At 35.8% G+C, this 72,089-nt stretch overlaps 2 protein-coding genes, 1 long non-coding RNA gene and 1 pseudogene across 6 annotated transcripts in view; 1 reads left to right on the top strand and 3 right to left on the bottom strand.

Moving 5' to 3' along the window:
- LOC141557021 (V-type proton ATPase subunit E 1 pseudogene) overlaps positions 1–314 on the bottom strand; it is an 819-nt pseudogene extending 505 nt beyond the window's left edge.
- Positions 1–6,815, bottom strand: part of BNIP1 (BCL2 interacting protein 1) — a 19,187-nt gene extending 12,372 nt beyond the window's left edge. Inside the window, exon 1 of the mRNA XM_074292089.1 lies at positions 6,681–6,815. Within this exon, the coding sequence (XP_074148190.1) occupies positions 6,681–6,764 (84 nt within the window). The 5' untranslated portion in view covers positions 6,765–6,815. The remainder of the gene's footprint in view (positions 1–6,680) is intronic.
- An 8,253-nt stretch (positions 6,816–15,068) lies between these two features.
- LOC141557019 (uncharacterized) lies at positions 15,069–34,339 on the top strand. 2 transcript variants are annotated; one of them, XR_012486686.1, is made up of 4 exons: positions 15,069–15,796; positions 22,386–22,494; positions 31,208–31,359; positions 34,091–34,339. It is a non-coding gene; the product is annotated as an uncharacterized LOC141557019 (long non-coding RNA). The 2 variants fall into 2 exon arrangements; XR_012486685.1 differs by lacking the exon at positions 15,069–15,796 and having other exon boundaries at positions 20,815–22,494.
- CREBRF (CREB3 regulatory factor) lies at positions 22,901–71,880 on the bottom strand. Of its 3 annotated transcripts, none has more exons than XM_074292085.1 (9): positions 71,716–71,880; positions 50,909–51,094; positions 42,305–42,430; positions 39,948–41,034; positions 34,338–34,532; positions 33,412–33,601; positions 32,660–32,733; positions 30,640–30,762; positions 22,901–28,652 (listed from the first exon to the last, which is right to left on the bottom strand). In XM_074292085.1, exons 2-9 carry the CDS (start codon positions 50,915–50,917, stop codon positions 28,537–28,539), a joined length of 1,920 nt encoding a protein of 639 aa, XP_074148186.1. In that variant the 5' UTR covers positions 50,918–51,094; positions 71,716–71,880; the 3' UTR covers positions 22,901–28,536. The 3 variants fall into 3 exon arrangements, with proteins under 3 accessions (XP_074148186.1, XP_074148187.1, XP_074148188.1); XM_074292086.1 differs by having other exon boundaries at positions 50,893–51,094; positions 71,716–71,863; XM_074292087.1 differs by lacking the exon at positions 50,909–51,094 and having other exon boundaries at positions 71,716–71,838.
- Positions 71,881–72,089: the final 209 nt, after the last annotated feature.

Raw genomic sequence — 72,089 nt, 5'->3', positions numbered from 1 at the left:
TCCAGCTATTTCCTCTGGCAGGTATGCCTCTGGATCAACTTGGACATCAACATCTTTTCTGGTTGCAATCTTGTACACAGGAATTGCTTTTTGCACTGAAGCCTTCACCAGAGGGAGATCGCTTCTCTTACAACGAACAAGCATTCGTGGCTCCAGCAATTGGTATAAGAAGAACAAGTCCATCCAAAAGAACCTGATATCTAGCTGTATCTTTCACTACCTTGGAGAGTCTCACCTTTGCTTCATTTAATAAGTCTGAGATAAGATCATCTCTGGCTCTAATCATCTCTCAGATTTTGAATCAACAGTCCTGAACTCAAATATATTGTCCCATTCAAAAAATGGAAAAAAAAAAAAAAAGGCCAGTTAGTTGATATAATTTTTTGATTCAGAAGATATAATCACAATACTTAGAAGTTTATAAATTATAAAACTGAGCAACAGAGTGGCTATAAGAAAAGTGATTAAAAAGCATTTAGTTTCTTCATATTTGCTCACAGAGTCTGCAACTGTATTAGAAAATTATCCCTTTTCTAAAAAGTCAAAATTGATGTTGCTGCTGAGGATAACAAAGAGATGTATGGTCAGCATAATACAAATAATAACAGAAGATAGCTAGTATTTATATAGTGCTTATTATATGCTAAGCACTGTACAAGTACTTTACAAATATTATCTCATTTGATCTTCACAACTATCTTGGGAGATAGCTATTATTACTAACTCTATTTTACAGAAGAGGAAAGTGACATGGTTCTACTTGCCCAAGATCACACAGCTATTAAGTGTCTGAAGCTAGATTTGAATTCAGATCATCCTGAATTCATGTCCAAAGCTCTAACCACTACACTACTGAAGTAAGATATACCACTAATCAATGTGATCTGCAAGGAAGAAATGGTATGAAAAGACAATATTCAAATATATGCATCACTGGAAACAAAGGAAGTGGTCTGCAAAACAGCAAATGCAAGAGATGGACAGCTCTAGTACTGCACTCATCAGTAAGTCAACAAGAATTTTATAATCATTATGAGCTACGAACTGCACACTAAGGACATAAAAGAAAAGCTCTCTAAAATGTACCAATGACCTTGGTTCATCCTATCTTCTCCAGCAGATTGCTTACCCTTCACCATTGTTACTCTCTTATTTATCATCAATCTCTCCCTGTATTTTGGATAGTTTCATACTGTCTACATACCCTTGTCTCCCTCATTTTCAAAAAACCCATCATTTGATCCGTCCATTTCTGCCAGTTCTCATCCTCTATCTCTTCTTTCTTTTGCGGCTAAACTTTTGAGAAAACTGCTTACAACTGGTATCTCTGGCTCCTTTCCACTCACAGTCTGGTTTTCAATATCATCATTAAATTCTCCAATGTTACCAATGATCTCTTAATTGTCAGATATAATGATCTTTTCTCAATCTTTATGCTATTTGATCTCTAAGCAGCATTTCACAGTTCAATCACTCTCTTCTCTTGGATACTACCTTCTCTCTAGATATCTGTGACACTATTCTTTCCAGATTCTTTCCTGAATTGTCAGGCTTTTTCTCTGCTGGATCTTCATCTAGTTCACTCTCACTAACTGGCTTTCCTCCAAGGCTCAGTTGTGGGTCCTCTTCCCAGTGGTATTTCTCTAGGTAATCTAATCAGGTGAATCCCAGATTCAATTCTCATCTCTAAATTGATGATTATCTGATCTAGTCATCTATCCCTAATCTCTCTTCTAACCTCTAAGCTTACATCTCCAATTGCCTATTAGATAAATTGATTGTTCTACCATATCCTCTCACCCATCATATTTAATCTTTTCTCAAGGCCTGTCAGTTCTACTTTTGCATCATTTCTCTTACTGTCTCCTCTTCTCAGACACAGCCATCACCCTGGTCACCTCCTGCCTGGTTGGTTTTTCAAGTTAGTCTCCCTACTTTAAGTCTCTCCATACTACCAATCGAGCTTCCACTTAACTATTAAGCTGGTCCTCCTTAAATGTAGGTTTGACCATATCACTCCCCATTCAATAAAGTATGGTGAGTACTTGTAACTTTCTACCTTTAAAGTCTTCTTACATCTTACTCTCTCTCATATACTCTACTAACCTCTTTGCTGCTCTTTAAACAAGAAGGTTAAACTCACGTTCTAACTCCAAGCATTTCCACTGGTTGTCCCCCAAACTCACTCCATCCTCATTTCTCTCTCCTGACTTCCATCAAATCTCAGCTCATGTCCTACCTTCAAAAAGAATCCTTTATGAGTCTTACTCAATCTTAGCATCTTTCCTAGGAGATTATCTCCAGTTTATCCAGTATGTATCTTGTTTAAACAAGTATTTGCATGTTACCTCCCCCATCAAACCTAGAACTTGAGAACAAGAATATTTTACCCTTTCTTTGTATCTCCAGCCTTAGCAAAGTGTCTGGTACATAATTTGCATGAGGGAAGAGTAGCTGCCCCACTGGGGATCTAACTATCCAGTTCAATCTAGGTTATAAAACTTGATCCTTCTTTCTTTCCTCTCTTATTTCCTTCCTTCTGTTTTTCTTTCCTTTCTTTCCCCTCTTCTCTCCCATCTCTCACTCTATCAACATAAGGAATCATACTCTAGCCCAGTGATCCTCAAACTTTTTAACAAGGGGCCAGTTCACGTCCCTCAGACTGTTGGAGGACCGGACTATAGTAAAAACAAAAACTCACACTCTGTCTCCACCCCCCAGCCCAATTGCCAAAACTGGGCAGCCCCATAAATGTCCTCAGCCCTCAGTGGGAGCATCTGGCCCAAGGGCCGTAGTTTGAGAACCCTTGCATCTAGCCTGTGGGAGCTCTGACCAAAGGATTATAAATTTTGATGGCTGAACCCTTGAAAGATATCTTGGAGTTTACAGGTTAGATTTTTTTTTTTTTTTTTTTATGGACTGTGCCTTAAACCCAAATCACTCTGGCTCTCACTGATTGGCCAAAAATGGGACCCAGCCTCACTTGGTCATTGTTTGGATTCTAAAGGCACAGAGTAATTATAAATAGCACTTGTTTCTGCTTAGGCTAAAAATCTTGAGCGTTCCCTCCCCCGATGACTTTATTTATTTATTTATTTTTTGACTAGTTAAAAAGGTCTTTCTTTGCCTCATTTTTACCCAAGCTTAGCGACTGAGTGGGCATTATCTCAAATAAAATCATACCTGGGAAAGACCTCAGCTAAAAAAGGTTAAGGCCTTTCACCCCATATCCTGGGTCATTTCTAAGTTGTTCTGATCTGTTTCTTGCCATTGGACCCAAATAGCTCCAGAAGAGAGAATAAGGCTGGTGACTTTGCAAAGCACTTCCTCACTGAAATCCAATTCACTTCAAATCATAACATCTCTACGTGAGATAATGATCCAGAATAAAAACTACCATAAGTTACCACCATTGCAATGGTTTCCCAACTGGTTCCAACGCCTTTTGTCTCTTATCAATCCAATTCATCCCCCACAAAGCTGCCAAAGTAACTTTCCTAAAGCGCAGTCAGACTGTGTCTGTCCGCATTCCCACTCCCTGACAATCTTCAGTGACTCCCTACTACCTCCAGGACTAAATGTTGGGCATTTAAGACTTCACCACCTGGCTCCTTCCTACCTTTCCAGTTTTCTCTCTTCCATGTATTCCATAACACAATTCCATTGGCCTACTTACTCCTCCCAAAATGTGCTCACTTTCTGTCTCCACATCTTTCCATTATTTCTGGAATGCTGCTCCTCCTCATTTTTGAAATCCTTTATGTCTTATAAGATGATGCTCAAAAGCCACTGTTAACTTCCCCTAACTCTCAGAGTTTTTTCTAATAGGGTTACTTTCCTTCTTCCATACTTCTTGTAGGTACCTATTTTTTTAACCTATTGTCTCCTCAATAAGTACAATACCCCATTGATAAATGGTCAAAGGATATGAACAGACAATTCTCAGGTGATAAAATTGAAACTATATCCACTCATATGAAAGAGTGTTCCAAATCACTACTGATCAGAGAAATGCAAATTAAGACAACTCTGAGATACCACTACACACCTGTCAGATTGACTAAGATGACAGGAACAAATAATGACAAATGTTGGAGGGGATGTGGGGAAAACTGGGACACTAATACATTGTTGGTGGAGTTGTGAAAGAATCCAACCATTCTGGAGAGCAATTTGGAACTATGCCCAAAAAGTTATCAAACTGTGCATACCCTTTGACCCAGCATTGCTGTTATTGGGCTTATATCCCAAAGAAATACTAAAGAGGGGAAAGGGACCTGTATGTGCCAAAATGTTTGTGGCAGCTCTTTCATAGTGGCTAGAAACTAGAAGATGAATGGATGTCCATCAATTGGAGAATGGTTGGGTAAATTATAGTATATGAAGGTTATGGGATATTATTGCTCTGTAAGAAATGACCAGCAGGAGGAATACAGAGAGGCTTGGAGAGACTTACATGAACTGATGCTGAGTGAGATGAGCAGAACCAGAAGATCACTATACACTTCAACAACAATACTGTATGAGGATATATTCTGATGAAAGTGGATATCTTCAACATAAAGAAGATCCAACTCACTTCCAGTTGATCAATGATGGACAGAAACAACTACACCCAGAGAAGGAACACTGGGAAGTGAATGTAAAATATTAGCACTACTGTCTATCTACCCAGGTTACTTATACCTTCGGAATCTAATACTTAATGTGCAACAAAAAAATGGTATTTACACACATGTTATTGTATCTATGTAACACATGTAAAATGTATGGGATTGCCTTCATGGGGGGAGGGAGTAGAGGGAGGGAGGGGATAATGTGGAAAAATGAATACAAGGGATAATATTATAAAAAAAATTTTACTCATGCATATATACTGTCAAAAAAAAATTTATAAATAAAATTTAAAAAAAAAAAAAAAGTACGATACCCCTAGAGGGCAGGGACTATTTCTGTATTTTGTTTTTTTGTCTTCAGACACACTGACTGATTTTGTCTCTGTAGCACAATGCAAGGTGGGCAGAATAAACATTGTGATTAGTGAGTCCTACAACCCCAGGCCGAGAGCAAACACCAAGTCTAGATAATTCTGGGCACTCCAGGTCTAGAGAGAGCACCAGGCCTGGATAACTCTGGCCACCTCAGGCCGAGAGAAAATCAGGTCTCAATAATCCTGGCCACCCCAGGCCGAGAGAGAGCACCAGGTCTGGATAACCCTGGCCACTCCAGGCCGAGAACGAGCCCAGGTCTGGATAACCCTGGCCACTCCAGGACGAGAACGAGCACAGGTCTGGATAACCCTGGCCACTCCAGGCCGAGAGCGAGCCCAGGTCTGGATAACCCTGGCCACCCCAGGCCGAGAGCGAGCACAGGTCTGGATAACCCTGGCCACCCCAGGCCGAGAGCGAGCCCAGGTCTGGATAACCCTGGCCAACCCTGGCCACCCCAGGCCGAGAGCGAGCCCAGGTCTGGATAACCCTGGCCACCCCAGGCCGAGAACGAGCACAGGTCTGGATAACCCTGGCCACCCCAGGCCGAGAACGAGCACAGGTCTGGATAATCCTGGCCACTCCAGGCCGAGAACGAGCACAGGTCTGGATCACCCTGGCCACTCCAGGCCGAGAACGAGCCCAGGTCTGGATAACCCTGGCCACTCCAGGACGAGAACGAGCCCAGGTCTGGATCACCCTGGCCACTCCAGGCCGAGAGCGAGCCCAGGTCTGGATAACCCTGGCCACCCCAGGCCGAGAGCGAGCCCAGGTCTGGATAACCCTGGCCACCCCAGGCCGAGAGCGAGCACAGGTCTGGATAACCCTGGCCACCCCAGGCCGAGAGCGAGCCCAGGTCTGGATAACCCTGGCCAACCCTGGCCACCCCAGGCCGAGAGCGAGCCCAGGTCTGGATAACCCTGGCCACCCCAGGCCGAGAACGAGCACAGGTCTGGATAACCCTGGCCACCCCAGGCCGAGAACGAGCACAGGTCTGGATAACCCTGGCCACCCCAGGCCTAGAGCGAGCCCAGGTCTGGATAACCCTGGCCATCCCAGGACGAGAACGAGCCCAGGTCTGGATAACCCTGGCCACCCCAGGTGAGTGATCATAAGCAGAACACTTCACATGAGCAGAAGACTCACTGAGCTCAACTGTAAAATGTAAGACGCTTGTTCAAGATCCTTTTAGTTCTATTTCTACCTGTTTCTATAGATCCAAGAGCAGCTCAAACTGAAGTTAGGAGAAAAGAATAGGGGGGGGGGAAGTGGGGCGGGGCATAAAAGACCAATAGAAATATAGATGGAGGGGAACCGAAGGCGAGTTCCAATGGAAAGCCGGAAAAGATTGTGGCGGCCCAATGAAAACGAAAGAGGGGCTGAAACCAATGGAATGGGGGAGGAGGAACTGCACCAATGAAAGGGGAAGGGGCGAGAGAGACCAATGAAAATGGAGGTGGGAGATGCAGGAGGAAACAACAGAAACATTAGAGGAAAGCGGGAGTGAAACCAACGGAAGGGGGGAGGGGAAGGCGCGAGAGACTCAGATCAAAGGGGGAGGGAGGGCTGGGGGTGGGGAAGGCTGGTTCGAGGGACGTGGTGCGGTCCGCCTAGGGCCTATACGAGAGGGGAAGGCCGAGGTTTTTCAGAGTTACAGTGAGAGGAAGGGTTGTTCGAGCAGGGGCCCGCTACCTGGATAAACGCTTTAACTTCCAAGTCGAATATGACAATCTCTTGGTTACACATCCGGACGTGGACATCCAAGGTAGTCGCCATCTTGGAGACCGACTACGGGCCTCCGTAGAGACCAAATCAAATTGCGTTTCCTTATTTACGCGTTCTCCCGACGCTGTTGCAGTGCCGTCTACAGGCAGGTCCCTGAAGACTCGGAGGATTCTTGGAATTAGGAGGGACCTTGGGTCCTCTGGAGCCTTACACCGTTTAGAGAGGAGGAGGCTGAGAACTTACACTTAGTACGTAGCACAGCTGGCGTTAGAAACCAGGAACTGGTGTCTTCCGATTTTAAATCATTCCAGTTTAACAACAAGCATTTAAGTGCCTACTGTGTGCGTGGCGCTGCGGGATACAGCGACAAAAAAATCCATGCCCTTTCAGTTTACAACCTGTAGCGGGCTGGAGGTGAACACAAAGTAAATCTAAAGCAATTGAGAAAGTTGGGGAAGCTTAATTCCTGAGCCGCGTCCGGTGGGAAGCGAGAGCTAGGCTATGCTTTGAAGAAAGACAGAGGTTCCGAGAGCAGGAGGTGAGGAAAGGGCGCAGATACTGGGGGCCGCCTGTGCAGCGGACAGGAGTGGGGAGACTGGAGTATCGGGAACAGGGACCTGCCAGCTAGCAGTTTGACTGGATTAGAATGTGTGGAGCAATGGGAAGCGAGCCTGGGAAAGTAGTCAGGAGACAGATTACGTGGGGTTTTCCGTGAAATTTACATTTATCCAATATAGGGATAAAATAGGGAGCAATAGGGACAGTGGAAGATTTCTGAGTAGATTTCACCTAGGAAAAAAAAAATTCAAATATGCAAATAGATAAATCTGGGAGGGTCAGACCTTCAGATTTCTGGCCAAAGCCGAAATGATTGCTATTTGAGCAAAAAGCACAGAATGGAGAGATGTGGTAGCAGTAATATCGAGCACTGGACTGGATGGAGAGATTGTGGGAGAGGAAGAACCAAGATTGACTTCAAGACAGTGAATCTTAGTAAAGGGAAGGAGGGTGGAAGAGGAATGAATTCTAGGGAAAATAAGATGATTCCCTTTTGGATAGTTTGAATTTGAAACAGTTTGGTAATACAGATTGTAGTTAAAATGAGACTTTAGGGCTGGCCATAAGATTTTAGAGTGATTTATATAGAGGTGATATCACCAAAAGAGATTATTTAGGGCCAGGACAGAGCCTTTTGATGGGAATGCCCATGATTGGTAGGAGGTAATTACTCAGCAATAGAGACTTTGGTAGAAGTGGTTAGACAAGAAGAGAACAGAAGTCTAGTGAAGAGATTGCAAGAAGAGGTCTGAGAGAACTAACAAAACAAACTGTTTTGTTAGTTGTCCCAACTAACAAAAAAAAGAAAGAAAGAAAGAAAGAAAGAAAGAAAGAAAGAAAGAAAGAAAGAAAGAAAGAAAGAAAGAAAGAAAGAAAGAAAGAAAGAAAGAAAGAAAGAAAGAAAGAAAGAGTGAGTTGAAGTAGCCATGGGCACCTCTATAACAAAAAAGTAATAGACATCCACTTTGTAAATGAAACTGAAGAAATCAGTAACAGCTTTACTGTTTACAGTAAACAGTCTTTGGCAGTAATCCGGTGGAGAAGTAATAGTTCAGTTGTGACAGCAACAACCCTTGGGAAAACAGCTTTTGATAGCTGCAAGGCAGGATTCAGTCTTAAAACTACAAATTTTTCCTAGAATATTCTTTTTGCCAAAGGCATAATAGTTTTTGTTTCTGGAGGAGTAGGGGGGGGACACTTATTCTCATTTACTTTGCTATTATGTCTTTTTTTTCCCCCCTGTGGCAATTGGGGTTAAGTGACTTGCCCAGGGTCACACAGCCAGGAAGTGTTAAGTAACTGAGACCAGTTTTGAACTCAGGTTGTCCTGATTTCTAGGCTGGTGCTTTATCCACTGCACCCCCTAGCTGCCCTGCTATTATGTCTTAATTAAAGACTCTGCTATTTAATTTATGGCTCTTTATCTATTCATAGGAATCTAGGGAATAGAACTTGGTATAACCAACATGATCCAAAACAAAATACCCTGAATTCTGTGGGTAGTGATCTGTGTTGAATAATAAAATGCCTTTTTTTTTTTTCTTTTAGAGATGTTTCATGAAGTTGAGACTATGGCAACAATAGTATTCTCCCCATCATTAAGGCAAGTGCTTTTCCCCCTATCTTTAATGACCTTGTATATATTTATCTCTATATATGTTGAATTCTACCATTAGATTGTAAACTTCTTGAAAGCTGAGTCTGCTCTCCAAATAGCACCTAGCACAGTACCTTGCACAGGGTAGATACTTAATAATTTTATTGAATCTAATTGAACATAGTTTATTAACATTAGTTTTAATAAACTATTTGTTTCAGGGCTCTAAATATTATTCTTTCTTTAAAAATGGCTGAGGTTCAAAAACTTACTGTAGGCCAAAGGAATGGGATCTGGGAGATGACCCAGGGAATATAGAACTATTATTATATAGAATTTACATACCATGGTTACATTGATGACTTTTTAATGTCTGTTGTTTAAGAAGCCATAGACTTTTATAAAGCATTGAAAGGTAGCCTTTTGGATCCTCAAAGAGAAACCAAACAAGAAAAGATACACTCTAATTAACATAGTATATTTGCTAAAACAAGAAGCAGTATGAGATAATGGTTAGGGACCTGGCCCTAAATAATGTAAGATTATAAAATTATAAAGATTTGCCTTCAGGTCCCATATCTATCTGTTGGCTCTTGGTAAGTCATCTAATATTTCAGGACCCAAGACAATTCTCTTAAAGCTAAAATTGCAGAAGTACTGATCTTCATTGTCACTAGTTCCAATTAAAAATTGTCATGCAGAAATCATTTTTTGGCACTTAACAAAATGTTTATTGATATTTGTCAGTCCGTCCATGCGAAAAGCCTTTCTCTATACTAGTATTCCAACTATTCCAAGAGAATAGTTCACAAATGGTATCCTTGGCTTAATTAGGACCCTAAGCAGAACAATGGGAAAAAACCACTAGATTTGGAGTTATAAGACCTGAGTTTGAATATGGGCTCTGCTTCTACTACTGCTGGACCATGGGTAAGTCCTTTCTTCTTTCAGGGCATCAGTTTTTTCATCTGAAAAATAAGAGGGTTGAGTTCATCAGGTGAGTTGGCCACAAGAACCATTATAAAAGACCCAGGATCTTGCTTCCAGCAAGTTTTACAGCAATATATGTAGATTAGAACATGTTTGTATTTTTGTCTGAGGCAAGCAACAGTTATTTAAACACAAAGTGTGGGCTGGACTCCCACTGGAGAAAAGGGGTAAAGGGATTCAGAGTATGTCTCTACTCTCCTGGTTATTAGGAATAACCTAAATTTTTTCACTTTCTTTATCTTTCTTACTTTTTTGTAAGGTAACTAATATGGAAATATGCTTTGCATCACTTCATACATGTAATTGATGTCATATTGCTGTCCCTTTCAATGGGAGGAGGAGAGTGTGGAAGGAGGAAGAGAATTTGGAACTAAAATTTTTTTTAAATGAAAATTGAAAATTAATGGATTTTTAAAAAATGTTAATAAAGGAGGAACTTATGGCCAAAGAAAAACTAGCATTATGAAATACAAAAAAAAAGGATAATTTTGATTACATTAAATTAAAAAGGTTTTTCACACACACACACACACATACAAATCCAATGCAGCCAAGATTAGAAGGGAAGCAAAAAACTGGGGGGGGGGGGGGAATTTTATAGCCAATATTTCTGATAAAGGCCTCATTTCCAAAATATACAGAGAACTGACTCAAATTTATAAAAATATAAATCATTCCTCAGATAATAAATGGTCAAAGGATGTGAGCAATTTTAAATGAAGAAATTAAAGCTATTTCTAGTTATGTGAAAAAAAGATGTTCTAAATCACTGTTGATTAGAGCAATATAAATTAAGACAACTCTGAGATACCACCTCACACCTCTCAGATTGACTAGGATGATAGGAAGAGATAATGAAAAATGCTGGAGGGGACACTAATACATTGTTGGTAGAATTGTGAAATGATCAACCATTTTGGAGAGGAATATGGAACTATGTCCAAAGGGCTATAAAACTTCACGCACTGTATACCAAAGAGAAAATTAAAAAGAGAAAAGGACCCGTATGTGCAAAAATGTTTATAGCAGCTCTTTTTGTAGTGGCAAGAAATTGGAAATTTAATGGATGTCATTAGTCAGGGAATGGCTGAATAAGGAATGGTATATGAAGGTATTGGAATATTATTGTCTTATAAGAAATGATAAGCAGGCTGATTTCAGAAAATACTGGAAAGGCCTACATGAACTGATGCTAAGTGCAGTGAGTAGAACCAGAAGAACATTGTAAACTATAACAAGATTATGTGATGATCAACTATGATGAACTTGGCTCTTCTCAATAATTTAGATGATTCAAAGCAATTCCAATTGGCTTGGGGTGGATAATGCTAGTCACATCTAGAGAGAGAATGATGAAGATTGATTGTGGATTGAAACATAGTGTTTTCACTTTTCTTTTGTTTTCTTTTCTTTTCCTTTTTTTTTTTTTTTTTTTTTTTTTTTTTTGGAGAAATTGGGAATAAATGACTTGCCCAGGCTCACACAACTAATAAGTGTTAAGTGTATGAGGCCAAATTTGAATTCAGGTCATCTTGATTTCAGGTCCTAGACTCTAGCTGCCCTCTCGTTGTCTTTCTTGTGATTTTTCCTCTTTTTAGTCTGATTTTTCTGACACAGCATAACAAGTGAAAAGATATGTTTGATTGAATTGCATGTATTTGACCTGTATCAGATTGCTTGCTGTCTTTGGAGAGAGGAAGGAAAAAAAGGGAATTAGGGAGAGGCATTTAGAGCCCAAGATTTTACAGAGGTGAATATTGGAAATTATCTTTGCATGCATTTGGAAAAATAAAATACTATTTAAAAAGAATTTCAATAAAAGATTAGTTATCATAGTTGGTACTGATGGAGTGTACTAAAGCAGTTATTCACTGATTTGATAATAGAAATCTGATGTCTTTCTGACTTACATCTATCTGTATATATCTGGGATATGACAGGGAACTTCCCAGGATTTATCAAATTTGATGACTGTCACTCATTTCTCATGATTCATATAAGCACAAATGATACTCCTAGAAGGAATATAAGTACTCCTAAGAATTATGAAATCTTGGGCAAGAAATTGAAGACTATAGGAATATGGGTAATTTCATTACTATTTGTAAAGGTCTGGTCGTCTCTTAAGTTATCCTTCCAGACTGCCATCTCAACTCACTCTCCCAGCCTAGACTCTCCTTCCAGACCACCAGTCAGACTCATTCCTTGCCCTACTGCCAGGACTCCTCTTTTATCCTAGCAGAGAATGGGCTAGTGAGAACTCAACTGGGCTTGTGAGAAACACTTCAACCAATGAACTTGCTCCCTCTAAAGGTGCTTTAAACTCCCCCTCCCCAGAATTCCAAAGGTGTAAACTCCCTTTAAAGGCCAGAACCAAAGGTATGAATTCTGAGCTAGAGAATTGCCCAGACAACCTGAGTTATCACCTTGGAATCCTAACAACTATTGGTGATCAAAGGCAAAGAGTTAAATAAATAATATACCTAAAAAGATTTCACAAGGACCTGTGGAGAATTGGCTGTTGCCATCACTAACCAGGAAACAAACCTTTCAGCTGAGGATTTGAGGGATAAGAAAGGAGAATGCATTAAACTCATAATAGTACATAGGCTAGTACCGCAGTGATATTCACTTTAAGGTGAAAATCAACAACACATCTTAATAAACTCAAAGAATCATTTTGTCAAAGATGGTAATCCAATGAACTCATTCAGATTACACTTTGAAGGTTGGAAATTGCTGATAAGCATACTCTAAATGGATATAGAGGAAGATATGATAGAAATTTATCAGTAAGAAACTGGGAGTCGTGCAGCAATTTAAATCTTCTGGTAGTTTGGCATTTTTTTCTCAATCCTTTTTTAATTTTTAAATAATAATTATTTTGTGATATGGTGTTTGGGGTTAAATTGAAATTGGCACCCTATTTTAGGGAGTATGCTTTACATAATCTGGTGTTTTGAATTCTAATTATATACTACTATTTGTTTTCATTGGGCTATACTCTTATGATGAACCCAGCTCCTTTCTACTTCTCTTTGATTTTTAAATACATATGTATTTGTATGTACATATATGCCATATTCACTAAGATTGTACATTGCAGTATGCCAGACTTTTGTATTGACCTAAAGTTCTAATGTGTCATTGCTTCATTGCTGAACTATAACTTCTTTTTTTAATAATACTTTTTATTTTCAAAATGCATGCAAAGACAGTTTTCAGTATTTAACCCTGCAAAACCTTGCAAAACCTTGTGTTCAGATTATTCTCCCCCCCTTCCCTCCCATCTCCTTCCTCTAGACAGCAAGTAATCTAATATATGTTAAATATTGCACTATAACTTTCAGTGGGTGATGGAATTTTTTGAGAGGAGTGAACTGTGGAAAAATGATGTTTTCTTCATTAAGAGCTATTTTTTTAAAAACATAACTAGTGACCTAAGCCAGAAGAAGATTAGATTGGAAAGAGAGCTGTTAGGTCATGTTATAATCACAATCAATTCCAGAAAGACCATTTTACGAATTTAAATTTTGTCAGAAAAATCTAGAGAAGTTACTAATTGCCAATAAGCAATTAATAAAGTATTGATGACGAAATGTATATAGTAGATAACTACTATTCTTTAATTTTATTGTACTTTTTGACCTGGGACATGGGTTTTGAATGAACATTATTTCTACCAGCTTCATTACAATAAAATATTTATAAAAACTAAAAAAGAAATATAGTCTAAGTATTTATTTAGCATTTATTATGTATTAGGCACCATATTAAACAATAGGAATAAAAATAAAAGCAAAAAGAAAGACAGTCCCTGCTTTTAAGTAGTTTATCTGCTAATGAAGGAAGACAACACATAAGATGGAACTGAAAAAGTGGGGAGAGGCAGAAAGTACTCATGTTATTAAAAAAAAAAAAGTCTAGAGAGTCAGGAATTGAATCAGGTTAAAGGTGAACATACCTAGCATGGGTAACTACTACTAAAATGGAAGTTCTATCAGGGGAAGTTGATTTCAAGAGGGATAGATTTGGAAATTAAGATGGATTTTGGATTTCTGGACCACCAATTTAAAATTATAGGAATGATGGTCTCTTGATCAGAGATTAAGGATTTATGGGGAAAATATTTTATGACTTCTGTTCTTATGATTCTAAGTGAGAAGAAGACTTGGAAACTCTAGATCTTAGCCTGAAGTTTATTGTGTCCTCTACCTATTAAAAGGAAACTCTAGGCAACTAGGTAGCACAATGGACGGAGCCCTGGCCCTCCTGGAATCAGGAGAATATGAGTTTAAATCAGGTCTCAGACACTTAACACTTAATAGTTTTGTGATTCTGGGCAAATCACTTAACCTCATAAAGGGAAATTCACTGATAGAGATTCATGAGTTATAATATTAGAAGAGCAGATCTATAAAAGGCCTTGAACCTAAGAGTAGTTGTCCCACTCTGGATCTAAACTTTGTGGAGAAGAATAATCCAGAAAGAATATTATAGCCTAGGAAGCTGGAAGAATGCAACTCTAAAGATAAAAAAAAACCAAACTAGTTTTGATAAAGAGAATATCTAGAGTTGTTTAAACAAATCAGTGTTGATGCATAAGGAATTTATTACCTAATATTTTTAAAAGACATGTACAGAGGATGGAAACAAAGACAAATCACAAGATGAATTTTTTAAAAATATGGTATAGTACTGTAACACAGTGGAGTTATCTATTTTGGTAACTTCTTTGATTCAAAATTACCACATCAAATCTAGTAGAAATTACTCTTGAGGGGCAGCTAGGTGGCGCAGTGGATAGAGCACCATCCTTGAATTCAGGAGGACCGGAGTTCAAATTTAGTCTCAGACACTTAACACTTCCTAGCTGTGTGACCCTGGGCAAGTCACTTAACCCCAGCCTCAGGGAAAAAAAAAAAAAAAAAAAAAAAAAGAAGAAGAAGAAATTACACTTGAAAATCCCTTAAACCAAGTATAGTATAATACCTTTAAAGAGTTGTAATTAGAAAGACTCTAGGGTAGCTTTAAAAAGAAGGAAATCTATATCTAAGAATGGATGGATCTGAGGGTGGTTGAGTTATTGAAAAGACTGAAAATATTGCTTTTTCCCTAAATCTCAATCTCTCTCTCTCTCTCTCTCTCTCTCTCTCTCTCTCTCTCTCTCTCTCTCTCTCTCTCTCTCTCTCTCTCTCTCTCTCTTTCTCTCCCTTTTCCTCTGTCCCTCCCTTCCTTCCTCCTACTTTTCTTTTCTCTCCCTGTCTCTTTTTCTCTTTGTCTGTGTGTGTATGTCTCTCTCTCTCCCTCTTTCTGTTCCCCTCCCTTCTCCCACTCTCTTGCTTTCTTCTCTCTCATAACTCTCTCCTTTCTCCTCTCACTTCTCTATAGACACTTTCTCCTTTTCCACTTCAAACAGGTATAACTAAATTCACAAAAATCAGTGTGCATAATGGGTAATATGTGTTGAATGCTTAAAAATGAATTGAAGCTGGCAAAGAATACTGAAAAGATAGAAATGGGTTCATTTTTTAAAGCCATGTTAGGGGGAAAGAAGACAAAGGAAGGACTGGAATGTTACTAAAGATTAATAGGACAAAGATAAAAGACAGGGAGAGCACACAGCTACTCAATTTCTACTTTACTTCATATTTTTCTGCCAAAGAGAATAATCTTATGGCTGGAAACAACAGACTAAAATGGCTCATAAGGAACTGAGATAGTAACCAAGTGGTCTTAGATAAGTTTATTTCATCAGGTCCAGAAAAACAGTATACCAGGACACTGAAAAAACTTGGATGAATATGATTCCTGAGCTATAGTCAATGCTGTTTGAAAGATCATGGAGAATGGGAAAGATGCCAAAAAGACCATAGAAGAGCAAATGTCTCACTTTTTCAACAAAAAGAAAAGAATGGATTTTGCCAAGTATAAGCTGGTAAGGTTGATCTTTATTTCTGACAGAATTCTATATTGTATTATTAAAAAGATGGATGCTGATTTCCAGAAAAGGAAGCAGTGGCCATAAAGAACTAGTTTGGCTTCATCAAGAATAAATCATTCCAAGCTACTTTTATTTTCTTTTTGGATGTGATTGCTAGCCTGCTGAATTAGGGAAATGCTATAGTCATAGGCCTAGAGATTAAAGGGACCTTAGAGACCATCTAGTCCAATCCTCTCATTTTACAGATGAGGAAACTAAGGCCCAGAAAGGTTGTGATTTGCCTGAAATTACAAACATAGGAAAAGGCAGAGTTAGGATTTCAACTCAGGTCTTCTGGCTCTAGTTCAATACTCTTTTCACTGTACCACACTTTCCCTTGATTTATATTTTGTCTCATTTGCCTATTTACTAGATGCAAGATAAAATTTCAGAGTTGTTTTGATCTGCATTTATCTTATTATAAAAGATTTGGAGCAAATTTTCATATGGTTAATAGTTGCTAATAGTTATAACCACATCCTGTAGGATAAGGCTTAGGAAATGGCTTAGTCTTATATGTTTCTGTTGATTACTGATATACCTTGGATTTCAGATCTCTATCATAGTTTTTTGATGGAAAGATTTTTTTTCCCTCCAATCTATGTTTTCCTTTCTTATCTTACCTATTCCTTCTGAAAAAGGTTTTCAATTTTCTGTAATCAGAATTCTCTGCTTTATGTTATGTTATCCTTTCCCCTATATTTGATTAATTCCTCCCAACCTTAACTATAAAGCTGATTTCTGCCTATTCTAGCTTATTTTTTTTTTAATAATGTGATTTTTGTAATTTTTGAACTTTTAAACTGATTGTGATATATGGTATAAGAAGGTGGTCTAAACCTAATTTCTGGAAAATCACTTTCTGGTTCTCCAAGTCCTTTATCAGATAGGAAATACTTTACATTCTCTATGTTCTTCAATTTATTAAATACTGAAATAAGTTCGGTTCTTCAGCTATATTTTAGCAAAACATTGGACAAGATACAGAAATGGGCGTTGAACCATAATACAATTAAGGAAATCTGGAACTTGTTGAATGACAAAACAAAGATATCCCTAAACAGTAATCATAGAAACACATTCATCAAACAAAACTAAAAGGGATGGCTTATATATTGGATAATATAAACCAAAAAGATCCCAACAGACTAACAGTGTTAACACACTGTAGTTAACACTGTGGATAGAATCTAATAAAATAAAATTTAATAGGAATAAATGTAAAGGTTTATATTTAGGTTAAAAAAAAACACTCAACTTTCTAAATGTAAAATAAGGAGATGTGGCCAAATAGTAGTTAATCTAAAAATAATCTGGTGGTTTTAACAAATTGTAAAGCTTTTATTGGACCTTAAACTTAATGAGTCATGAGTGTGAATACAGTATTAAATTGCATTAAGACACAGTGGAGAGAGAGAGAGAGACAGAGAGAGAGAGAGAGAGAGAGAGAGAGACAGAGAGAGAGAGAGAGAGAGAGAGAGAGAGAGAGAGAGAGAGAGAGAGAGAGAGAGACAGAGAGAGAGAGAGAGAGAGAGACAGAGAGAGAGAGAGAGAGAGAGAGAGAGAGAGAGAGAGAGAGAGAGAGAGACAGAGAGACAGAGAGACAGAGAGAGAGAGACAGAGAGAGAGACAGAGAGAGAGAGAGACAGAGAGAGACAGAGACAGAGAGAGACAGAGACAGAGACATATTGACATTAAGGATTAGGGAGATGATAGTCCTAATAGATAGGCCTTGGATAGACCACTGTAGTATTCAGTGTTCATTTCTGAGTACCACATTTCAGGAGAAACTTGATCAATTGGAAGGAGTCCAGATGAAGACAATCAGAATAGTGAAGAAGGTTCTCATCATTATGCCATCTGAGAAGTAGCTGAAAGAATTATAGTTTTTTATCCTGGAAAATAGAAGACTTAAAAAATTCTTAATTTTTTGTGTGTCATGGAATTCATCAGGCAATCTGGTGAAGCTTATGGATATTTTCTCAGAATAATGTTTTTAAACAGAGAAAATATATAGGATTGTGAAGAAAACCAATTATATTGAAATAGTTACCAATCTCAATATCTTTATATCTCTATCTATATTTTAAAGTTCATGAACTCCAAGCTAAGAACCCATGACTTAGTGAGAACATGATAGCTATCTTAAAGTATTTGGAATCTCAGCTTATAGAAGAGATGTTAAACTTGTTCTGCTTGGCCCCAGAGGGCAAAACTAGTAGCCACTTTATGTAAGTTGCAGAAACAGATTTCTGTTTGATGTAAGGAAATGCATTTTAACACCTAAAGCTGTATTAGAGGAGGCTGGGCTACAGAAGGTAGTGAGTTCTCCTTCACAAGAAAGCTTTAAATAAAAGATTTGACTGGTTGAGCAGGTTCTAGAGGGGATTCTTGCTGAGTTTAGGTCTTTCATCTCCGAGATCTTATGACTAGATCTTTAAAGCTTCTTTAAGCTCTAAAGCCTATGGTTATTATATTTGCTGCCCAAATAGCTATAGCCTATGAACTGACAAGAGGAACTCATTACTCCTCTTTCACCCACAAGCACCTAATCTAATTAATATAGCCAATATACCAGTGCCTAAAGCTTTAGATAGGGGGCTTGCCTCCAACTAAGTTGTTGTATATAAACTTCTTGAGTTGCAGACATTGCATATTGTATATGGCCCAGGACATTTACCATAGTAGCTGTAATGTGGTCAAGATAGCAATACCTAGTTCAAAATAAACACGTGACAGATTCACAATGGCCATTCCCTTTGGCAAAAGATAGATTTATTTAGGGGAAGAGGTTACAAACAAAATGAAGAGGCAAAATAGGCACTCTCAGAAGTGGGAAATATGAAATAAGAGTTGGGAGAGAATATAGCAAGGAAAAAGACAAATTTCCCAGGGAACTCAGTTAACCAGGAAAAAGGAAATACTCCATGAAGTGAGAATAAACCATTAACTGGCAGGTTAGACTGATCAGAGTGAGTTAGAGTATGGAGAAAGGTGCCATTAGAGAGAAGGCACTATGAGGGAGAGAAAGAGAGTCCCTCTTAGCCAGCTTAGTCCTGAAGAGAATTTAGCTAAGATCTTCATCATTAAGCAGATCTTTTATAGGGGAAAAATAGCCTTGGGGGATTTTCAGGGAGACCAGAAAAGTAAAGGCTTAAAATCAAAAAGGATGGGTCAGGAACCATATGACAATTCCGAGAGAGGGGTCTGGAGCCAGATGTACTAGCCTAAAGATATGCTTATCAATCATTCAAAAGACTTTTTGAAGATATCCAGAGGGTGGGGGGTGGGGTAGACAATGGGAGTTAAGAGTTTCTTCCTAGATAGTCCGGGAATTATCTGATAATAGCTTTTTTCTGATAGGAGAAGAAAGTAAATTACATCAGTTTGTACATGGCATTTTTTCCCTCTGACAAATGGTTAGTGCTTAGTTATGCCTAGGACTATTTGCAGTTGAATCATATATAAATCTTTAGAACTAGAAGAGACTATGTATATTCCAGGGGATGTAGTAGAAGGAAGACTTGGGCTCAAAATTGGGTTACACCATTTACTATCTGTGTGATCCTGGCAGTCTTGAATGGGTTGAGGATTAGTGAGTCACTTCTAACCCTCGATCCCATGATCCTTCATTTTACAGATGACTTCTAGAAATGTCTAATTACTTGCTCATGGTTACACAACCTAATAAATGTTATTGTGGGAGTTTTACCACAGATTGATAAATTTTCTACTATATCACACTAAAGTTTTGTTTATTTATTTATTTATTTATTTTATAATAGTTTTTATTTACCAGATATTTGCATGGGTAATTTTACAACATTGACAATTGCCAAACCTTTTGTTCCAATTTTTCCCCTCCTTCCCCCAGGATGGCAGGTTGACTAATACATGTTAAATATGTTAGAGTATAAATTAAATACAATATATGTATACGTGACCAAACAGTTGTTTTGCTGAACAAAAAGAATCGGATTTTGAAAGAGTATACATTTAGCCTATGAAGGAAATCCAAAATGCAGGCGGACAAAATTAGAGGGACTGGAAATTCTATGTAGTAGTTCATAGTCATCTCCTAGAGTTCTTTCACTGGGTGTAGCTGGTTATTACAAATTAGGACAAAATTGTTGTACATTTTACAATTGCTCATGTGCATACATATGTATGTATACATATAACTCTGTATATATACTATAGACACACACACATATATATGTGTGTGTGTGTGTGTGTGTGTGTATTATGTATATTCATTACTGCTCTATTGGAACTGATTTGGTTCATCTCATTGTTGAAGAGAGCCACAGTCTATCAGAATTGATCATCATACAGTGTTGTTGAAGTATATAATGATCTCCTGGTCCTGCTCATTTCACTCAGCATCAATTCATGTAAGTCTCTCCAGGCCACACTAAAACTTTTAAGTGAGCCTTGAGCAGTTAGTTATATATTTATATATAACTACATATATAGAGAGAGAACATATTTATTCTAAGAAATTCTAATAACTTTTAATAATGATTACAAGTGTTCATAGAAGCAGAAGAAGCTAGTACATTTCACAGAGATAGTACTCAGGAAACATCTTTTTTAGGCCTAGTTATATTCACTTTTCCTTTCTCATGAAATTTCAGAAGGACAACTTAAATGTTCACATGGAACTATTTAACTCTTCTAGAAGACCTTGATTCAAGTGCTTAAACTGTCACTTACACTGTGAACTGGGTCAAGTCCCTTAATTCTTCTAAGGATCTTATTTTTTCTTCTGTAATGCAAGGCCTTGGACTAGATCAGGAATTCTTCATATGAGATCCATGGATTCTTTTATTTAAAAAATTTTAAAAACTACTTCAGTGTGATTGGTTTACTTTGAAAACCACACACACACACACACACACACACACACACACACACACACACACACACACACACACACACACACACACACACACACACTTAGGGATAACCCCTGGACTAGGTCGTGGTCCCTTCCAAATGTTACCTTATAAACTTGTGATCTGCCCCTCTTAAAATCATTCATTTTGAACTGACATTAAATCCACCTCCAATACCTAGATCCTGACTCCATTCTTTACCAGAAACTACATTCCCCAGTTTGGTCCTTTCTGGAACTTTTTTCCTGAGAACAAATAAATGCCTTTTATTTATAACTTTTGACTGTAACTATTTTATGTGTAAAACTTATTAGCTCTTAACAAAGTCCTGAATTTTAATTCATAGCTCTGAAGTGTGTGGTGTTTCCCAAACTCAGTTTTTCTTTTTTCTTTTTTAATCCTAATCTTTTTGGTAGGCATACTGTGAGTTACAAATGAAAAGTACAGTTACATACTCCAAAATGTGTTAGAAGCAAATGGATAGCAGCAATAACCCAATGAACAGGCTGTTTTTTTTATTAAAGAATATACAGATATGGCATCCCTGAATCCTAAACCATAAAACAGTATCTGTCACATAGAAAGTGCTTAATAAATGATGATGGACTTGACTAAAATCCCTAGAAGGTTTAAGCCATTATGTACATTTCTATTTACAGTATTCCTATTAAGTACAATCCTGGAGCAGCTCCAAGCAACATCCACTTTGCTTCCTGAATTTTTTAAACCCTCTTGTTTAAGCCTGAGGAGTCAAAGAAATTAAGTTTAGAGACTTCTTCCTGGATGTCTCGGGTACAAAGGAAACAAGCTCCCAAATAAATCAGAGATTTACAATGGCCAAGTGTGATGCCTCTCAATTTTAAAATATACTATGATATACTGTGACTGCAGTTCCCTTTCAAATGCCATTATATGAAAAAGGACCAATTACGCCTGTTTTTAGAAATCAGACTGGCACCTTAGAGAAAAATTAAAGAAAAACCCAACACAACAAAGCAATACATAAATCACAAGGGCAACTTGGATGGTAAAGGGATTAGAAACCATATTATACAAGGATCAATTGAAGGAACTGGGAATATTTGACCTACAGAAGACTTAGTGTAGGATGGGATGTGAAGGGAGAGAGTCAGATCTCCAACTATCTGAAGGAAGGATCATCAAGTCAAGTGGGATTATACTAGGTCTGCTTGGCCCCATAGAAAGAGATTTCATCTGGCCAGAAAGAAAAAAACATCTTGCTAATTAGACCTATATAAAAATAAAATGGGATTTGGATGAAAAGTAGAAAGGTAGATTTCTTCAGAAGTTGAATATTCAGGTCAGAACTTATCGGATCAGTTGTAAAGGGTGTCTACTTGGAGGAAGCTGAAACTTAGATGCCTATCAAAGTCCCTTTTCAATGCTGAGATTCTAAGAGTCTTAAAATAATGTAAGGGCTAACATTAAGATTCAGTAAAAAAAAAAATTAAATACACTACACTGTATTACAAATTAGGACAAAATTGTTCTACATTTTAAAATTGCTCATGTGCATACATATAACTGTATATATACTATAGACACACACATATATATGTGTCTGTGTGTGTGTGTATTATGTATATTACATATTCTATCTATTTATCCTGATTTTCTAATTGAAGGATGAAGGATGAAGGAAGAAGCCAGACATTGCCAAGAGACAGGCACAATATTCAATACTTGGGCTCCTGCACCCAAGTCCTCTTTCAGTGCATTAACTATGGCATGAAGGTGAGTCTGGGTTCTTGGGGCTATAGCAACAGATTGTAACTCTAGAGCAGAATCCACCATCTGGAAAAGTTTCTGGTATGGACCTATATTTGTTGTTTGAAGACTAGTCCAGCTAAGCCTAGAGAAGCTCTTATTAGTGATCTGACCCAAATGATGAATTCTTTTGGCCATAGTAATCCATGTTTAATCTTGAAGTCCACTTTACTTTGTACATGATTCCAATATCTATCTGTCTATCTTATCTAACTACACACACACACACACACACACACACACACACACACACACACACACACACACACATGTATTGTCTTAAGAGATGTGTCAGTAAATATTAGCAAAGTAGCATGGGAAGGAGGGGAGGGAGAAGTGAAAAGGGAAGGAAACACACATGAGGCAAACTCAGTTCAAAACCTTTTCTTTCCATCTTTTTATTTTAAATTACAAAGGACGTTGCATACACTGACGAGTCTGTATCTGACTAGAAGTGCAGAGGGGCTGGAAAGTGACAGTAAACAAAGTCAAAATTTGAGTTGTGTCTTTTTTTCTCTTAAAAGAAAAAAAAAAACTCACACAACTATTAACCAACATTTAAATAGAATAACTTTTAAAACAGCTCATGCGTTAACAAGGTAAAATTCTTTCTAAACAAGAGAGACAAGACTGATTCCAATAAAAAGTTTCTTAGCTCCAGTTGGAAAAGAACTACAGAATATTTGACAACATTACAAACAGGACTCCAAGCAACTATGCAAAAGAGATGGCCACAGTGTATGAACAAATGCTTGGAATTCTTGACCTTCCCTCCCTCTTTCCCCTCCAACCCCAGCTTCTAGGTTCTGTCAGCATTAGAATTCACTGTTGATCACAAATCCTAACCTACAGGTCAACTCTCTTATAGTGGGAGCCACCATCCTAGGGAAGAAGAATCAGAAAGCAGGCAGTGGAATACAGTGCCATGAGAATGTTTTCCAAAAGCAGATACAGTACACACATATATATATACATCTATGCTTTTTGGTTCTTCAAAAAACAGTGGTAGAGAAGGAGGGACCAGATGAGATCATCAGTCACCCTGCCATCCAACCCAAAAATCATTCTTCCTGTGTGTTTTACACTGTTACACTGTTATGGAAGAGGCAAACCCAGTTTACCCAAACTTGGCACATCAAGATATTCAACTTGAATATTCTCTGTTAGTCACCAACACTCTGACCCTATAATACCAATTAAAAGTAGTTTTAAAGAGCTACCTGTCCTTCTCTCAATAAAAGTGGAAATTTGGCATGATAATTCAATTTATAATTCCTAAGTCTTTCTGTAATTCTAGTCAGTTTGAGCAGTGGGACTGTTTCAACACAATCACCATTTGCTCTATGGAAGCCTGTGACATTCAGTAGTACATTTTCACCATCTTTATCCCATACTTTTTTTTTTTCCTTTCAAATGAAAAACATTCCTGTAGTTGACATTCATAGTTACATATCATATTTAAGATATTAAAAAAGGATGGAGTCTTCTCAAAATCATAATGCCCTTAGTAAAATTACAAAGAATCCACAATTGTTGTGGCACTGTGTTTGAAACTATTTGTCATGATCCTTGGGAAGAACAAAAGTAGCAAACTGCATTTCTGTGCAAAGTTATGAAAATGGCCTCAGTTCCCCATAAAACTATTTTTTTTTTCGACAAAAACTCTATTAAGAGGATAACTGAAACCATCTCCTTTAACACTGAAGGCATAATTCAATTAATTCTCAAAATTCAAGTTTCAAGACTATAGAGTGATACTAACATTTGTGTTACATAATTAGGCAATGCTTCAACAGAACTTAGGAAGACTATTAACAAGCATGGGAACATAATATTACTTTGTTTGTTAGTTCCTGCTGAAGGCCACTTGAATTCATTTCAGAAAGTTAACTCAAAGCAGCTAAAATCTTCATGTTAAAAAGATTTATGGAATAAAGAAAAGCACATCCATCTTGCCATTTTGGTGAATAAACTAACAGCTTTATTAATGAAGGCAAACATCAGATAATTGTATGAATATTATATATATATATATATATATAAAAAGAAATCCAAACTGACAGCATTGTATTTCAAAAGTACTATACTTCTGTTTCTTTAAAAGAGACTTGTCTTCTGTTTTAGAAACAAACAGAAACTGGTACTCTTCTCCTAAAAAAATTTGTGGAAAAATGAAAGGAAGTAAATTTCAAGCTGATGAGTTGAACATACCTTTCTTTAAATGCAGACTATTTGCTAATAAGCAAAAAAAGTCAAGCATCAGAAAGAAGTTGTATGATAAATTCATGAAAGTCAGAGAAAAAGGACGTAGTGGAATTATTGTTAACCCTCTCCCCTCATACTCAAAAGACCATTCAAAATTGGTCTTCCATACAAATATAAAATAACTACAAAGAGAGAGGGGAATTTGAAACCAGACCCATCTGAAATCCTTCATGATGCTTTTTTATTACAGTTCTGATTCTCTTTCCAAAAAAGGTCAAAGAGTTAAAAGACTTAGGGAGTGGAAGGGGATGAAGACATTTAGTTCTAAAGGTACAAGTAAGGCACAATATAAAGCCACATCATAATCTGTCATGAAGGATATAGGAAAGGACAAGAATCATACATGGTACGGTAGAACAAGCAATCATATCGATTGAAAAAGTGTGGCACCCAATTCAAAACTTTGACAAGATCTTAACAAGAGCAGTTGGACAGCATGCTTTAATATGGAAACAAACTCTATAAAGAATCCAGTGTATCTGAAACAAGGTTTTTGTTTTTTTGTTTTTTAAATCATAGTAGTACTAGAATTGAAGTGTATAAATTGCTTTTGAATGATGGGATTATTTGAAGTGAATATTCACAATGCCTCCACTTAAAATAAAATCCAGGACTTCATTATGATCTGCATACCATGTATGAACACTGAAAACCTTTAGAGAGCTCTTCTCTAATGATCTTCATCCAAAAATACATGCCACAATTTCCAAAAACAGAACATGTACAGTTGTTGGGGGTTTTTGTTAACCCTTATAAGATTTGTTTGTGTGATAAGTATACACTAAATGTATATATTTTAATGACAATAGAGGAAGCAGATTATTACTGGCATTAAAGTACGACCATTTCTAGACGGTTTTAAATGCCACAGAGTCCCCTGGTTAAAATGTAAAGCTGCACAGCTTGCCTATGTCATCTTTACGGTAAAGTTAAAACAGTCAAAGTATTTAACTTTACTCTACATTTTACTGCCAGGTTTTATTTAGATCAAGTATCGCTGCAGCATTCTGACCAGCCCAGATTTAGCAGCAAATGGCAGGAATCATATAAAACGCAATCTTTTTTTTTTTTTTTTTAACAAAGTGCTTTTCTAAGATATACATACATATATAAATAGGTACAAAATAAAGTGTCAACATTAAAAAGCTCAACTATTTAAAAGCTTTTAACTATTTAACTTAAGTTGTACATATAAAACACTGAAATGAGAGAATAGGGTAATCCACTACATGGATTTTGAATTTTTTCTTTTTTTTTTCTTTTTTCTTTTGAAATGTGAGACCAAAATCATATTCTGGTTTATAGACAGGAAAAAAAAAAGATCAAAATAGAGCCGCTAAAATGGGTCATTTTATAAATCAGTTGAATCTCTATCATGAAAGTGATATTCACCTGATTGTAAAACTGTGGTATTGGCAATACTTTTAAAATTTACCAGACACATTCTCTGTATCTTTCCAAGTCATAGACTTGTACTTGGCCTTCCTTCCCCCACCAAAAAAGATCTAATAAAATTTTCAAAACCAGGTTTTGTTTGTTTTGTAATCTGTTTACTCTAGAGTGTGCTCTTAACTAATCAGGGATGTTTCTATCAAATGTATAGGGAAAACATGTGCATCACAGTTTTAGTGCAAGTGCTGATGACTTCCCCCCTTGGAGTTTCTATAAAGTTTCATGATACTGTGCGTGCACTATAGGAACAAGGTACAATATGTTCACATATTACTGGGTGTTTAGGACTCAAACCTTCATACTCTAAAGCTTATAAAAAATTGAATTAAAAAAAATCTGATTCAGTTAAAAAAAAAAAAAAAAAGGAAACAGTACAAATAAATTGTACTTAAAAAATAAATACTCCAAGGGGGAAATGGGAGGCCTCTATGACTTTCCTAAGTTTGAAACTTTTCAGTACTTTTATTCTGGTTGGGTAGATTCTTTAACGTGGTTTAATTTTCTGTCACCACTACCCCCTCCAATAATAGCTCAAACAAAATTTGAGCGTGAATATGAAGAGGGAAGGAAAATTAGGGATAGCCCAAGGGGGAAGGTCCACAACCCAGAGAATGATGCTGCCTTGACATAAGGGATTTCTTATACCTCTTAGGTAAAGCTTTAACACAGTTTAAACACTGACTAGTGAAGCTGACTTTTATATGAGCAAAAGAGCACCTAAAAACTAAATGTGTTAATATCTCTCAATCATAGAAACTAGAATTAACAAGAATAAGTCACATGTAAGTTTGAAGAAGCTAGTTTGGAAATACCTGTACAAAAATATAAAAATCTATAAATTTTTTTTGTTTTAAGCTTGTGTTGATCCTTGGAAATATTACATGCACAATAATACATCAATTGGAAAAGTGGCAACTAAAGAATTAGATATTTGTAGCTTTTTCTTTCTTTACATATATATATACAAGTACAATAAAAATAATCTGTATTTTGGTTGTTTGGTGGAAGTATACTACAACAAGCTAAATAAAACTTTTTAAATTCTCAAAATTGAAAACTATTTTACCAATAGCTTACTAAAATGCAAATATATTAAAATTTCCTACAATAAGTGCAGAAAAAAAGATTTACAAACTCCTAAATGGCCACCAACTTATCTACTATGGAAGCGAACTAGAGGAACAGCAAAATAATATTTGTATGTATGAATGCTCCTTCTGTAGATAATTGGACCCAAACAGAAATAAAATTCACAGTTCAGTAAGATCCCTAACCCTGACCTTTTGATTTTTTTCTTTTTTTTTTCCTTTTTTTTTTCATACATTCAGTACAGTATCATGTAAGCTGTGCAAAACTTTACTTAGACTGGCAGTTCGCCATATCAGTTGCATTTGTCTTTGGTACAAAAAAATAAAACAATCGCATTAATGTGCAAGTATTTGTCTTCTTCCGGCCAAGTACCGAAATTGAGTTTTCTAGAGCCATCTTTTTTTTTTTTTTTTATACAATACACAGACTCTGTGGCATATATCTACATTTCAACATAGTCCTATATACATTCAAAAAAATTTTAAGAGTTGGAACAAAAACATTTAAACCCCATAATTTTCACCATCTATACATCTTGTTTTTCCTCATTAGGGTTATCATACAAAACATTACCAGTTTATAGCTACAGTTTTTCCCCCAAATACAAGGCACAAAGAATATGCTTTTTTTTTCTTGCACGGACATATATATATATATGTATATATATATCATATTGAGCTCTGAAAATTAAAGTCTAATATGGCACACTAGCATGAATGCTATGTGTGCTATGTACAAGTGAGATTAATGGTTGTGGGAAAAAATTAGAACACAAAGCAATAATTCTAAAAACAATCTAAACTGACAATTTTTAAAAATGCTTCCTCTTAATTTTGTGTTGTATTCAGAGCATAAACCTGCCAGAACATTTGGCATTTGCTAACATTTTCACTTGCAGAAACAAGTTTGACTTCTATAGATTTTGCACCCTGGTCCTAAATAGCCACTTATGATAAACATATAAGTTTCCACGCCGATGCCAGAAGCAGTTTTAATTATGGTTTATGCTCTGAAAAATGCTATAATCAAGTATTTTGGATCATGCTTCACTTATACTACTTAGTTATTAAAACAATGTAACCTAATTGTAAATGTTTACATAATGCTAAACTGACATGCAGAACAGAATGAAATTTTACAATGAAGAACCTGACTGAACACAGACATAATTCTGACCAGAGAGTAGTGGTCAATTGAGGCCAATTACACTTTGGATGTTGGTATTCTTAGTCCTACTAGGCCTCCAGTGGGGTTTCCTTCTGCAGTCTTCTCTAACACTTGGTTCACAAATTCTGAGGTTTGTCCAGCAACTGGTAGGCCTGAAGAAAGAAATGAACAGCTACATTCAGATGCTTACTCTCTAAGTTACCTTCACACAAATTATTTGCCTTCCTGGGCTTTAGGTTCCTCATTTTTAAAATAAGAAAGTCCCTTCTAAGTCTAGAGCTGTGATCCTAAAAGCTGGGATGGTGAAGTTAAAGAATTTACAGTTTAGTTCAGGGCTATAGGAAAATCAGAATTGGCCCCTTGGTTTAATTTTGCCCGAAGAGGATACTGCTCTGATCACTTCTATTTCTATGAGCCAGAGAATAATTGCTCTCAATCCCATATGGATATCTGCTTATTTCATTTGGAACAGAATCTTTAACGTTTTTAAATTATATAGCAAGTAAAAGCTAAGAATAATGGTTATTCAATCATAGGACACAACTTTTAAGAAACTTGTCACAGGTTGTTGAATGTTAAAGCAATTGAGTTTAATGTTTTCTACTTCTCTAATAAGAGAAAACATTAAGTAACTTTTTGAATGTAGCCCTTCAATGACTTTTTTCTAAGGATTCAAGGTATTGACAGAAAAACTTTTATCCTTAACCCTGGTCTAATCCTAGGATTAATATAATTAATTTATGAAGTTAGTCCCAGCTGGCACTATGTCTCATGTAAGGATTTGTAAAAAGTAAAACTGTACCTCACCCAAGATATTTCTGTTCCTTATCATTTCTTAATCCACAGGTTCTAGCAAATCAATCTTCAATCTTATATTTTTCCAATTAAAAACATCTTTTAGCTTTGTGACACTTTTCTAAAATATACCATATATCCTTCCCTACTCTTCCCTATTTTTCCTTTCCCTGTACAGTATAATAAACACAATCAACTCTTTCCTTATGACTCAGAGTCAATTATTATTTATCTTACTGGGCTATACTGGAATGGTCTCAGGGCTTAATTACTTTTTACCTCTTATCTCATACTGCTTTTCTTCAGGCATTCTATTCTAGCCATACTGGCTTTCCCTTTCTTTTCCCTCCTCTGAGGCTATTATTTGTGTAACTCTGGACAAGTTGCTTTCCCTCATTAGTAATATAAGAAAATTATACTAAATAATCTCTAAGGTCCCTTTCAATTCTAAATCCCTAATTCTATCATCTTTTATGGATTTTTGCTCCCTATGTCTGGAACAAATTTCCCCTTTCATCTCTACCTATTGCTATTCTCCCATATTAAGGTTCAGTTCTGATGCCACAGTCTCTAAAAAGCCTCCCCCAATGGTTCCAGTAGACATGATCTTTTCTCTTTTAATCTTTCAGATCATTCTGACCTTTCCTATGAATTTATAATGGTCTTGTATCATAACTATTTCTGTACCAGTCTCATTATTCATTAGATTAGAAACTACATAAGGATAGAAACCAATTTTTCCCCCCATCCCTATAGCAGGTGCTCAATAAATGTTTGCAGAATTTAGGAGGCTGAGAAGTATGGGATTGTTTGCTCTACCATTAATGGCCCACAGCCATTGATTATGAGCTGTTATTTCTCACTGCTCTCTGTTGATGTCTTTGCCTCTTTTGGCACCCCATCCTGCTCTAATTTTGCTGTTTCTAATCTGTTGTGACCTAGGAACCCAGATAACTAAGTTGGCTAAAACTGTATAAAAGGAGGATACTAACCAAATTAATGAGGCCTAAAGGAAAATATTTTCTATGGAGTAAGGTGTATGGACTCTAAGGCAGCTAATGTCTCTTTTACTTTTAAAAGTTGAAGAATTTTATTTCCCACCTATGTTCCAGGATGATAAAGTTACCCAAGTATTATTTCTAGATAAGAAGAGGAAAACTCTTAATAATAAAGTCAAAATTAAAAAAAAAAAAAGTGACAAGATAGCTTGGCCTTTGGAAAATTTAATTAGCATTTGTAAACTTATCATTTGTACCATATAAAATGTCTGTTGAAAATAAGAGCATTTTTCTCTTCAAATATCATACATTCTATTATTTGAAGATATATTATTAATTTCCTTACCAAGAGTATCTTTAATAAGGATGTCAAGCTTTTGTCCCATGTTGGGTCCTCTATCCTCTCTTGGATTCTGCACTCGGTTTACAATCTCTTGCTTGATAGAGTTGATTACAAATAGCAAGTTATCTGCAAAACAGGAAGAATATAGAGAATACATTACCTGAAAAGAAAGTATTTGAGGTTAAATTTATAATTTAGAGGTATGAAAAATACTTCTTAACAGAAGTTTTTTTTTTCCCAAAATTAAACTAATTTTAAATTATGGTCTGCTCATGGTCTGCTATTATTGAATTTTCCTGTACTTAAGGAATAGCTGAAACTACTCTCTAGTAATAATCTTGGGTGGAAGAGGAATAGGCTGAAATTTCTGATGGGATGTTGCTTCTATCTTGGTTTGATATTGAGAATGTCCTAGATCCCTCTGGTTGTTATCTGGCAAAGGCCAAGTATAGATGTAAGAAATAAAGACCAAAATACTTCCCCAACAGGGAAAAATAAGTGGCAGAATCACAAGTCACTTCTATTCAAGTCAGGCTAATCCTTTATCTGTTTTTGACATATCATATTACAGAATCACAGAGTAAAAAGGGACTTCACATAGCATTCACTCCAAACTGTACCTGAAGAGAGATTTCTACTACAACATCCCAAATACTTGAAGATGGCAATGAAGAATAACTCACTATCACCCAAAATAGCTGATTCTACATTTAGGCAACTCAGGTATGAAGTTTTTTTTAACATCAAACTACCTTACAACCTAGTTCTGTTTCCTGATGCTTAACAGAACATGTCTAATTCCTCTACAAATATTTGAAGACAGCTATTGGTGTTCCCCTTAAGTTTTCTTTTTTATAGATTCAACAGCTACATTTCCTTCAATTGATCTTTGTTTGCCATGATTCCCAGCTTCCTGACAACCACAGTTGCTTTCTTTTGAACATGTTTTTAGTTTGTGAACATCTTTTGAGAATATAGCAGTTTGAATCAAACTTAAAATCTAGATGTAATCAGATCAGATCAGAGTTCAATGGGATTATTACATTTTCTAAAAACAATAACAACAACAAAACAGACTTCTTTCTATACATAAGCCTAAAATTGAATTCATTTTTTATATTGCCACATTAAACTATTGACTCATATTGTGTTTGCACTATATACAGTGAAACCTCCAGATTATGTCTAATTCAAAACACCTCCCCCACCATATGTGTCATTGTAAGGACCTTATTTCTGTTTTAACACTTTTAAATGGAAACAGGTGACCAAAGCATAAACTAACTTTTAGAAGTGAATAATTTATGAATTTAGCTTATTTTTCTTACCTAGAACAATAACACCTACATGGTTTTTTCATGGAAGTCACAACCTGTCTATGAGATATTTAGCTACACATGAAAGGGAGTACATTTAGAAGTAGATAAGCAAAAAAAGTATTTGTGGTTGATATACCAGACCATGGGAGCTCTGGCTAGGTATACAGATCAAAGGCCAACTCTCTACTCAGCAACTAAAACAAATAATATTTCTTGTTTATCTTCACTGCACAACTGGTTCAACCACTGTGTAGCATATGTTGTATTAAGATTCCAATATGTTTTTCATGTTTGTTTTTATATTAAAGGAAAGTGAAAGTTTACATAGATGGTTCACTCAACAAAAATGATGTGAGTGATTTTCAGAAATGAATCACACATGCAAACCATGCATCAAATTTGTAAAGCGAGATTATGAATGGAATTCTTAAAAATAAGTTTTCACAAGATGAATAAAAGAATAAAAGTAACATTTGGTATAGTGTAGAACCATCTAGACCAGATATACATACAAGTATTTATATATTCCAAAGAGTCAGTGGGAAGATAGGGAGAAAATACAACAGTTTGGTGAGTTGGTGGATAAACAGGAAGGTGGCATAAGATAGAGGCTTGGCAAAAGAGAAGATGGTAAGAGTGGGTAAGTGGAAAAGGGAGTATTAAAATAATTCTGTACAATACTAGTAAATTTCTTAAAACATTACCATATTCTGTATTAAGACCCCATAATTTCACTTTATTAGCTTCATATTGAGCTTTTTTCTTTAGTCTGCAAGCCCTATAAAGGAAAAAGTATTTAGTTAACTTTTGTTTGCTTTTTAATCAGTTTAATCAGAATATATTCAGAATGTTCCTTTAAACTCTCCCAACATCAGAAACTTTCTAAAAGGAATAAAAACTAATGTCTTCTGTTATGGGATCTAGGAAAATTGTTACTACCAAAAAATGTAACCCCACACTAGAACTGTAACTAGGGCAGAGTAATCAGTGCTTTATGCCGGAGCAAGCATTTCTGACAGCACAGTCCCAGGGTCCATATCCTCCCTTGACTGCCTCACCTTTGGCTTCAGCCCAGGAGCACTTCCCTCACAAATATAGTGACACCCTAGCTAAGCTTGCTGCCCCTAGTGCCACTTATACCCAACACAAAATTAGGTATCATGCTGATATACTCAAATTTGTTTACAATTTGAATAGATTCTGCTTATTTAAGTGTAACAGACTAAAAACTACAATCTAGTTTTCCAATACTGTATAAAAACTGAATGACCTAATATGTAATTAACTTTTTCCCATTAAAAAGAAAAATTCCACACTGACCTTAAAATGTTTCCAAAGGGTAGAAAATATAGCATTTTTCTACATAGTTTGAAGATGTCTCTTCTGTACAGCTCACTAAAAAAATAATCCTAGTTCAGAGAATTCATTTATAGAGATAGAAATCATCAAAACTTACCTGGAAGCTAGCTTGTTCTTTTCTTTCCTTGACCTGGGTCTGGCAGTTAAGGGAAGTTCACTGACTGGTGTCAGATCACTAATCACCTTATTCAGTTTCCTTAGTTCATTGCCAATCTGAAGCAGTTTTTTGGGATTTGGAGTCAGGTCTTCAACATCAGTTCTCCGTGACTTCTTTACTGCATATTTTCCTATTAAAAAAAAAAAGAAAACCAAAAACACTCTACTGTCCTCAAACAAATCATTTAAACAGAAGGGAATACATTTTTACAAAGCTGCTATTCTAACACTGGGTTTTTACTCAGGATTAAAAAGTATGACATATAAATAAAGGTTAGTCATTCAAATAGAGGACACCTATTCATTTCAGAAGTACTAAGAAATGGCAGGCATATTTCCCTTCCACCCATCATGCAATAAATGAAGAGGGAAACTACATCTTGGTTTATCCCTGGAGATACCAGCCTCCAGCTCTTTTCTTTACTCCCAGCCACATCTGTAAGTGCTATTTAACTACAAGTAGTTTCATTAGGATTATGAATTCAACAATTTGCCATTCCACCCCCTCCCCAACTATATTATAAATAAAAAGTTTATCTACTGCTCCAATCTATTCCCCAACCCCTAACATGTTTTTATTTGTAATGTAGCTATCTTTGTTATTTCTTCACTATTTTTAGGTCCTAAGATCAGAATCAAACAAAAAGAATTGGGGAAGGAGACTGCATGGTCCCAGGGTTTCTACCTCTGAGTAGGAAGTGGATGTGATGAAAAAACTGGTTTTACTGCTACACCTACTCTATTCTCCCATCTATCTCTTGTTCAAACATCTGGATTCACCAAAGGAGCATTACAATTTAACATCTATACTCAAGACAGTGCTCCAGAACTAGTGGTACTAATTACTTGACAATAATCCCTTCTTACCATGATGCAAGCCATTTTTTTGATACATATTACTTGGCAAAGTGTCTCTGTTCCATTCAGATGGCCTTAGCATCCTCTCTTGTTGTGATGGTGTTAGTTGTTCACTATACTCCCAGAAGTACCTTCTCTTGCCTCTCTTCCGCGAAGATACTGAAGTCATCTCCTTTAAGTCTTCAACTGAGTCATTTTCATAACCTTTGAAGAAAAACAAAAATCTCAAAATATGACTACTACTAGGTAACTTCAAAAAATGCACAAAATTTTAGGCAAATTTGTTGATGTTCTTCAATGTAACTGATAAACTCTTACTCTATTTGTAACTTGCTAAATTAAATTCTTGTTAGTCTGAAAACAGGTATTGTGCTGGATACAAGGGATTCAAAGACAAAAAAAAAATGAAATGTTTTACTACTCTTAAAGAATTTCTATTCTACTTAAGGAATTAAAGATGTTAAGCACAAATTGCAAAATGACATTTAATATGGAAAACGACAACTTTCTAAAAGTGTAGTGATTAATAATAAAACAAAATAATCATACCATCCTGGGATATCTGAGCAGATTCTCTAAGGTTTTTAAAAAATTATTCTCCAAAATGTCAATTACACACAACTATGAATCAAAGTCTGAAGGGAAGTCAAACCCTAGAATGTCAAAAATATTTAAACTTTTTTAAAAAGAGCAATCTATAGTGAATTCCACCGTTTTTCTGATTTGTGACATAATAAAAACTTTACTAACATTCACAGTTAGCCGAACCAGGTAAATTTCCATGATGACAAACTGCTATGAAGAGTTGCTGGGGTAAACACTCTTGTTCTCTCCCTCCCTTCTCCTAGAAACTTACAACAAGTACTTATTATATCACTGGCCACCAGACAAAAGTTAATTGCCCAATTTTTAAACTGCCTTTTTTTTTTTTTTTTTTTTTTTTTTTTTTTGTCTGAGGCAATTGGGGTTAAGTGACTTCCCCACTGTCACACAGCTAAGAAGTATTAAATGTCTCAGAGACTTGATTTGAACTCAGGTCCTCCTGACTTGAGGACTGTTACTCTATCCACTGCACCACCTAGATGCTTCTTTTTTAATTGAATGCAATCTTCACTGGTAAATCAACCAAAAGGGATTCTTCATTGTCCAATTTGGGTATTTCACAAACAAAACAAAATTTAGAGAGCTAATACCATTCCCAAAACTTCTGGCTTAATAGGGCACTTCTTTACTTATTGTACTTTTGCACATCCATTCCTTACTTCTCTATTCTTACTGTCATCATTTTAGTTACAAAGCTCTATTATTGTGCCTATACCTGGATTATACATAGCCTCTTTATAGCTTTTCTATTCTTCTTTTTTCATTTTATCTATTCTTCAGTCTTCATAACAGAGTAATCTTTCTAATATATAAACCAGGTCTTATCATTATTGCTCAAAATTTCATTGAAAAAAAAGTCATTCTACTGTGTGTATACAATGTATGTGTACATAAAAGTGTATGTATATACATGTGCACATATACAACATGCTTTGTCCAAGTAATATTGTTATTAATATCTAATTTTGTCACAATTTTGCACAAATTCACTAATAGAAAAATCGTTCAACTGTTATTTATCCTTTTACCCAACACTACCACTAATATACACCAAGGAGATTAATAAAAAGTTCCATAGACTAAAAATATTTTTGTAATAGCAAAAAACTGGAACTGGAGAATGGCTGAAAATGATATATTATGTATAATATGTGAAATATAGTGTAATCAAATATTGTTTCATAAGAAATGATGAATGTGAAAAATTCAGAGAAATTTGGTATGATTCAGATAAATTGCTATGTAGTGAGGTAAGTAGTCAGAAGAAAAAATTGCATGATGACCATAACAACATAAAAGAAAATACTGAAAGACTTCCAAATTCTGATCAATATAATGTCCAACTGTGACTTTATAGTAGAGCATGGCCTCGTATTGTCAGCACAGAAGTGGAAGATAACAGGTGCAGGAAGAATATAATAGTCCACTGTGGGGACTTGTTTGGCTTGACTTCTCTGTTATAAGGGAAAGTAGGTTCTATTGGGAATCACTGGAAAATAACAATGATGCTTTAAAAAAAAAACACATCAATAAAACAAGTTTTAAAAAGAAAACAAAATGCCCTCAAATATTCAGTTTCTCCCTAACTACTCAACTGGGTAAATAAGTTTCAGACTTCCATGGCTGATATCCAAAAACCTTTATTGTTTTCTGTTTTACCTCACATAATTACCCTAATATATTTTATACTACAAACAAATGAGACAGTCCGAGTCTGTGCACTAGGACACAGTGCTCTCAACATATCTGTGCTTTGGCGCACACTGTCCCCATACCTAAAATGCCTTCCCTTTTCCCCTCTTCACTCTTTATTTTTAAAAACCAAACTCAGAGGCCACTTCCTTCCCTCATCAATCATTGCTGGTCTAATAGAAGAACAGAAAGGCTTAAGATGCTTGTTATTGTGTTGGGTAGACTGGGAAGAATTACTAGAGCTTCATGGCAGCTCTAAGATGTAATGTTTCACAGTCCAGTTTGCCTTTGGTAGAAGGTAGAAGAGCACTTTAAAAGAGCCATTCTTTCTACTTAGATCAATATGTTTCATATTTATTATTGGGCATCCCTCTTTATATAGTCACCAATTTTGACATTCCTCATTTGACCTTGCTTTCTTGCAAAATATTTTTCTGTATCTTGCATCTATCAAGTTGGAAAATATCACAATCACAGAAAATTCTATATAGGAGATACTTAAGTGACTTGTAAAAGTAAATTTGGCTATATTAAATTTTTAAACATAATTCTGAAAGAGATCCTTAAATTGCTTTTGACAGGAATAATTTGCAGGGAGTAAGTAATATCTGAGGGGAAAGGGGAAATACAAAATTCTTGAGAAGTAAATAGTGATTACAAAGTAAAGTTTCACTTTGGTACCCAAGCCAGCATGCTTGGACCCATGACTCCAGTTGTGGCTCCAGTTGTGGGCTGGCTACTGAATGAGCTCTATGTAATCTTGGGAGCAGGTCCAGAACAGGGACTGAAACTCTATTCTAAATCCCATGCCCCCTCCACCCCTTAAGTTTTTAGGCTCATGAGCTGGTATAGCCATCAGCCAAGAAACAGCATCAAGTGACCTAGTCACAAAAGAGCCTTTGTAAACTGGTCAAGAACACCACAAATTAAACCAATCGACCCAGCCCAAATTGGCACACTTCTGTTTCAAAGTATTTCCTTCTGCTTCTCTCCAGTACTTTACTTTTGGGTTACTAAAGTTATTTGTTCTGTATAAATAGAAGGTATTTTTAAATTTTCATTTTTCATATTTGCTAAAGTCAAAATAATACCATAACTTTGTGTTGATTTTTTTTTTTTTACTAATTGAGTCAATTGTTCATTTTCATTGTAAGAAATATCTACATAACACAAATTAAGTCAAATGGAAACAAGAGAACTAAATGCCCCTTTAATATTTAGCACTGTGTTAACAAGGACAAGATGAAAATTTGATCCCCACAAATGCCAGTTAACGCTACTCTGTTCCATAGTTACAACCTAGCTTGCCTAAACTTAATCAGTTGCTTCACAAATAAATGTTGCTGGTTACAGGAGGAAATGAATGAGAAGAAATGTACCATCATTTCTGGTTAGACAATTCAAACTGCATACTCTTATGAAGGAACCTAAATAGCATGACTGTCTTTATTTAGGATCCACGATAATCCCTGAGGTGGGTGTAATGGGCTTGAGGCAAAGCATGCTGTGTGCTCTTTATTCTTCCCAAGTATCTTTTAACATGTGAAATCAAGAACATTAAAGGCAATGTTGAGAGAGGAAAGAAATCATAAGATGTAACTAACATAGGAACCTGAGTGGGGAATACACACAGGCAAAGAAGGGAAGTTCCTATTGGATTTGCTCTGATGATCATGGAACTTATTGGCTGATAAGTAAATGTACAATACAGTTTTGTCTGATTTTATGTATATGTGTGTGTGTGTGTGTGAGTGTGTGTGTGTGTGTGTGTGTGTGTGTGTGAGAGAGAGAGAGAGAGAGAGAAAGAGAGAGAGAGAGAGAGAGAGAGAGAGAGAGAGAGAGAGAGAGAGAGTGTCTCACACAGCTGTACTATAACAAGGAATTAATTTTCTCTCTTAAAGCTTCACTTTCATTAAAAGCAAAGTGGAGATAATAATGTTTGTCTTGGTACCTGCCTCACAGGGTTGTTGGGAAGATCAAGTGAGAGGTTTTTCACAGTGTTTTGCAATCCTTCAAAGTACTATATAAATGTCAGTTATTATCACTGGCTAACAATGTCACCTTTTTCACTACCCTCCTTTTTCTCTTTTTGTCAAAACACAGGGCTCAGAACAACCATTTTGATTCATTATTATGTCAGCTCAACCTGGTCAGTCGCCATTAGTACTCAAAATTAGTTTCCCAACTAGAAAATCACCCTAAGTCATTCCAGAAATCAAATTATCAGGGAGAACCATGATGAACATTTTCCTTACTGGCAAGCAAAAAAGAGAACCACTATTTTCCATCCCCATCCTAAAATATATCAAAGATGGTGGGTATAGATCCTATGCAAAATGACTTGGTTGTCTCTGATAAATGGTGAAATATTTAGGTAAAAGAAACCACTTCTAACCAAGAGATCAGAACAACTGCATAACCAGAAACTGAATACCAATGTTTATACTGACTAAAATTCCAGAAATTTTTGTTCCAAAAATTAAGACAGTAAAGATAATATTATAAACAAAGAGTATCTTTTGAAGACTAGATTTTTAAAAAAAAATCCCTCTGAACTGATTGTTATGTTTTGTATAGAACTACTATTTTAAGTTTACATGAAACAATTGTATTTATTTAAACAAATTTGCCAAAATACAAAAGTACGGCATTGACAAGACTTTCATTCCTTTCTACAATTTTTAATTATGCCTTTTAGCAGCATCATTTTCATGCACAAGATTTACACCCTGAAGGTAGAAAAATATTTCAAGGCTAACTTTCCTTTTTTTTCCCTTTCATATTTAAGTAATACACATAAATAAGTTTGTTTTTTTTTAAATCTGTCCTTAAAAGTTCTTTTATAACCTTAAGTCCTTCCCCTCCGTTTGTATATTCTCTCTCAATAAAAATATTCTGCAAATGAAAATTGAAGCAGGAGCAAAAAAAAAAATCCCTTTATTTTTTCATAAATGAAAACCATATGGGCATGAGTAATTGAAACTGACACTAAAGTCAATTCAGGATCTCCTCCTAATTTATCTTCACTATACTAACTAGAAAGACACACCCAGAAATAAAATTACTTTCATACTAATGGATTTTTAGTCTCTTTGGAAAGGTAATGAACAAGGTGACAAACCAGAATGCTTGTTAAGATAAATTAAGAATTGGGCCCAAAGCATTAACTATAATATCTAAGCAAATAACAACTTTGGAGCTACTTATAGTCAAATACCACTGACTCCTTCTAGTCTCAAACTAACAAGGTAATTCACCCCAAGAAAAGCTTTCCCATTCAAACAATTTTTAAAAGCTCTGTTATTCTATATTTTTTTACAATACCTGGTTCAGAGAAAGTGTCACTAATATCATCATCTTTGTCATCTTCATAATCTTCTTCTTCCTCTTCTTCCTCCTCATTTTCAGATAGCTCATGTTCACTGCCAAACCCTTCATCATGGTCTTCATCATCAACATCATCTTCATCCTCTTCATCTTCTTCAGGGTTGCATTTGGCTTGTTGCTCACCCAAGTTGTCAGAAACAAAAAGAGAATAATTGTGCTCTTCTTTTTTCTGGGATGGATCTGAGACCGATGTGCTGGCAGAAAGACTGCTGCTTTCTCCTGACACAATTAACCCTGTAGCCTCCTGGGAAGGAGGACTAAGAAGTAGTTCCTGGGTCTCTTTAAAAGGCAAAGTAGGAGTTATGTGACTCTGAAGTGTATCAATTCCTTTTTTTTCTTGTCTCTTTGCTACAGCTCCACAATAACAGGTATTTTCCTTTGCTGCATCAGCATGAACCTGGCTCAACAAGGGCCGAGTCTGCTGAACTGGATTGATCTTTACTTTTGCCTTTTTAACATAGTCTTTACATTCAACATGAAAATTCACCTTTTCATTATGATACAAGTTGGTCTTCACCATGATTTGTGTGCTTGATGTGGGTTTGCTTGCCTTTTGGACACAGTCTGACAAAGGAACCTCAGCCTGAATAGTCTTAGATGAGCACACTGGGGCAGCCGCTCGGGTTGCTATCTTTTTCCCAGGTAACGAAGAGGTCAAGGGGTTCTGTTTGACACTAAAAAGCAAGTCAGGATAATAAAGGGAATCAGATACTGGCTGAGAATCCTCACTATTAAGTTGGGCCAAAGTTGGAGTTTTACTTATGACCTCTTCATCTTGGTAGGGGCTAGAGAAGTCATCAAGACCCAGGTAATCCACTTCTTTTGTTCCCCAGATGTCACAGCTAGTCAGTTTAGTATACTTTGTTAAGTCTTCACAGTATGTATCCCACTGTTCCCAGTTTGAGGTTAAAGCAGCCTCATTATCCAGGACATCTGTGAAAGTCTCCAGATTTTCAACATCTTTGCACTCCTCCAAAGAAAGAAAGTTGTCTCTGGGATTCTGTTGGTAGTTCATTTCTCTATCCTGAGTAGGAAAATGAGACAAAAAACAGCACTATATTTTAGGGGGAAAAAATACAATTCCCCTTTCTCCTTTCTCTTATTTACAAATGCCACACTAACTTGATTTATTTTACATTAAAGCCAAGACACATATACAATTTTATATAATTTCCTTGCCTCCAAGAATTTAACAAAAAGTAGGGAAATATGTCCTTTAAGTGGTTCTTGATACTGGAATTTTTCAAATGCTCTTCCTTTAAGTCTGGAATATGGCACAAATATTAAGAGCTCTTGGTTTTCTACTATAAATGCTTCACATGAGGAAGCTATGATATCACAAATATGGTTATTTCTGCCACCAATGCATCTAAGAGCCCCTCTATACTTTAACAGACTGTCTTCATGAGTTTCTGTGGCTAAAAATATTCATCACCTGAAGTCCAATCTTTTGTTGACAAGCCTCTCCACACTTGGCTAGGCTGATCCTCAGACTACAGGCATACAGGTTGTCACTTGGACTGTGCTCAAAGCCATTCCAGTGTGGTAAGACCTGAGGGACATTACATTATACTGACATAACCTTTGATAATTCAAGGTTACCTTTGTGCCACAATGAGGCACTGAAAGACTTCAGTGGACATTCTATAAATAGCAGTGCCGAAAAAGGTTTGTTTTTTTCTTGCTCCTTTATATTTAGAAAAATTTGATATCTCTTTAACAGTAATCACAGTAATATCACATAGATCATCATGGAAAACTATACTGTCTTATTAAGAAGGAACTTAGAAGCAAAAACAAGATTAAAGATAGCTGAAATTTAGGCAAGAATAAGATTCAGGACATAAGTTTGATTCTCATACCCAAATGTAGATACAACATTCTTGCGGTATAATATATATAATAATGCAAATGTAATAGTAGCAATTCTTATTTAAAGTGTTGAATTTCCTCACCTAAATATAACTGACAAACCTATTCAAATATCACTTGTGACTGCTATTTGTTCACATACTTTTGAATATGTCATACTTTTTAGTTTAAATTACAATTATTTCTTCATTTGCCTTATCTGAATTTTCAACAAATATGTTTCCTTACTAAATTCAAGAAGTTTATGTAGTTCTAAAAATCACTAGAAGTAGGCTTATTAGAATCAATATTGACCTCACATTATTCTTGCTCTCCATTGCTTCTCAATTAAAAAAAAGAAACAAAATGCCACCAAAAAAAAAAAAATATATATATATATATATTAAATCAATTAAAATAGAATCCAAGAAAGTACCACTTACCAGTTCATACATAAAATCTGGATCTGAACTGTTTGCTAAGAGATCTGTGCTCATCAAAGTCTGTTCTGAAAACGTGTGGCTTCGAAAGGCATCCCCAAAAGGCGGGTCCATTCCGCTTACACTAGGCTGTAATGAAATAATTTTAATTTAAAAACCTTAAGTCTTCAAGAACTACTATTTTATTATTCTCCTTAAAAACAAAACAAAACAAAAAAAAACTACAGTTTGAAACAGTTTACTTTAAAAAAAAAAAAAAGTAATCTCTAGCAAGCAAAGCTTAATAGGGCTTTGTTTATCTACCTCAATCTACATCAGGTGAATGATTTAAAAGGTAATTAAAATTGAATATTGTATCAGAAATTGCAATGGTTAATCGCATTAAATTTGAACCATCAGAAGATTATTTATCCACCAGAGGATCACAGTCTACTCAGCAGATGCTTTATATAAAACTATATACAGTGAAAACATTTTGTAACAATAAACTCTACTAAAAGATGTTTTCTGTTCTAATTTCCTATAGTAGGAGACTTTCTAATATTTCTAAGGGGATGAATTGATTAAAGTTATAGCAGTAGTTTTCATTTTCCTCCTATAGTGTCACACTATGATATTAACAACTAATAGATCACTTGAGTCACTGCTCAGCACTGATAGTTTGAGCCCCTCAAAAACATAGGAGCCAGAAATAATTCATCATACTCCAGGAGCTGCCTCTTCTGACTCCACATAAAATAGAACCTTATAGTTCAATCTTGTTATTATATCAATGTCACCCTTATTTCCTGATTAGAAGAGAAGAGTGTAGAAGATTTGAGGCCAGGAGTAGAATAAATAAATAGAGAAGCAGATCATTAGAAGGGAAGCATATTAGTAGTTTAAATAACCAGAATAGAAACAGGAGTGGTTTCATTATATGTTAGGATTTATTGGCTCAGTGGCTGCTTCTAAAACAAAACTGATTCAAAATCAATCTCTATCATTTTGTTCAGATAAGCACAATTACTTTTATCTACATTTTGTGCTTTTTAAAACGTATATGATAAAAATCTTTTAAAAATAGCTTTATATATAGGTAATCAAAAGCCAAGGGGTATTTTTCAGACAACAATCTGAAAAGATATTTCAATTAATTAAATCACCTATAGCCTCTGCTTTTCATCGCCCTTTTTCTGATACTGACTTATGGGAACTGAAGTGGTATACCTGTAGGGTACCTCATGGTAAGAGAGATGGTTCCCTGTTGTTGTTTCAACCACAAGAGAAGAAAACTGTCCTTGGCTCCAGGAACTAGGAAGCACCAAATTTTATGGTTTGTGGAATAATCTACTACTAAGTGAAGTTAGCTCTAGCCTCTAGCCTCTTTTACCTGTCCTTATTTTGAAAGATGATGCTATAAGTCACATTGATAGTTATCTGAAAATGCAGATGTGGACATACTGCATACATGTAAGGTTAGTAAAGAAAAAGAAGTTAAAAAAGGTGACAATCTTAACATTAACTAGGACCTTCAGAGGATACCTAATCCAATCTACACCTGAACACTATAAAATCTACCCAGTCATTCAAACTTGGCTTTAAAACTTATACTTTGAAGTAGAGGGAAGTAGGGGAGGTCAGATCCCAATGAAATCCATTCTACTTTGTAAAAGCTTTTAATTGTTGGGAATCTTTTCTTACATCAAGCCTAAATTTACCTCTGAATTTTCGAACAATGCCTACTTAGTTCTGTCCTCTAGAAGACAGCAAGTACATACTTAATACCTCTTCCGAAAGATGGGACTTTAAACATTTCAAAAGAGCTATCAAACTCTTACACAAGTGTCTCCTCCAATTACATGTCCCCAGTTCCTTCAATGGACCTTCATCTGGCAAGATCCATTACCATCCTAGTTGCTCTCTTCTGGACTCTTTCCATTTTATCAATATTCTTCTTAAATAGTGCTCAGAATGAAACAAATACTTTGGATGTGGTCTAATTAGGACAAAATATAGCAGGACTATCAATTCCCTAGTCCTGGACCCTATGCCTCTCTCATGTAGCCTAAAGTTACATTAGTTTTTTGAGTTACTCTATCACACTGTTGACTTATGTTAATTTGAAGTCTTTTCTCTCAGATCTTGTTTTTCAGAAAACTGATGAGTTATTCTTTCTTCATCTTGTATTGAGAACAATGATTTCTGAAAACATAAATGTAAGATTTTACATTTATTCCTATTTAATTTCCATTTATTAGATTAGTTTTTCATTTGGGCTTATTGAGATATTTTTTCCATACATTTATCTAAGACATTGATAAAAACATCAAATAACATAAACCAGTTCTGAATCTTGCCTAAATACTAATATCTCAAACACATCTTTTGTATATAAGAACATTAAAGATTTTATCAACTATTTTTCTAAAATCTAGGGTAACTATAAAGCTACAGCACCAATCTAATAATTAGGCCCCAAAAAAGGAAATTAGGCTACTTTGATAATGCTCAAATAGATTTGTAATCTCAGTGATATATGAATGTTCTTTTCAGATGCAGATTGCAAACCATACTTGCCTGCCCATACATTTCAACTCTTATTCTTTTCCTAACTGAAGTTTGTCACAGAACTCTGATCAATGAGCAAGCCTTCCCTGCTGTTTCATAACAAATCATAACAAATCAAATTAACAGTATTCCAATTTTCTTTTTCTCTTGTCACACAAGGAACCCATTTTTATTTTGTCATACATTTCTCTGATGACATCATTCACTTCAATTGCTCTTTTTCCTAGTTCCTTTCATTATGAATTGAAGTTACCTTCTGAGAGATACTCAGATTTAATCTTTTGGAGACTATAGTGTTCCCCAACACGTATCCATACAATAAAAGAGATAAAATAATGGTATTAAGTCTTTGGGTTTTGTTTTTGAAATTGATCTTTGTTTTTGAAAGGAATATGGGGTCATTAGAGGAATTTTGCAATTTCCTGAAGGTAATTCAGATTTCTCTTGCTATCCAATTCTAAGAGGACTTGCCCTCTCTGACCAAAATATGCTGATTGATGGATGAGCTCTATAGGCTGTCAACTGAACTGTATGTTATGATTGGCTAATAGGCATTGTTCTTTGAGCCCTTCTCCCAGTGCTCAGCAACACTGCAAGGCTTCCTGCAGGCAGCAAAATGTCATGTACAAATGGGGGCATCTGAAGGACCTCACTATGCATAAAGAAAACCTCTTCAGTGGAAATATTTCCTCCATGAAACTGTTGAACAGTTTTGTATGTATTCCTGTTTTGTACCTTGTCTGATATTAATGATCAGAGAGTTTTTGGACAATGTTATCCTGAATAATCCTGATATAGAAGCGGTATACAAATTGTTTAAAGAGAGTATTTAAGGTAGCATTTTGCTTTACCAAATCAAATACACACATATTTAAAAAAAAAAAACTTCAAGAATAGTAGAATCTTGTATTCTTGGTATTTTTAGTCAATTTGTAATGGTGAAGACATATACTTCTGTGGAATATCATTTGTGAAATCCTGCCTGATTCATATGAATACTTTATCAAAAAAGCTCCCAAAGCATATGTAGACTGTTCTCATAAAAATTTTATAAAGATGGGAAATTAGGAATTTAAGTCAGTAGCTGTTGACTTTGTCACCCTTTTTTAGTAATAAAGTCTGAGATTCCCCTTTAGTATCTTTTCCTCTTTCATATAGCTATGAAAGCCTCACAGCTGTGTTGATCTCCGCTGTGTATATGTGATCTAATCCAGCTCTCTAGATCAGTCTGACTACCTGTTCATGAAACCATGCTGGTTTTATGTAATTGCTGCTTTTCCAGAACTATCCCTTAATAATGCTCTAAAATTTCACTAGCAATCAAAATTAAACTCACTGGCCTAGCATCTACAAATCCCACTCTCCTCCATTTTTTGAAAATCAGGATATTTATCTTTCTCCACTTCAGCACCTACCCATTCTTTCATTGTCTTTTAAAGATCATTAAGAGTGGCTTAGTAAACACAATTGGCAATTATTTTAGCTCCCCAGAATACAGCTCATTTGGGCCTAGTGACTTTCCCTCTTGCTCTTTTACCATCTACCTTTAATGTTTAAGCCCTATTATAAATCTTTTCAAATTCCATCCTTTATTGTCAGACAGAAAAAAACAAACAAACCCATAAGTAACATAAAAGTTGACCGGTCCTCTATCTTCTTTATCCTGCTCTTTTCCCTGCTATAATTAAATCCCTCTTTTTGAGGTTCTTAAGTTTCTTTGCTAGTCCCAAATGACTCTGAACTTTGGAACACCTAAGCCTATTTTTATAGGTACATTAAAAAATGTTTTATTAATGCATTTATACCACATTCACTTCCTAATAGTCCTTCCCCCTCTATATCAGCACAGTATTTTTCCTTACAAGAATGTTTAACCTGTGATTCCCTCAACCAGAAAATTCTTTTAACACTGATTGGATAGCTAAGTCCCAAGGAGTTGCACTTATAGAACCTGACTACTCTTTACAATAAATACTATGCCATGCTGCTGCAGTCATCCTCAATTGTCTGCTCTTACATCTTCTATACATCTTAAAAATCTAAGATGGTCAGTGCAATTATGTAACTATCTATAAAAAAATCCTTTTCCCACATTATCAGAATAGGTTTGGGATTTTTTTTTTGTGACTTCAGAATTTTGATAGTTGTCTATTCTCCTTATGCTCCTTTGCCAAATTGTAACCATAGAATCTTAACAATCCTTTCTATGAAACAAATGAAATTTTAACTTCCATATCTATGGTCTATGTCACCATCCCCAACTTTCCTATTCTTTTATATAACAAAATCTAAAGTAAAAGCCACTTTTCCTACAAGGTTCCAGTAATTTGTACCTCTGAAAATAGCTGTTCCTTGTTCAAGGAATCAGATCAGAAGAAAAATGTACTTCATTAGTTCCTCAACTTTTTGAAGGCAAGTCAAGAAATTATGAACTACTCTGCTTTTGAATTATTATCCTTTTGAAGAGGCAATGCTTCAGCAGATTTTTAAATAATTTAAGTTCTTCATCATTAAGTTAAGTTATAACTCCATGCCAGGTTCTGTTCTATCTTTATAGCAACTGCTTGCTGTCCAGGTGGTCTGTTGTATAATCAAATGAAAGGGGTTTTTTTTTAAATTTTTTTTTAATGTTTATACTTCCATTGATCTTTACTCCAGTTATTTCCATTGTGCTTCCTTCCTCTGTATCTTAGATTCCCTAATGTTGATAGATATCTTCTTGATGATCTAATATATGATGCTACTCCATCCCACCTTTTACCTACTCTATTCCTTTTGAATAAGGAACATCCAGAATCATATTTGAGACAGAAGTCATAGTAAGCTATATCTCAGTGTTATTAATGGGGTCAAATTTGTCTGCTTGAATTGGGATCTCTTGTTTACTCTGCTTATTATATGTGTGTGTATACTGCATTTGAATATAAATATCTAAAGCCATGGGTTTTATTGCTTGCTCCTTTCTTGAATTTGGTATCCTATGAATTTCTGAGCCCTTGAGGTTTTCAGTTTCTTACCCAAGACTTCATAAATTCTTAGCAATGCTCTTCAAATTCCTTTTAGAAGTATTATGTCTATCTAGGTGAATTATCAGATGTAGGTAGTAGTAATATTTGCAAAAGCAAGTAAGTTTCAGAGACAGATTGAATTAATTAAATTCAATGTTTGGAAGCTACTAGAGAGAGCAATGGCCAATGTAGATAATTGCTTTTGGGTCAGTAGAATTTTTCACATGCTCAGTCTCTTAATAATAGGCTCTAGAATTCAGAGAGATGGGCCAAGCAAAAGAGTAGGTACTCTAACTATAAAACCTATCCTACTAATAGTTACATATATTTATTTTTGTGTCATACACTGTATCCCCAAATCACCAACTTCTTACTTAGCTGAATAAGGCAGACATTGAATTGGTATGGGGCTAGAGGTTATAAAGAGTAAGAAAAGCCCTATTAAAGGAACCTTGTTTGACTTTCTCTAGGCTCCAAACTCCAGAACCCATGATAATTCTAAATAATCAAAATATTAAGTACATATTCTAGGCCTCTATATGAAATAAATCTATCTGAAATTGTCTCTGTATTTAAATCCATTGTTAAATGGATAAGGAAGTAATTTGGTAAGGAGAAGATGAAATGAAAAATGTTTAGAAAGAAGGATGCAAGCAAAAGAGGAGAAAAAAAGAAAAAAGAAACATCAGACTAAAAGAAAAGATTCTGATTGGAATAGCTCACAGTGGGAAAATACTAAGAGAAAAAAATGTCCCAAGAAAGTAATTTTGAAGTTATTTTTAAAAGTTGTTAAGAGGTAAGGAAAATAATATGACCTGATTCAAGGGGATAAGAATATGAATGATATCAAAATGATGGACTGAGTAAGTAAAGGGCAGGAAAGATCTAGAAGAAAAAATAGCTTTTTGGTTTCCTCATCACTGTCTCTGTTTTGGCCTCATTTTATGGGCATATGTGAAGGAGAGTAGAGTGGAAGTAGAGTCTTAAGATAAAGCTGATATAGTTGTGGCAGTTTAATGATCAAAAACTGGTTTAGGGAAGTATTTGTTCTGTTCTATCCTTATAGCAGCTGTCCTAGCCAGTGTAAAATCAGCAACTCTCACACTCTCCTGACTTTTTTGGACATATTCCTTACTGCTTAGTGCTGAGTTCTTGAGTTGCAGCCGAGAGGAAACAAGGAGCACATGTCAGAATAAAGACAGACTCAAAAGCAGGATTGGCGTCACTTGATAGTGGAATGAGGGGAATGGTCAGAAATGAATTGATATTAAGAAAAAACAGAGTTTAGTTCAGGAGAAAAAAATAAGGAAAAAGGTTTAATCAATTTAATTGATTAATAAAACAGACTACTTTGAAAGAAATACTATTTTTTATATTGTAGTGTAGGACAAAAGTGTCAAATTCAAATCAGATTAACATATAATTGAAAATTTAAAAAAATAAAAACATTACACAGGTTATGTTAATTTGAAGTTTTCTAAATCAATTAACTACTTGTAAGAATCCATTTCTATTTAAGTCTGACAATATTAATGAGGCATGCTCATTATTGTCTTGTTAAAAAGTATATAAGGTAGGGGCAGCTAGGTGGAACAGTGAATAGAGCCAGGAGGACCTATGTTCAAATCCCGTCTCAGACACTTAACACTTCCTAGCTGTGTGACTCTGGGCAAGTCATATATAGATATAGTGGTTCCTGATTTGGACAGTTCTAATCCCTGAAACCCAAAGATGACTTGCTGACTAGGGTTCAGGACAGATGTACTCTTGTGAGACAATTTCTTTTCAAATGCCTACAAAAATAAGCCAATAGCCCAATTCAGCAACAATGTAGACATGTATTTGGACACAGCTATGGAGAAGGCCTATGTAGTCTACCCTCCATCAAGAACTGATATGGCATGGAGATTATGGGAATTCCTTGTATTCATTCAGCATTTTCTAAACACAAATCAGGGACCAAAGATCTGATACAGGATTTCCCCAGACAAAGAGATGAAAGCAACTAAGGAAATGGTGTGTTTGTTGCAGAAGTACATGGCAGAAGGAGACTTGTGCTTGCCTCTTAAACCCAAGAGGGAAGTTCATAAACAATGTTCATGATCCCACCAACCTTCTGGTTAGAAGAGGGGATTTTGATTTCAGATATAGTATGATTAAGGAATCTAACCTTTTGGTCAAAGAAGGAAGATATACTGGGCAGTGCTTATCTTGGAGGTTACCACTGGGTAACATCAAGTCTGAAAGTTCCCAAGTTTGAGAATTCCAAGACCTGGCCTTCTAGAGTGAAATAGTATTGTTGAATTATGGTTCTCTTGAAAAAGTCACTAACAAGGCTCCTGCTGCTAGAGATGAAAACAATAATAGAGGGATAAGAGATTTTGTCTTGCATCTATTCAATGTGTGTTCTTCAGACATTATTAAGTCTCATAGGAACAGTCCCAAAGTATACTTGCTTTATGAATGAAATCTAAACTTTAAAGGAATACAATGTAAGGGGTGAGAATCTTATTGTAATAACAAACAACTGTTTTACTGGCAACTTCAATTTTAATTTATTTCAAAAAGTATATTACAAGTGCCTTTTAAGTTGTATGTATCTATGAGTTTTTATGATCCTTTTGTATCTTCCAAATTTTCTGCAGGATAAAATAATGGTTATTTTCCACCCAAACACATGTTACCTTGATGTATGGGAGCTGGGGGTTCTATTACTCACATTTGTGGAAATACAGAGCAAGATATATTTGGAGATTTTCCCAGTGCAAACTCCAAGTGGGGCAACAGGCCAAAATTGAGAAAAATGCCCTTTTTTAACATACAGGATTGTACCTGGTCTGTATAAGACCAAACACATAGGGAAGCCTTTTTCTACAAGTTAGAGAAATGTAGATCTATACAACCAATGGCTCTGACCTTTGCTGAGCTCAAATATAAAGAGGACTACTCACAGTAGATTTACTGGGGATGTAAGAATTTACAACACCAATAGTACTGATTTCTGCTGAGCTAATATAAGAAAAGACTACTCACACTCAGTAAGATTTACCTGAGGCATTTCCAAGCCCAGATCCTGAGAGTCTAATTCCAAACTTTTTTTTCTTGCTTGTAGATTCCTTTCCAGCTTTAAATTCACGATAAAAAATAATTTATACAATAAGTGGCAGATTTTCACCGGAATACCTTCAGTTCAATCGCTTGGACCTCTGTTTTCGTTAAGTAGTTCTGCATGAAACTAATGAATTAAAAAAAAATAAAAGTAACTTTACTGAACTTTTTAAAAAAAAAACTTAACCTTTCAAAAATAATCAAAATCACATTAACAGAAGCAAAAAAGCAGAAACAAATTAAAACAGTAACAGTGTTTGGTAAGCCCAAGAATATATTCTACTATGGTAAGGACTTTCTATTTTAAAAGAAATGCTAAGAAAACTGGAAAGCAATTTAACAGAAATTTGATTTAAACCCAGTATCTCATATCATATACCCTAATAATTTCTAAATGAATAAAGTATAAAAGTAATTTCCTTAAAAAAAAAAAAAAGATACCAAAAGGAAATATCTTTTACATTTGTGGTTGTGGGAGACTTCTTAACCAAACAAGGGATGGAAATGATCAAAAAAGTCAAAATCAGACTTTAGCTACATAAAATTTAAATTTTTTACATAAAAAACCCTTTACTGTATAAAAGAAAACACTAAGTAGGGGGAAATCTCCGTATCAAATATCACAACTAAAAATCAAATATCTAATATATATATATATATATATATATATATATATATATATATATATATATTCCTATATTTGTACCCCATCCTGTCACAGACCTTCTTACTCAGAGAAAAGCTATCAGTGCCCTTTCAATTTCTCCCTTTAAGACAAAACATCCAAACTTAAAGATCTTTTTAAAAAATTGCACAATAGTTCTAAAAAATTTTCTACCTCACAATCAGATCCAAATTAAAATGATGATGAAATTTTACCTTGTACCCATCAAATTGGCAAAGATGAAAATAAGAAATAATGAGTATTGAAAAGTGTAGGAAGACAGATATTAACATATTTTTGATGTAGATCAATTTTCTGGAAAATAATCTGGAATAATACAGAAGTGGCTATACTGTTATACCCTCTGACTCTTCAATCCAACTGTTAGAAATCTATAATGATGTCAAAGGCAGAAAAATATGCCACAATGCTATGATATTCAAAGCAGCATTTTATTGTTATAACAAAAAAATTAAAGAAATTAGAGAAACACAGGTAGATTTGTATGAATTAATGAGCAACAATGATGTAACACTAGAAGGAAACAAAATTGAATAACTATAATGACCAAGTCCCAGAAGGTACCTGGATACAATATATCCAAGACATATTACAAGGTAGCTGCTGTTACTATTGCTGCCAGGAAAATCTCCTTATCTTCCAGGACCTTTCCCAGTTTCTATACTGCTTCTCACTCCTTTACTACAATATTTTCATTTTAGAAGAAACTGAGGCACCAAAGAAAAGGAATCTTTTGCCAGAAATCATAGAAGGCCTATTCAACTTACAATGAAACTGAGGCTATACTAAGGTAGAGTCAAACGAGCCCAATTCTCAAAGACTTACAGACTGTTAGAACCAGAAGGGACCTTAGAGTTATCCTGTGTCATCTCCTTCACTTTATAATGTAGGAAATTGAGGCCTTGAGTTAATGTAAGAACAGAGACCACCCAGGTTTTAGGATTTTGAATCCAAAGCCCTCTTATTCAGTCAAATATGGCCAAGGTTCATAAAGCCCTTCCAGAACAGTGATCCCAGTTTCATGATTGAGCATAAGGTTAAGAATGAGAAGGAAGGACCTAAGATCCCTCCCAAGTACACTCTGGTCCCAAGTTCATCTACTCTAGGAAAGGTAGCTTAGAAGCCTCCTCTGGTAGGACTAAAGGTGTGGAGTTTCCTTAACCTGCAGCAAAGGAGAATGTTGGGTAGACAGATTGAAACTGCCCACTTCTAAACTTACTAGTCCCTCTTTAGAAATCTAGACAGCTATTCTGTCCCTTCTTTTCAGGGCATTTTCCCCCACATGTAGGTTAGTTGGAACTCAAGTACCTTTAGCCATGAATTTGATTCCCAAAAAACCAACACTTAAGAAATACCATGAAACAGCTGGAATTAAGTCACTATATGCTGCCCCCCCCCAAAAGGAGATATTCCTATATTTGTACCCCATCCTGTCACAGATATTCTTACTCAGAGAAAAGCTATCAGTGCCCTTTCAATTTCTCCCTTTAAGACAAAACATCCAAACTTAAAGATCTTTTAAAAAAATTGCACAATAGTTCTAAAATAAGGGCTCTCACTCTGTTAGAAGTTGATGTGACATACACCCCAATCAAATGTTGAAAAATAAAGCTGCTCCTCTTGGCTTCCTAGGTTTCTGCTTCTTTTGATGAAGTGAAATGGGAATAAAAACATTTCTAAGATGTAACATGGTAGCTTCTCCCTTTGACTCCAACAGAATGGTGTTTGCTTTTCCCTGTTCTCCCCAAATAAGTCCCCCATTTCTTACAACTTGCATTCATTTTTCAGAGATGTCTAAGGAAAATTCTTTTTGTTTGGTTACAAAATTGACCACTTTCAGAAAAGATAAATAGCTTTTAATGTGACAATTCAACAGAGAGGAGAATACCAAATATGCAGGTTTATAAGCTTTCTGAGGGCATTCATTTTTGTCTTTGTATATTCCAGGATTTAGCATGATACCTTGCATATATTGGGTTCTTCTTCACAATTTGTTTCACTGAATTGAGAAGGAAAATTACACATGGAATTAATATAATATATTTAAATGAAGAACATCTGCCGGGAAAGTATTTTGTGCTGATATTCAAGCTCACAATGAGAAAGGGGCCATAACAAAAAAAAGCTGCTCTTTAAGGATGCGTTGGTGACTTCTTCTGAAAAACAACATATATAATGACTTCTTTAATAAAAAAAAAAAAACAAACAAACATATTTTAGGGGCAGGTAGGTGGCGCAGTGGATAGAGAACCAGCCTTGAATTCAGGAGGATCCGAGTTCAAAATATGGTCTCAGACACTTAACACTTCCTAGCTGTGTGACCCTGGGCAAGTCACTTAATCCCAGCCTCAGGAAAAAAATAAAAAATAAAAAAATAAAAAAACCATATTTTTACTAATTACTAATTACTTAAGTTCATCTAGCAATAATAGCCTAATATATTAATTTCTTTACTTTTACTCTTTCCAATTCTTTGCAATTTCTCCAGATATTGCTGCTGAGATAATTAGTTCTCTCTACCTGTTTTGTATGGGCTTGCTAAAGCAGAGGCTGCACAAATATCTCCTAAACTCAAAAGGATATCCTTCAAAGAGATGTGTTTCTAGCACTGGAAAGGTAAAAACAATTGCCCATGTGATAAAGTGCTGAAAGGAAACTAAGAGAGAGATTAAAGTGACTTACCTAAGACCACATAGAAGAGCAATAAGTGGCTGAACCAAGACTCATACTCAAATTTTCTACTACACATTCATCACACTGTGCTGCCTCCCAATTCTGGTTTGTTAGCAAAGCAATAACTTCATGAAAATGAACCAAATTGTTAATTTAGATCTAGCACCAAAAGTACAACTCTACATCTATGCAATCTGTGCAACACCTACGCTTTCACTGCTCATAAATTTTAAGGTCCTTTCAATAGTTGTTAACACGCATGCCCCATTGAATCTAGGAATTTCTGCCGGCTCCTTGGAGTTCAAAAAAGAAAGCTATTTATTTACATTTATCTTCACGGGTTATGGATGAGTAATTTTTAAAAAACAGCTAAGTTCCCCACCCAACTTTGAAACATTAATGGGAATTGATATCCTAAAATACCATTCAGGAATTCTGAAGGTCATTTTTTTACAGAGCACTGATAGAGGACACTGCTAATAATCAAGAGTAAGTGTAGTGGAATTCCTTTTGTTAAAAATATAGTCAGAGGTTCACAGGTCTAGAATTTGAAGTTATCCCTTCAAGTTTCTCACATTTTATAGATAAGGAAACTGAGGACCAGAGAGATGAATAATAGTTATAATAACTAGTATTTACATAGCATCTATTATGTGTCAGGCACTGTGCTAAATACTTTACAAATATTTTATTTAATTTTCACAATCATCATGTCAGGCAGATGCTATTATCACAATTTTAAAGTTGAAGAAATGAAGTAAAAAGCAGTTAAATGACTTATCCAGGGTTTGGAGTTAGTGTCTGAGGCTGGATTCAAACCTGGGGCTTTTCTATTTCCAGAGCAGCTTGGTGGCACAGGGATAGAGTGCTGGGCTTGCCGTCAGAAAAACATGAGTTCAAATACAGCCTCAAACACTTAGTATCTATGTGATCCTGGGCAAGTCATTTAATCCTGTTTGCCTCAGCTGGACAAGGAAATGGGATTTTTGCCAAAAAAAATTCCAAATGGGATCACAGAAAGTCAGACATGACTGGAACAAAATTCCAACTTTAACTTCAGGCCCTAGCTCTACTCTATCCCACTGCACCATCTAACATCCTTGATTAAAATAACTATTACTATACCTCACACATAGATCTTTTTCTCATAACAAATCTTTAAAGCGGAGAATGTTTTTGCCTTTCTTTTTATTCCTGGCTATAGTAAGTGCCTAATAAATATTTATTATCATTCCCATCATCCCCTAATAGGGAAATAGAAGCTGAGGAGTTAAATGTATTTGTCCAATATCTTACAGTTATATGGCAATGTTAAAGCAAATCTAGTTTTTCATATTGAAAACTTGTTTATTTATTACCATAGGTACTTCCCCCTAGCAAAACTGGGAAAACACTCAAGTCACTCCCAATTTTCAAATAGGTACATGACACTATCTTTTTAAAAAAATGGTTGAAGGATAAGTACTCTCTGCCTTGATTTAGTCTTATAAATTCAGGCTGACATTTCTATTGATTTCCCTTTTTCCTTTATAACAGAAATATATCTAAAGCTTCAAGGGATAAAAACTCCTAACTCCTCATTTAAATAGTTGCCACCTCATTTCTGAACTTACTTACCAATGATGTAGAAATATTTATCATTGAAACTGTGCCAAGGATCTTCTCTTCAGCACTTAAAGAGATCATTCAAAATATGTGTACATTGAGACATTCCCCTGAGTTTATTCTCCAGATTCATTCTGTCAAAGGGTTCTAAGTATACTCTATGAAGACCCTCCTATATACACTTTTTTCACCTTCACCCTTTCTATTCTCATCCTTCTGAGACTCTTGGAACATTAAATGATGAAGTCACTCTAGTCAAGTTCTCCACTTCTCCATGGAGATCCAGTTTCTTAGGAAAACTAAGGAAAACAATGCTTCCAAAGGGGAAGAGTTAACTATAAAAGTTCCTTATCAATCATGGGAACCTCAAGCTCATTTCTTAAAAATTGAAAATAAATACTATATAAAAAATTCCAAGTAAGTCAAAACTAAAACTACAAACCAAGAGCTCTCTGCAGGCTAGAAATATTTTCTTTTTCTTTAAATAAAGAGCCAAATGTCAATCAAATGGTGGAATTTCCATGTAATCAGTGATTCTGCTAACATGAGATATCCAAAAATGGGAAAAAGTGCTCGATTTTCCATCTTGCTGAAATAATATTGCTGTTAGTAGTGGAGAGGAGGGAATTTCAGAAAGGAGGGAAAGAAAAAAACAAGACTGCAAGTTGTATGATGAAATCCTTTTGACTATGACTATTTTTGTGATGGGATCAACAACAGATATGAAAGTAGAGTCTTCCTCTAGAATAAAATGAACTGAGAAGAATAGGAGATCTGCTGGATTCAGAGAAAAATGGCCCCTGACTGTAAGTGGACCAAAATACTTCAAAAAATATAATTCAAATATTACATCCAGTTTATTACTTTAAGTGTTCAAAAAATCATCTTTTCTTGATTTTGAACTTTTAAAAGATGTTTTGAGGAATAGGTTAGAAATAGAAAATAATTAGAAATTATTAGAATTAGAAATAGAAAAAAAAATTGGATTCTCTTGGGTTAATATGTTAAGTTTTTTCCCCACTTTGAAACATTTTAGATCTAGTTTGAATTTTAGAAAATAGTGGAATGAGAAAAACTGAAACTGTTTGCCTCATTTTTCACCTATACAATGGTGATAATAATAGTATCTACCTCATAGGGTGGATTGTAAGGATTAAATGAGATAATATTGATAAAGCTATTTGCTTCCTAGTGACCCTTCCCTTTGTTAACAAATACCATTAAAAAAAAAAAACAAAAAAAAAAACCACACAGTTCTACAAAGCCAAGCAGTATACTGAGTCCCTGCCTCTGCAATGAAAAAAGGAGGTGCATTTTCTCGACTCTTCTCCAGATCAAGCTTAATCATTATATAGCTTTGATATGTTTAACTATTATTTCCTTTTATTTATTGTATATGTGATTTTAACAATTTCATATACAATCTAAGGAATCTGTGTGACAATGGACAAATCAGTTTAAGGTCCTGGACATCATTTCCTCGTCAGCAAATTAATTCCTAAGAAAGAGATGAAGGTAAAATAATTATATTCATATAAGAGTCCTGCACAGAGCCCTTTCCCCAGTGAAATCCAAGAAATCCAGACCCCAATCTACTTTTTATGTTAGAGATCGGATAACATCATCTGTCTAGTTGGAAGTTTATAGTGGCTTCGTACTGCCTACCGAATCAAATTCAAGTTCTATTCAGTGTTCTACAAAATCTGATACTATCCTGCCTTTCTAGATTATTGTTCTCCATTAACTTTATACTCCCATCCCTGCCCTCTCATCCCCCTACCCCTCAAACACACATTCCTATCTCTGGGATTTTCTTCAAGCTAAATCAGTCAGCCTATGTGTGTGAATGGTACCATTATAGTTTTACACAGAAAATATTTTTGTATTCTGTACTGCATTTCTAACCTTGGACAACAATCTCACAAATGCATGCCTCTCGGGTCATGTATGATGACAAAAGGACGAGATGCAGGAATTCAACAGGAAAAAGGTGAGAAGGAAAACAGTCTGAAAAAGCAGAACAGCATTAGGTATGGTAGGGCAAAGCTTCTTAATCTGTGGGTCTCAACCTTATGAGGGGTCCTGTAACTGAATGTGGGGGTTGTGAAAAAATTTGGCAACAGTAAAAGCTATCAAATATTCCACCAAGATTTAATTCTTTATGTAAAAAGTAAAAAACACATCCATATCATTAATATACAAATTTACTTTCATCTTTAGTAAATGGTAAAATTAAATATATATCAAAGATATTTCAAATTAATTTATGATTTATTATCAGTAAATATTTGATTTGTATTGTGTTGAATAAAAATTTCTCAGGTAAAAATGAATGGAAAAAGTTTAAAGAAGCCCTTTTATAAAGCATAGAATGAACTGGCACAGAATGAGGACTTCATAAATGCTTGTTAACTGAATGAGAAGAATATGTAACTTCACAAAGGATTATAACATATAAAGGGAGTGTCACCTGGAAGAACACTGATTAGATCAAAACTCTACCTAAGGATCTAATTTCTTTATAGAAATGTGCCCCCCCCCAAAAAAATTGAATGTCAATGCCTTCTTGAATAAAAATAGTGAGAAAATGTATTCTTTGTACAGACATAGATATAGAAGACTTGATAAATTTAAAGGTATGATCTTGCAAGAACACAAAGTCAAAGTATTATTGATCTATCTCAGACTTTAGCAAGAGTTACAACTAGCACCACTTGGAGACAAAATCAAATGGAAACATGACTTATTGAAATTCAGATAAGGTGAAGGAGGGAGGAAGGGAGGGAGTGAAGGAAGAAGGGAAGAAGGAAGGAAATGAAGGAAGGAGAAAAGAAGGGAGAGAGGGAGAGGAGGGAGAAGGGGAGAGAGAGAAGGAGAGGGAGAGGGAGAGAAGAGGAGGGAAGGAAGACATGCTTTGCTATAAAAGATAAAAGCATTAGGCAAAAAAAAATTTCAAAGCAAAATATTTTGGAATAGAGGAGCACCTTCACCTTTCAACACTTTTTATAATGGCACAAGACACAATGAAACTTTATTTTATTATTAGACGAGCACTCAAACTCAAAAGGCAATACTACAGAAATATCTTCAAGGGTCTCTGGATGAGCTGAGGTTTTCTGTCACATTTCTTCAACTCATTCTTTTTCCATACAGTTGTCATTTTTTCAGGAATCACCTGAGTAACATTACAGAACTCTCCTTCAATATTCTTCAACAGATATTTATTTAACACTGACCCTATAGTATTTGAAGACCCACACAGATTTGGAAGGCATTGTAGAAGCCAAATCCTTTTAGTCTACCTTTAAGAAATGTGAAGAAAGGAAAAATTTATGATCAAGAACTAGAAAACATTATGAAATGCAAAATGAATAATTTTTATTACATATGAAAAGTTTTTGCATTAAAAAAATCAATGTAGCCAAGATTCGAAAGGAAGCAGAAAGCTGGGGGGAAGGAATTTTTTAATATTCAAGTGTTTCTGATAAAGGCCTCATTTCTAAAATATATAAAGTTTGACTCAAATTTATAAGAATACAAGCCATTCCCCAATTGATAAATGGTCAAAAGATATGAACAATTTTTAGATGAAGAAATTAAAGTCATTTCTTGTCATATAGAAAAATTTTCTTTAATAAAAATCACTTTTGATTAGAAAAATGTAAATTAAGACAAGTCTTAGTTATCATTTCACATCTCTCAGATGGGCTAAAATGACAGGAAAAGATCATGATAAATATTGGAGGGTTCATTCATGCATTTTTTGAGTGTAGTTGTGAAATGAGCCAACCATTCTGGAGAGCAATTTGGAACTAAGCCCAAAGGGTTATAAAATTTTGCATATTCTTTGATCCAGCAGTGTCTCTACTGGAGCTGCATCCCAAAGAAATCTTAAAAGAAGAAAAAGAATCCACTTGTGCAAAAATATTTGTAGCAGCCCTTTTTGTAGTGGCAAAGAACTGGACATTGAGTGGATGTCCAGCAGTTGAGGAATACCTGAATAATTTATGGTAAATGAATTTGATAGAATATTATTGTTCTATAAGAAATGATGAACAGGCTGATTTCAGAAAAGCCTGGAAAGACTTACTGAACTGATGCTAAGAGGAATGAGCAGAACCAAGAGGACATTATACACAGTAACAAGATTATGTAATGATTAACTGTAATGGACTTGGCTCTTTTCAACTTGAGGTGATTCAAGGCAATTCCAATGGTGATGAAATATGCCATCAGTATTCAGTATTCAGAGAAACAACTATGGAGACTGAATATAGATTGAAGCATAGTATTTTCAGCTATTTTTGTTGTTTGCTTGTTTTTTTTCCCTTGTGTTTTCCCCCTTTTGATCTGATTTTTCTTGTACTGCATGATGAATATGGAAATATGTTTAGAAGAACTGCACATGTTTAACCTATATTGCATTGCTTACTGTCTTGGAGAAGGGGAACAGCAGAGGGGGAAGAGCAGAGGAGAAAGAGAAACATTTGGAACACAAGGTTTTATAAAGGTGAATGTTGGAAACAATCTTTGCATGTATTTGGAAAAATAAAATACTATTTAAAAAAAAAAAAAAAGGAGCCAAATCTTCATTCTACAGATGAAAGAGCTGGTTAAAAGACTGACTTCTAGAAGATCTCCCAAAGTCACTATAAAGTCCTTATTAACAATTCTTAATTTAATTAGAAAATGTAGATATGCTTTTAAGTTTAGCAGTCATCCTGGTTTGGAGAGAAAAAAAAAAGTGCTTCTGGTCATATACTAACTATAACTAATATACATTAGCAATATCCTACTGATTCTTTTTGATAGGAATATTATTTGTTAGTTCTCTGATACTACTATTTTGAAGATGTATAGTCTAATCAGGAATACTGGTTTCTCTAGAAAGCTCTAAGAGCTATAAAAAACTAGGAAATATGGTGAACTATTTCAAGGCCAACCCTGGCAAAAGGTCACTTAATATATCTCCCTGGCCTGTTAAATAGAGGGCTCCTCCACATTTGTATTAATGGTGATAATAATTTCGGTTCATTTTGTTTGTCATACCAGCATAAAAAAGGCTAACCAAAATGATTAAAGTCATGACTCTAACAAAGAGCTGCAATGACTTATAAAAGCAAAGATGTGGCCATCCCTATAGCTTAACAATTGTAAATAGAATTCGTAGTGCTGTTATAAGTATAAAGGAAAAAAGTAAACAGAAGGATATTGAACTGTGACATAACTTCAATATTATCAAGAGCTATCAAGCAGTGCAGTGATTCAATCACAGAATATGCTCCATTGAGAAAAAGATTGCAATATCCCCAAAACAGGCATCTAGAGTTCTCTCAAAATTACCACACATCTTCAGCTTGGGTGGAAAAATCTAATAAATTCATAGAACTGTTTGCATTTTGAGAGAGTCAAAAGTGGGGCAGCTAGGTGGTGCAGATGACAGAGCACCAGCCCTGAAGTCAGGAGGACCTGAAAGGACCTAAACATTTTCTACCTGTCTTTTGGGTTGTTCAGTCTTATCAGTCATGTCCCACTATTCCTGATCCTATTTGGATCTTTCTTCACAAATACACTAGAGTTATTCACTATTTCCTTCTCCAGTTCATTTTACAGAAGAAGAAATGGAGAAAACCAGAATTAAGTGATTTGTCCAAAGTCACACTGCTTGTAAGTGCCCCAGGTCAGATTTGAATTTGGGAAGCTGAATCTTCCTGACTCTATCTACTTCATCATCTTGCTCCCTGGAATCACCTAAAATTATACCACATGAGTATATTCCTATTCCAATCTACAGATAAGTCCTTTTTTAAGGCCAGAATACAAAGATGTAGAATTTATATGTGTGGGTGTGAATGTGGTTATGGATGTGAGTGTGGGTATGGATGTGTGTGTGAGTATGGATGTGGTACATATTGTAAACAAAAACTGCATAAAAAGTTATAGTGATGCTCTTTTTAAAAGTATGCTATCTTAAGAATACATCAAAATAAATTTAAGGTATATGCTTTTTTTAGGCAAATAAGTAGCCTGTTGTGTAGTATACTTGGAAAATCTTAGGAAATCAGTACAGATAATAACTGAATATCAGCAAAGTTGAAGGATATAAAATAAACTCTCAAAAATCAACTGCATTTCTGCAATATCATAATAAAATCCAAGAAACAACAATGGAAAAGGAAACCCCAGTCCCATTCCAATAAATATAAACTATTTAGGGATCAATCAAAGCATACAAAAGACAAACAGACAACACACACACACACACACACACACACACACACACGTGTGTATATACTCAATTATAAAGTGCTCCTTCAAGAAATAAAGATCTTAAATAACTTCACTGTCCATAACTGAGGTGGGTTAATATAATAAAAATGACAGTGCTACCAAAATTTATTTATGCTTTTAATGTTATACCAATTAAATTATCTAGAATATCAGGGGAAATGATGCAAAGAGATTGAGATGAAGGGGGAATAGGACTTCCAAATCTCAAACTTTATTACAAATAAGTCATCAAAATCATCTGATTCTGATTTAAAAAAGAAAAAAGAAACAGATCAATGGAGCCGACTAGACAAGGGAGAATGGAATTCAATAACTCTAGTGTTTGAGAAAGTGGAAAACAAATTATGTAGGAAAAAAGAACTTATTTAATAAAAATCACTGGGAAAACTGGAAAGAAATCTAAGTGAAAGAGGCTTGATCAATACCTTTCTGATTAACTAGATGGCACAGAGGATAGAGTGTCAGACCTGGAATCAGGAAGATCTGAGTTCAAATCTGTCCTCAGACACTAGCTATGTGACGATCTCCAAGTCACTGAGTCCTATTTGTCTCTTCATCTGTAAAAAGAATTGGAGAAGAAAATGGCAAAACACTCCAGTATCTTTGCCAAGAAAACCCCAAAGAGGGTCATGAAAAGTTGGACACAACTTTCCAATAATATCTTATATCACACTCTCCAATATATTCTAAATGAATTTTAAAGATATCAAAAATGTAGAAGAAAAGCAGATCATATGCTTCTATCAGCTATGAGATTTTTTTCTTAATCTAATGAGACAGAGGCAGTTACAAAAGATAAAATAGATAATTAGTTATACAGAACTGAAATGCTTCTCCACAGACAAAATTAAGACACCTAGATAAAAGGGAAAGCAGTAAAATGGGGGAAAAAAATCTTGTATCACATTTTCTTGTCAAGAATTTAGTATGCAAGATAACAAAAACATTTATATACACACACATATATATGCATATGTAAGTGTATATGTATATGCACATATGTATATAAAACAGCCATTATTCTACTGATAACATGGTCAAAAGAGATTAACAAAGTTTTTAAAAAATAAGTGAAAAGTATTCACAATTACATCAGAGAATCCTCTAAATCACTAACAATAAAAGAAATGCAAATCAAAACAACGTGAGGTTTCACCTCACAATCCTGAAAATTAACAAAGATGACAAAAAGTGGTGCTACTCAATGAGGAAGGAATTGTGGAATGATATACTGCTGTTAAATAATATAACCATTTTGGAAAGTAATTTGCAATTGTATGAATAATTATACTGTAAAAAAGGCCTGTCCATTTTATATAAAAAAATATCCAAACTCTTTGAAACAGACTGGCCTTAGTTTATACCTTAAAGAAGTCATCATAAGAAAATCCTTATATACACCAAAATATTTATAGTAACACTTTTTGTGATAGCAAAGAATTAGAAACAAAGTAGGTGTCAATCAACTATCAACTGGGGAATGACTAAGCAAATTGTGATACATGAATGTAATAGAATATTAGTGTTGTAAGAAATTATGTAGGTGAAGAATAGAGATGGATGGAAAGATCTATGTATTCTGAAATAAACAGAGCCCCCCCCCAAAAAAATCAAAACACTATATGTAATAACTATAATGTAACTCAAAGAAAAAACCACAAACACTTAAAAAAGAGAGAGAGAGAGAGAGAGAGAGAGAGAGAGAGAGAGAGAGAGAGAGAGAGAGAGAGAATGTAACAGAATTATAAAGATCAAATATGTCTGGAATGAAAAGATTTAAGAGGCCACTCCAAGCCCATCCCTTCCTGTAGGCTCCACAGGTGTAGTACCATTGTACATGTTTGGACTTTTTCAATGCATTGACCAGTTTGTGCTGATTTTTTTCCCTCTCTTTTTGTTATATGAGATGGAAGCCTGGGAGGGGGAGAAGGAAGAATAGGGGAGAAAACTATAATACGTAAAAAACAGAAGACTTAAATAAAAAATTATTAAAAAGAATATCTGATTTAAAAATTTTTCCCATACCAAATTGTCATATACCACCATCCACTGTGGCGTCTTTTGAATATAAATGACAATATATTGTAAAAAGAAATTTATAAGAATAAAGAATTAGTTGGGTGGATGAATTAGGCAAGTCAAAAGTTATCTTAAAAGAATCCCTAAATTTGCTACAGTTGGCATTTCTGTTGGCATTAAAGTTAGCATTTTGTGTAATTCAGGAAGTGTCATTTCAGTCTCTATTTCCTCTCCTTTTTTGACTAAGACTGTTACTTGATTATCATGAAGCAGTCTCCTTGAGGAAATTCCCTCTCAATAGAGATAATTATAGTCTTAGACCTAGGACACTGAGAAGTCATAGCTAGCCCAAGGTCAAATAGCCACCACCTTAGAAGAGATTAAATGTTAACTCACGTTTTCCTAACATTGAGGTTTTAGATCCACTAACCCATACTATCTCTGTTGGTCTGCCTGTGAGAAATAATTTGACTTAAACAACTGTTTTCATAAAAATTAAAACTTAACAGAAAAGGGGGCAGCCAGGTGGTATAGTAGGTAGAGCTGAGCTGCAGTCCCAGGACTGGAGTAAGGAAGACATCTTCCTGAGGTCAAATATGGCCTCAGATATTTACTAGCTATATGACCCTGGACAAGTCACTTAATCTTGTTTGCCTCAGTTTCCTTATCTGTAAACTGACCTGGACAAGGAAATAACAAACCAATTCCACCATCTTTGCCAAAAAAACCTTAAATGGGATCATAAAAAATCAGATACAACTGAAAGAAATTAAAAATAACAAAGATTTAAAAAGTGGTAAATAAAACAATATGTTAAAACTCATTAACAGCTTGTTAAAGCAAAGTTACAGTGAATTATTTATTCAAGTAAATAGTGAACTATATGTTCAATTTGCCTATTATAAATTTGTTTCTTAAAGTAACACACACACTCATAAAGAAGGGAGGAAAGTTCCTTCATTGAAAGAATGTAGTTATAGAGGTAATATCATCCCCCCAAAATCTCTAAGCAGTTCATAAAATTTAAAAAAAAATTGTATCAAAGAAGGGAGTAGAGAAAGTTATCAGAGCATTGAGAAAAATCATAAAGGAATCTACAAAATCTAAAGCGCTGAAATTGGTTATCTGTCAAAACCAGTAAGATCAAACATCTGAAAAGGAAGACTTGATAAACTAAGGATACACAGGCAATGACAAATATGTAACAAGAGTACACAGAACAGAGGAGCAATATGATACTAAGGTTAATTAGGAAAAGTTTCATTAAGGTGGTGAATTTTGAAGAGCTTGAAAAAAGAATGAGACTTGTATTGGTGACAAGTCATCTAAAGGGAACAGAATTATAATAATAGCAATGTATTCCCCAAACCCTTATCTGATTTTTAGTGGTTGTCCAGTGTATCATGAATTTCTGAATTATTAACAGACATCCATAGGAAAAGGCTGTTTGTGGATGTACATTCCCCCAAGCTTAGTTAATCTACCCTGAGAGATAAGAATACCCTCACTATAACACAACTCTATTAATTCTTGCCAAACATTTAGTGATCATATATACAAGTAAAAGGCAAATCCAAAAGGATAAAAGAAAAACTTATTTTTGTTGTTTATACGGGGCTTCGAGGAAGTAATCAACAACTGTTAATAGTTTAGTTATTCCAAAAATAAATATAAGAATTACACGAAATTTAGATAAGAAAAATATCTCAAGAACCTTCTCTAAAAAGTTGAAGTTGGGGATAGAATAAAGCAGAATTAAAGGTGACAAGTGAATGTTATCTATCTATAAAAAAGTTTGAGTAGCTCACCCCCCCCCAAAAAAAATCTATTTTCCTTCCTAGAAGAGTTCACTTGCCTTTAGTAATAATATTCTCTTTGACTTCGGGGAGTTTTTACTCTCCAAAATAAATAATCTAACACTTTTTCTTTAGGGTAGGTAGGAAAGATACTTTTAATTCCTCTTCTGCAAATGATAAACTGAGATATTTAACTGATGTCTGCTCAAGGTTACAGAGCAATTTAACAGCATATTTAAAACTAGAAACAAGGACTTCCAGATCTCAACTGCTTCTCAATGCAATCAAGCTAATGTGTTCCCCCCTCCTGAACTTGGAGTTTTCCAACTTATCTATATTAATTCTCCAAATTACCAAAATGGAAAATAAAAGCAAAGTAAATCTATCAAAATATTTTGGTTTATGAATATGTATAATGTGTGTACATAGGTAACCCTTCACTGTTCATTTAATGTTTATTTTTCATGTTAAAATCAGTCAAGCATTTATTAAGTACTTCCTATGTGTCAGGAATTGTGGTGTTGGAGAGAGGGGAGGTGCTGGAAAAAGTAACTATCATTTATTTAGAAATAGAAAATATCATAAAGGCTATTTCATCAAAGCTCTTCATTTTACAGATGAGGAAACTGAATCCTAGAAAGGTGAAGTTAACTTGTGCAAGATCACTGAGATATTAAGTAGCAGTGCTAAGATTAGAATCCAGGTCTTCACATTTTGAATCACTCCATTGCAACATTCTGCAGCTCATTAGTCTTCAATAACAGAAATTGCAATGGAATAAAAGACTCCTATTGATCAATCAACAAATTAAAATGTTCTAAATGAGACATCATGTAGTTGGAATTTCTTTATTCCCAATTATTCTGTCAAATGTGGCTAGGGTTGCCACAATTAAAGAAAAAATAAATCTTTTATCATTATAGCAGTTCAATATTTACTGTTGACAAAACTTTCCTCCAATGAGATATGTAGGGTAATATTCTTATTTTACAGAAGAAAAAACTTGATGAGAGTGCTGTTAACTGACTTACTCATTCAGATACTGTCAGCTAGGAATCAAATTCAAACAGAGGACTTCAACTCCAATACTTTGCATTATAACCCAATGCCTCTCAAAAGTGTTGAGAGAGAGAGAGAGAGAGAGAGAGAGAGAGAGAGAGAGAGAGAGAGAGAGAGAGAGAGAGAGAGAGAGAGAGAAAATCAAGAACTACTTAAAGTCTCTGAGCTGAAGGATGGGGGACGTGCAGAAGTACTTTCAAGAGGCTCTAGTTCTAGCTTAATTTTGCTAAATGCCAGAAGTAAATACATAGCAATACAAAAGGGCTTAAATTTCCAGTTCTATAGTGAGTAAACAAGTCATTGATTAATACAAGGCTTTTTAAAAGGTATACAAAGATCATGTAGAATGAAGATCCATTTTAGTAATGTTAGGACTCTTAAGTGTGATATCTATTATGCCTTTAGACCAAGATAGTTTTTTTTTTTTTCTATGACAAAAAAATAATAGAGATGACCAGGAAAAGATGACTTGTTATACAAACATCTGGTTTACATAGAACTTTCAAGGAATAACTAATCTGTAAAACAAGACCAAAACATATCATGTCATGTGTTATGTTGCTTTAAAAGTTTAAGGCAAAAACAATCTCTTAAATATTCTATCAGGATTCAAATATCTGCAACAAAAGAACTATATATATTTCTGGTCCAAAATGGAAAATGGAAAGAACAAAAGATAGTCAACAATGAAATAAATTGGTTCCTAATGCCTTAGAATAGTATATAAAACAGCAATACAACAATGAAAAATATTATATACAACATTCGACCTATGGACAGACATGGATGAGTTCTTTGTATATGTTCTACTCAGAGTACTCTTGCTTGAGACTAAAGAAGCAACATTTCCTTCAAGTGCTACAATAAACAAATTTCCAAGTAATCTAGGCTCACCAAACCTAAGTTTTAAAGACAAATGTAATATACTCAGTTTTCTGATCCTGTTAAAACCTGTTATTTAAATACTCAATACATAAGTAAATATATACTGTACTAGGTTGTGAATTTAGTTAACCTCCAAAAGATACAAGAGATTATACTTAAGGTTATCGTTTTCATCCTAGAGTCATATGACACTATTCAATATTCACATATGCTAGAGTGGCTTTGAAAGTACATTTACGTTTAAAAAAAATAAGCTGGTGATATACATAGTAAATTTGTTGCAGATTGCAAATTCATCAGGGATTAAGGAAGTCAGTTATTATATCTCTGTCTTAACATGTATAATAATGTCAAAAATACAAAAGTAATATGTAAAGCTCATGAGAGTTAAATTGACAAAAATATATGAATGTTTTCAAACCTCCTTCATGCTATTTTGAAAACCAAAAAGGTAGATCACACAAGAAGTAGAACATTGGGTTTTATTAAAAGTTAGGAAGATCTGAGTTCAAATCCAGCCTCAGATATTTAAGTGACTAAGTCACTTAATCTCTGCCTGTTTACTCAACTGTAAAATGGGCACAATAACAGTACTTACCCTACCTGCTTGTGAAAATCAATTGAAATATTTGTAAAGAACTTAGCACCCAGTATATGCCAAATAACCACTTGTTTCCTTCTTTATTGTCTCAACTGTTCTTCTCTTACATTTATTATTTATGAAACTTAAAGTGAGAAATTATAACTAATTTCATTTACTGTGTGTTCATTCTTCTATTTGTATAAATTATTTTTAACTGACTTCACTGACTAGCATTAATCCCAGACTATAACAAGTAAAACACCAGTTTATTCTAAATTTAAGCATAATTTCAAAGATATTATATTTTCTACTTATTATATAAGTATTATATATGGCATTATAAATGGCTATAGTTTAGATAAAAACAACCAATTACAAATGTTTTTGATCTATTAAAAAATGTCACCCTAAAACTTACAGAATTAAGTGATAGAGTATTTTTATATATTTATTCCTGAAAAATGTATAACTCATCAGATTCAAAATTTTAACAAAACTAAAAAACTTTAGTAGAATGAAAATTTCTATAATTAATCAATGGAGGAAAATACAATGGAAAAACAGGAATGGATGAGAATCAGAGTAGAAATATAGCAAACTTCGTATTACCTAGAATACTAATAATTTCCTTTATTATACTCAGAGGATTTTTCTGATTCAGGACTAGTTTCTGTCTGTTTAGCACAATCCCAAGAAACACCAATAGATTCTATTCTATGCAACTGTGTGGTCAAAGAATGTTACCCTAATTTTAGTTTAAAAATTTCCAGAAAGTAAATCTGCCAAAATATTAAAAAGCTGGGGAGGAGGGAGAAGAGAATACCAAATTCAGATTAATAAAACATTAAACAAAAATGAATGTGTAGTAGTGATTCCAGTTAAAACCAGACTAGCACAAAACACATACAATATTTTCAGTCCTAAAAGGAAAAGCAAAAATGTGTTGCTATTTTCTCACTTCCAGAAAAGATTCACATGGGAAATGCTGTGCTGTTTTAAAAGCTTAAAACCCAATTCATTTTCTTATTCCTCAGTTGTTATACTTAGTTGAAGTACGTTATGTGTAGTAAAGAAAATATTTCTTGACAACTAAAAAAGTAAAGAGGAATCTCATTAACAAGGCTTCAACTTTCGAGTACTTCCTGGTCTGTTTTCTGTCATAACCCTCAAAAGCAGATTTCCCACTCCCTCACTGCCTAGCCCAGAGGCCTAACAGAGAAATTGAGCCCACTTTTTATTAATGTCGCTTCGGTACTGAAAGGTCGGATTTCTTAAACTGAAGCAAAGTGGTTCCAATCTAGCAATCAGGAGATAAGAGAAGGAAGAGCAAAGGAACGAGGGGCGGAGAGTCAAGAATCTGGATTCCCTTTCTTTTAGAGAAACCATCCCCAGAAAACCCTTGAACATCCTCAGTGCTAACTCCGCCACCAAGGAGTAGGTCAGCGGCAGCCCGGGTTACTTTCCGAAGCTGCTTCTGAAAACCCCAATTTAAGCACAGACACCTAACTCATGCTTTCTCCCCAATCTTTCCTAGCCTATCCACCCTTCCTCCCAATGACCCACTAACACATCTCCCCTCCAATCCAACATGGCCGCCCCTCCCAAACCACCCTCGACACAGCCTAATCAACTGGAGCCGGCACCGCCTTCTCTACGTTCATTGGCCAAGCCTATTCCATATAACCCCAGTCCTGACCAGTGATTGGACAGTAGTGCCTGCCACTAAGGAATCAGGATCCCGCCTTAGGGGCATTTCAAGCTTCCTTGAGGCGACACATAAACAAATCCCTGTAGAAAGGCCTTCCAGGCCGTCGCCTCTCCTTTACTCCTCCCCAGTGGGGAGTTCATCAACCCCAAACAAAGTAGACCTAGACTTTCTCCTATCCCATAAGAAGAGTTGGTGCCCACAAGACTCCCCCGCCCGCCCCGCCCCTTTCCGCCCCCTCTTCCGGGGTGGCCTCCTGGCCCCGGCCCCCCCATGCCCCGCCCCCACCTGCTCCACCCTCTGCTTCTCACCCGCCCCTTCTTCCCCACTCGGCCTTCCCCTTTGCCCCACCCCTCTCCCTTTCCCTCTCTTCCTTCTCCTCCTCTTCCTCTTCTTCCTTTTCCTCCTCCGCCTCTTTTTCTCTTCCCTTTTTTCCTCCTCCCCCCCCCCCGCCGCTCCCGCCTCAGCCCCGCCTCGACCCCTCCCCCCACGCTCCTCCTCCCTATCCCCACCCTCTTCCTAGTCCCCCTTTACTTTCCTTTTCTCCGCTGCCCCTCCCACCCTTTCCCTACTCCTGTCAGGCACATCACGTCCTACAGCAAGGGGTCCGTGCGGAAAAGATCCTAATTGGGGACCAGCGCCCCATTTTAGGAACCTAGTCTCCTTCAGAGACCCTTCCTCAGTTCCTCCAGGTTGAGAAGAAGGGGGAGAGGGGAAGTGACAAGCCCTCCCCACCCTGCAACTCTGTCTCCTGCCCATCACCCCCAGACTGAAAAAGCCAGGGAGACTTCGTAACAACTTGACAACCCCGCATTTCTGCACAGCCTAAGAGTTTTTGCTTTTCTAAACATCTCTAGGATTTATGTAACAACCTGTCCTCGCTCTCTAGACCTTTCAAAAAATGTTCTAATAGAGGGAAAGAGCACCACCATTTCCCTCGAAGTCGACTCGAGAGCCCCTGCCTGGAACACCCATGCCCAGAATGATAGTGACAAGCACCGAGCAAATAAACACCCCCTTCTCCCAGCGTGGCAGGATCAGGTTTGCTCCCCACGTTTCACCACCACCCCCGCCCCAGTGCTCAGACGCCACGGCCTGAGCTTAGCCGTGTCACCTGCTCGGGGCAGGTATGTGGCCCGGGCCTCGGCAGACCCGCTTCCTCTCCCCGCCCCCCACACACCCCCCTCCCGCGACAGCCTCAAATACGGAGCCCCTCCTCCCGTCCGGTGCTTAGCCGATTCCCCCCACACCCCGCTCGGCACCCTCTTGTCCCTCTCCTTGAGCCCCCAGCCTACTGCCCTCCTATTGCCGGCCAGGGGCAGGAGCAGGGCCCCGGGTGCCACCTCAGCCAGGGGCCAGCCCCCCCGGCCCCGTTGCCGCACCACTCGCTCCCAGTGCTGTCCTACCCGCGCCTCCACCTTCCAGCTCAGGCTAAGAGTTCTCTTACCTGCTGGTGCTGTATTTAGAGGAGAGCTTAGGGGCTTGGGCCCGTCCTGGTGCGGGGGCCGCGGCCCCTCTCCATGCTGCTTCGGGTTTGTTTTGTTTATGTCCTTCCTGACGGGTTCCCGGAAATCGCGTGACTTTCCCCTCTCACGTGGGTCGGGGCGAGGAGGAGGGCGGGGGCAAAGCGGAAGCCGACCAATCGAGGGCAGTCCCATAACGACCAATCAGAAGTCTAATCCGCAAGGGCACCCATGTCATGTGACCTGGAGGTGACTGGGAGAAGGGGATAGGAGGAGGAGTGATGCTGTAGGTGTCAAAAGTCCTCCAGTTGCGAATCGTGAGCGCAGTCCTTTTGTATTAGGCCTTCGGCGTCGGTTG

This window comes from Sminthopsis crassicaudata, chromosome 2 (assembly GCF_048593235.1).
Source record: "Sminthopsis crassicaudata isolate SCR6 chromosome 2, ASM4859323v1, whole genome shotgun sequence".
In the NCBI taxonomy this organism is placed as follows: domain Eukaryota; kingdom Metazoa; phylum Chordata; class Mammalia; order Dasyuromorphia; family Dasyuridae; genus Sminthopsis; species Sminthopsis crassicaudata.
Note: the sequence above shows the minus strand (reverse complement) of the source record. Positions and strands in the feature narration are given on the sequence as shown.

Bases quoted from the DNA above. Each gene is read 5' to 3' on its own strand.
- CREBRF (XM_074292085.1), bottom strand. The intron at 33,602-34,337 runs GTAAGAAGGGAT...TTTTTTTAATAG, and splicing joins AAAAAATGGCTTGCATCATG to GAAAATATGCAGTAAAGAAG. The intron at 32,734-33,411 runs GTAAGTTTTGAT...TTTCCTTTATAG, and splicing joins AAGAACAAGCTAGCTTCCAG to GGCTTGCAGACTAAAGAAAA.